Genomic DNA, 72,089 nt, shown 5'->3' with positions numbered 1-72,089 from the left:
CCACCTTGGGGTGCAATCTGATTCGTTTTGATGCCTTCTGGAAGCTATACTAGTACTTGCCCCGCTCAGGGACTAAAGTTTAATTTTGATAGGTTAGGGACCAAATCTATAATTTTCAATTCGAGACGCTAAATGACCTTCTATGTGTCTTTTGAGGATTTGGATTGATTTTTTGACTAAAGCGTGATTTTGATAGATCGGGAACTTAAACACATTTTTGCCCTCTTTAGAACATGTATATATACTTATATCCATTCATTATTCACTTTTATTTATTCTTCTTCACTTTTCTCTCTCAAATTCTTTCACTCTTTCTGCGATTTCTCTCATATTTCTTAACCAAATTTCATAAAATTAGTCTTTAAATGGCGAGCTCTTCCTCAAGATTTGTTGGACATACCCCACTACACCAAATTGGAAGTTTTCTCCTCTAATTTCTTGGCAAAATGACCTTAGGCTTGTGAAGAGAGAGGAAATCCCCTTTTGGCATCTTCAGTTGTTAGAAAGGTATTTTTCTAACTTTAAACTTTCTTTTTTGTGACTCATGTACTAGGTATACATGTTATTTGTCCAAAATATGTGAAAAATTGCAAAAAGAGTTCGAAAAACCATGTGTTCTAGCCTGTGGAGTCGACCGACAGTGTGTAAGGAAATCGGCTGTGTGCACAACCAATCGGCTTTGTGTAGTGCCGATTTGGCTCTATGTTGAGCCGATCGGCTCCGCACAATCCAAATCGACCGTCCACAAGCCAAAAAAGGGTTTTAGGGCCTTTTTGCAAAAAAAAAAAACCAATTAATAGACATATAATTACCTATTTAGGGTCTTCTCATGCGTAAATTATGTTTAATACCTATGCATTTGCCTTTTCAGGTTGACATTGATATCGATCCGGTTCACCGAAAACTTTTACGGAGCTCGTGAGTGGTTTGATGAGCTCCCTAGCTCTATCTAGGCTAGGATTAGAGATACTAGCTTCAAGTGGTGGATTTTAATGAGAAATTCAAATTAGACTCCTTTTAAAATAAAAGAAGGTGGGTAAAACTTGGAAAATACTACCTAAAGATCTTGATGTGTGTATAAGACTAGGGCTTATTAGTATTTTTAGTGTTTTAGAGAAAAATTGGTGCAAAGAGAAAGTGGGGCTAGGATTTTTTTGTGTATGGGTATGTAGGGGTGTGAAGATTAGAGAGGGCTAGGATGGCACCACGTCGTTTAATAAATTTTTTCTTGACATGACATGACATAAAGCTAAAAAGGCCTTGCCCTACTTGAACGCACGCTGGATTAGCCTGTGCTTACGTAAGCTTAGCCTGAGTTAGCGTTGGCTTTACCTGATTGTCTGCAGAGTCAATCACACTAGCTTAGCCTGACAGCTTAACTAAAGTGTGGTTTTCTGGGTTACAGGGCTTTAGGGTTGATCCTCGAGGCTATTTCCATAGTTTAACATGCATTATTCATTCAAGAGCATTTCACCAACTAAAATGTCCCACCATCGGGCTTATAAAAATTTTAATTTGAAAATATTTGGTGTCTAATAGTTTGCCCCCACTTTAGAGGGGGGATTTTGAAAGAAATTTGTTTTTGCAGAAAACACATTTTGAAAATTAGATTGAACAAAGCAAAAAGAATCTTAAGGTTTGGGTGTTATACCTTGATTATCTATGCAATACCTAGTTTTTATTTTAAAAAATAAAATAAATAATAATAATAATAATAATAATAATAATAAAAAGAAAAAATTTTCCCCTCCTCTTTTCTTTCCTTCTCCCCCTCTCCCTCTCCCTCTCCCTCTCCCCTTTTCTTTCTTTCCCTTCTCCCTTTCCTCCTTCTATCTTCTCTCTTCCTTCCTCCTTCTTTCTCCCTCCCCCTCTCTGCGTGCCGGCCGCCCCTCACCCCCCTCCCTCCTTCCCGCCGGCGCTGTCAAGAGTGAAGTAGGATTCCATCGTCGGCTCGGCCTCTTGTCAGCATCCTTTTAGCAATCTGATGCCGGATTTGAACTCCCCACTCCCAAAAACCCCGGGAAAGACCTCCCTTGCCGTAAAAATCTCCACCGGCAGCCTCGGGAAGTGTCACCGGAGCAGCATATTTTTAGCCCTAATCTGGCACCTTCCGGTCACTTTCCAACCGAGATTCTTATACTTTCGGACTCCCTGCAACTCGAGCTTCGCGTAGGCTCTTCTGGATTCGAATTCTGATACCGTTGGCAGGACTGGTTTCCAGACCTTGTTGCTTTCCAAACGGGCGAAATATTACAATTTCGACTCGGTATAATTTTATTTAAACTCTATAAATTATATTATAATTTTAGAAGAATATTGTGGCTATTAATTGCATGTGATGGATAATTTAAAAATTAATTAAATTTAATTAATTCTGTTGTGGTGTGTTGCGGAGTCGGGAAAAATAATGCAGTTTTGGTGGCCCGAATCCTGTTATTTAATCGCAGTATATTTGATATGTCTTTGGCAGGTTCTGAACCCGTTTTACGAGGGGTAAATGTCCGTACGAATCAGATTTCTCGAGTCTAAATTAATTTTAGGTAGTCTAATCTAAGGGTCTAGGCTTAGAAAAAATTTAAGAATGTCTATTAATTGAGTGTTTTCATGATTATGTTAGACTATGATTAATATATATGTATTGATTTTGATATTAGAATGAGGCTATAGTAGAAGATGCTACCTGATGGGTTACATCAGGACCGCGTGCGCACCGGTAATGATCAAAGACAAGTAACAAGGTTATTTTGGATTTTTGCCCTGGTCGAGTATAACTCTCTAGGCTGTGAAAGGTAACCGTGTTTCTTTTAAAATTTGAGGTCAAATTTTTTCTTTAAGGGGGTAGAATGTAATACCCAGTGTTTTTTTTTTAAATAATAATAACAATAAAAGAAAAAGAAAATCTTTCCCCTCCCATTTTCTTTCCTTCTCCCCCTCTCCCTCTCCCATTTTCTTTCTTTCCCTTCTTTCTTTCCTCCCTCTCCCTCCTCTCTTCCTTCCTCTTTCTTTCTCCCTCCCCCTCTCTACGCGCCCCGTTCAAGCCATCGTCGCGCCACCAACGTGCCGCCCCCCTCACCGCCGTCTTCCAGCAGCTCCCTCTCCCCCTCCCTCCTTCCCGCCGGTGCTATCAAGAGTGAAGGAGGCTACCATTTTCGGTTCAGCCTCCTGTCAGCGTCCTTTCGGCGATCCGATGCCAGATTCAGACTCCCCACACCTGAAAACCTCGGGAAGCGTCACTGGAGCAGCATCTTTCCGGCCCTGATCTGGTGCTTTCCGGTCACTTTCCAGTCAGAATTCATGTACTTTCAGACTCCTCACAACTCGAGCTTCACATAGGCGCTTCCGGATTAGAATTCCGACATCGTTGGTAGGACTGGCTTCCAGACCCCGGTATTTTCTAGACGCACGAAATATTAAAATTTTAACTCGGTATAATTTTATTTAGACTCTAAAAATATGTTGTAATTTTAGAAAAATATTGTGGCTATTAATTGCTTGTGATGGATAATTTAAAAATTAACTGAATAGAATTAATTGTGTTGTGGTGTGTTGCGGAGTCGAAAAAAATAATGCCGTTCTGGTGGCCCGACTCCTTTTATTTAATCGCAGTATATTTGATGTGTCTTTGGCAGGTTCTGGACCCGTTTTACGATGGGTAAATGTCCATAATTTAGGAAAAGTTCTGTCGAATTTTTGACAGACTTCTCGAGTCTAAATTAATTTTAGGTAGTCTAATCTAAGGGTCTAGGCCTAGCAAATATTTAAGAATGTCTATTAATTGAGTGTTTTTGTAAATAGATAATCCATCCTTCCCACCAGCTCCACCGGAGGCATAGGAGCGAACTGTGGAGTGCGTCAGAACTGTGAGTTAAAGTCACATAATCTCTACTCTATTGTCATGTCTAAATTTAATACGATGCTTTAGTAATTTATGTCTAATATGATTATCAGTATCACATTATTATAATTTCATTTAACTATCAACTATTAAGAATAATTTTAATATTATTATTAGTGATATTATATCGTTATTTTGATATCATACTTAATGTTATATTAATACTATTATTATTATTTCTACACACAAATTGCATGTTTGCTTTCCCCAAATTTCTAAATATTTATTTTGATATGTGTTGAATGATTATATTAGACTATGATTAATATATATGTGTTGATTGTGATATTGGGATGAGGCTATAGTAGAACATGCCACCGGATGGGTTACATCAGGACTGCATGCACACCAGTAATGATCAGAGACAGGTAACAAGGTTATTTTGGATTTTTGCCCTAGTCGAGTATAACTCTATGGGCTGTGAAAGTTGACTGCCAGAGAAGGGTCCCTGGTCGAGCAATACTCTCTAGGCACCGGCTTAGTTGGAAATCAAGTGTTCAGGTTGGATGTAAGGACCCCTAGTCGAGATTCATTCTCTGGGCACCAGACTTATTGGAATTAAGAGACTTGAAAGGCTGCTAGTAATTGGGGTTAGGGTTCTATTGAGCCACTCGTCCCATAAGTGTGAAAATGTATTTTATTTTTAAGTTTATGGTATGACTCGTATTCGATGTACAATGGCATGTTACACTGAGGTAATAAATATATTTTACTGAGAAGACTGCAATAGTCACATGATTATTTAATTTTAACTTACTCCCGGGACTGACAGTCTCAGTTTTATTTTTCAGGTAATAGTTAGAGTTCTTCGTCGTTCTGCATTGTGACAATCCGACTTTTTCTTCATTGGGCTTATTGTAAATAATCTGTACTTTCATATTTTTAGTTATTTTTTACTTTAGACCTTCCGTAGTAGAGTACTTTTAATTTGTTGTTATTATTCCGGTCCATGATGGATGTGGAATGTTATAAAGACTAGTTAGAATTATTTATGGCATGTTAGTCATGATTAATGATATTTTATTAGCGTTTTATTTGAATTATTGGTCAGTAAAGCTTACTACGGGATTTGGTGGCTTTAAGCCTACCCATTCCCTAGTGCTGGTCACGGACCCACAGATCAGGTCGTGACAAAGTTGGTATTAGGGCTTAGGTTTAGTTTTCCTTCGACCTAGGTTATCTTCCTTAACTACTGCGGAAATTAGGTAATCGAGTATGTCCTTGCGTGTTTTGTTGATTCTAGTATCTGTGCTATACGTTAGAGAGTCTATTGGGTTTAATAGCTTATTGTTTATTTTCAGCTCTTGCCATGCCGAGAACTCGAGCGATTGCAGCTGCAGCATCGGCCCAGGAAGGCCAAGATGAGTTTTCTGCTCAGACGGCCCCTCCGGCCCCAGCTCGTGGTACTAGGAGGCGAGATAGGCCTCGAGCAGCGGCCCAACTAGATTAGGGCGAGACTCAGGAGGTACACGGTGCTGGTGGAGTCCCAATGGAGGCATTTGTAACTGGTATGACTGGGATGCAGAGGGCCTTAGAGCAGTTATTAGTCTTCCAGCAGCAGTAGGCTGCCCAAGGTTCAAGAAGTCATGCTAGTGGGTCCAGTATCAGGAATCTGGACGATGTTCCCATGTCCAAGTACACTAAATTAAGATCCGTGGAGTTTGATGGGACAGCTGGGGATCCTTTAGACTTCCTGGACGAGGTCGAGAAAAGAGCATTTGATTTGCACTGTTCTAACAAAAGGACCATCAAGATGGCCAGATTTTCTTTGAAGGGGATAGCCTCTCAGTGGTTCAGAGACTATATCCGCCCCTTTCTAGATGGATTGTCATGGAGGCAGTTCAGAGACAAGTTTGAGGAGTACTTCATCCCTTTTAGCGTAAGGCAGAAGTATAGAGAGAGATTTGAAAGACTAATTAAGGGAGACATGTCAGTGGCAGAATACACCAGATAATTTGTACAGTTGAGTAGGTATGCGCCCTATGCTGTGGGGACCGAGGAGCAGAAGAACAGTAAGTACATTTCAGGACTCGGTCCAGAGTTTGTCTCCTTAGTTCAGTTTAGGAGGAGCAGCTTCCTAGAAGTGACTGACATGGTGAGACAGATGGAGATGACCCTACGAGGGTTTGGTCAGGGGACTGATGATGGTAGGAGAAAGAAGACCAAGATTGAGGGTTAGTCTAGTGCATAGCCAGTTGTGTCATACTATGGCAATGGAGGCTACTCTAGGAGTGCCGAGCAGCAGACCGGACAGAGAAGCCACTGTATCCATAGAAGGGGTAGGCACAATCGGAAGGGTAGCCGAGGATTCAGACCTGGTCAGGGCTTCAGTGGTAGTGGGTAGAATTCAGGCTATAACAGCTCTAGTTCTGGGGTCAGCACTTGTCAGATGTGCGGCAGGTCACATCAGGGACCACGCCCAGCATCCAACGGAGCCTATTTTAGGTATGGCGAGATGGGTCATATGGCTCGAGAGTGTCCTCGCTACTTCAGTCGACCAGCTTTTCCTTAGGGCTCGTCTACTAGTGCGACCCGACCAGTTTTTCCTACAGCTCTGGAATATTTTCAAGGTGGATCTCAGTATGTTAGCCAGTAGGGCCGTGGTTTTGGAGGTAGATCTGTAGGAGACCGATTTGGGAGCACAGTTCAAATTCAAGCTTCAGGCTCTCAGCAGTCAGGCCAGGGCCAAGCGAGAGTGTTCACCCTCACTCCTCAGGATGCATGAGCCTCAAATGTTATGGTGTCAAGTACTATTCCTGTTTGCTATTCTGAAGCTAGAGTTTTGTTAGAACCTAGGGCTACCTATTCTTTTGTGTCGCCTAGTTTTGCTTTAAGATTATATGTCCAACTTGTTAGACTTCAAGTTCCAATGTCAATTACTACGCCGTTAAGTGATGCCTTAGAGACTGATATCGTGTTTCTGTCTTGTCCAGTGTCTGTTGAGGGTCGAGATTTGGTTGCTAACCTAATTCTGTTGGATGTATTGGATTTTGATGTAATTTTGGGAATGGACTGGTTGGTTATGCATTTCGCCATGTTGGACTGCCGGGATAAACAAGTGACTTTTTCGAATCCCTAGAGACTCAGGCGAGCAGATACCTACTCCATTGATTCTTTTGTTAGCTATTACAGCTAAGCGGATGCTTCGCCATGGATCTCAGTGATATCTGGCTTTAGTTAGGGATACCTCAGCAGGAAAAGGTTGCATCGAGGACGTTTAGGTGGTTTGTGAGTTTCCTGGTGTATTTCCAGAAGAACTATCAAGATTGCCACCCAATAGAGAGATAGAATTCTACATCAACGTGGTACCGGGTAGAGCACCTATTTCTTTGCCACCCTATCCAATGGCACTAGCCGAGTTAAAGGAGTTAAAGGAGCAGTTGCATGACCTCTTGGATAATGGTTTTATTAGACCCAGTACGTCTCCATGGGGTGCTCCTGTTCTGTTCGTGAAGAAGAAAGATGGTACTTTGCGCCTCTGTGTCGATTACCGGTAACTAAATAAAGCGATGATTCGTAACCGGTATCCGCTTTCTCGCATCGATGACCTATTCGATCAGCTTCAAGGAGCCGTATGTTTCTCCAAGATTGATTTACGATCAGGGTATCATCAGTTGAGGATCCGTGGTGAAGACGTGCCAAAAACAGCGTTCAAGACGCGTTATGGGCATTATGAGTTTTTGGTGATGTAGTTTGGACTCACTAATGCTCATGCGGCTTTCATAGATCTGATGAATCGAGTGTTCAAGTAGTTTCTGGATCATTTTGTCATCGTATTCATTGATGATATCTTGGTGTACTCCAGAAGCAAAAAGGAGCACGCGTGGCATCTCAGGATGGTACTTTAAACATTAAAGGAGCATCAGTTGTACGCTAAGTTCTCCAAGTGCGAGTTCTGGTTAGAAAGTGTTGCTTTTCTAAGGCACATTGTGTCTAGAGAGGGTATTCAGGTGGACCCTAAGAAAGTGGAGGCAGTGACTGACTGGTAAAGACCAACCACGGTGACTGAGGTGCATAGCTTTCTAGGATTGGCAGGCTACTAATGTCGTTTCGTGCAAAACTGTTTGAGGATAGTAGCACCTTTGACTAAGTTGACTAAGAAGAATGTCAGGTTTTAGTGGATTGACGCATGTGAAAGAGCTTTCAGAAGCTGAAAGACTGTTTAGCTTCAGCTCCGGTGTTGACCTTACCTTCTGGGACTGGTGGATTCATGGTGTATTGCGATGCTTCTAGAGTGGGTTTGGATTGTGTCCTGATGTAAAATGGAAAGGTAGTAGCTTATGCGTCCAGGCAGTTGAAGAAGCATGAACAAAATTACCCGACCCACAATTTGGAGATGGCGGTAGTAATTTTTGCTTTGAAGATCTGGAGGCACTATCTCTATGAGGAGACGTGCGAGATATATACGGATCATAAAAGCTTAAAGTATATTTTCCAATAGAAGAAATTGAATATGAGGCAGAGAAGATGGTTAAAGCTTCTAAACGACTATGATTGTAATATTCTCTACCATCTAGGTAAGGCGAATGTTATGGCAGATGCCTTGAGCAGGAAGTCGGTAGGTAGTCTTGCTCATATCAGTGCATATAAGAGACACATGACTAGAGAGTTGCACGAACTGTACGACCAAGGGCTACAGATGGAGATATTAGAATCGGGTGCATTGTTAGCACATTTCAGGGTTAGGTCTGTGCTTGTCGACAGAATCAGGATAGCTCAGAATCGGGACCCGCAGTTACAAAAAATCTTGGAAGAAGTGCAGCAAGGTCGAGCTAATGATTTTATTATAAATGATGATTGTACCCTCAGGATGGTCTCTAGGTTGTGTGTTCCCAATGTGGATAATCTTAGAAAGGAGATTTTAGAAGAAGCTCACTATACAGCTTACAACATGCATCCGGGCTCCACCAAGATGTATCATGATTTGAAAGGAAATTATTGGTGGAGTGGGATGAAAAGGGATGTGGCAGATTAAGTTGGAGCATCAGAAGCCGTTAGGGTTATTGCAACCGCTTCCCATACCATAGTGGAAATAGGAAAGGATTACTATGGATTTTGTATCAGGTTTACCCAAGACTTCTGCTGGTTATGATTCTATCTGGGTAATTATGGACCGATTGATTAAGTCAGCGTACTCCCTTCCAGTGAAGACTACCTATTCTGTGGCTAAGTATGCACGAGTGTATCTGGAGAGGATTGTTAGTCTTTACGGTGTCTAAATTTCCTTAGTGTCCGACAGAGGACCGCAGTTCACTTCGAGATTTTGGAAAAAGCTATAAGAAGAGCTTGGTACCAGGTTGGACTTCAGTACAGCATTTCACCCCCAGACGAATAGATAGTCAAAGAGGACTATTCAGACTTTAGAGGATTTAATTCGGATGTGCGTGATAGATTTTAGTGGTTAATGGATTGGTATCTACCATTGATTGAATTCGCGTATAATAACAACTATCATGCAAGCATCGAGATGGCACCTTATGAGGCCTTGTATGACCGGAAGTGCAGATCTCCCGTGTGTTGGGAAGAGGTTGGCAAACGGAAGTTAGCAGGACCAAAGTTGGTTCATATCACTTCAGAAAAGGTTCATATTATTCGCGAGAGGCTGAAGACAGCTTTCAGTAGGCAGAAAAGTTATGCGGATCCAAAGTGGAAGCACGTGGAGTTCAGTGTTAGGGAATATGTGTTCTTGAAGGTGTCTCCTATGTATGGTGTGATGCGGTTTGGCAAGAAAGGCAAATTGGCCCCTCGATATGTGGGACCCTTTGAGATTATTAATAGAATTGGAGAGGTGGCATACAAGCTGGACTTGCCGTCAAAATTCTCGCACGTGCATCCAGTATTCCACATATCAATGTTAAGGAAGTACATTTCAAACGCTTTGCACGTGTTGCAGCCTCAATGTGTGGAAGTAAGCGAAGATCTGACTTATAAGGAGCAGCTAGTCAGGATCGTCGATACTCAAGTTCGCTAACTGCGCTCTAAGGTTATTCCGATGGTTAAGGTGTTGTGGCCGAATCATTCATCTGAATAGTGTACTTGGAAGACCGAGCAAGAGATGAGGAGTCTCTACCCTCATTTGTTTTAATCCTAAGGTAACCGTGTTTCTTTTAAAATTCGAGGTCGAATTTTTTTTCTAAAGGGGTTAGAATGTAATACCCAATGTTTTTTTTCTAAAAAAATAAAATAAATAATAATAATAATAATAATAATAATAATAACAATAAAAGAAAAAGAAAATCTTTCCCCTCCCATTTTCCTTCTTTCCCTTCTCTTTGTCCTCCCTCTCCCTCCTCTCTTCCTTCCTCCTTCTTTCTCCCTCCCCCTCTTTGCACGCGCCATTTAGGCCACCGCCAGTGTGACACCCCCTCACCACCGTCGTCCAGCAGCTCCCTCTCCACTTCCCTTCTTCCCGCCGGTGCTGTCAAGAGTGAAGGAGGCTTCCATCGTCGGTTCAGCCTCCTGCCGGCGTCCTTTCGGCGATCCGACGCCAGATTCGGACTCCCTACCCCTGAAAACCCAAGGAAGCGTCATCAGAGCAGCATCTTTCCAGCCCCGATTCGACGCTTTCCGATCAGAACTTTGTACTTCGAACTCCTCGCAACTCGAGCTTCGCGTAGGCGTTCCGACATCGTTGGCAGGACCAGCTTCCGGACCCTGGTGTTTTTCAGACGCGCGAAATATTACAATTTCGACTCGGTATAATTTTATTTAGGCTCTAAAAATTATGTAAATTTTAGAAAAATATTGTGGCTATTAATTGCATGTGATGGATAATTTAAAAATTAATTGAATTTAATTAATTATATTATGGTGTGTTGCGGAGTGGGAAAAGATAATGCAGTTCTGGTAGCCCGGCTCCCGTTATTTAATCGCAGTATATTTGATATATCTTTGGCAGGTTCTGGACCCATTTTACTGGGGGTAAATGTCTGTAATCTAGGGAAAGTTCTAACGATTTTTCGATAGATTTTTCGAGTCTAAATTAATTTTAGGCAGTCTAATCTAAGGGTCTAGGCTTAGGAAAAATTTAAGAATGTCTATTAATTGAGTGTTTTTGTAAATAGATAATTCATCCTTCCCGCTAGCTCCACCGGAGGCATAGGAGCGAATTATGGAGCGCGTCAGAACTGTGAGTTAATGTCACATAATCTCTGCTCTATTGTCATGTCTAAATTTAATATAATGCTTTAGTAATTTATGTTTAATATGATTATCAGTATCACATTATAATAATTTCATTTAACTATTAATTATTAAGAATAATTTTAATATTATTATTAGTGATATTATATCGTTATTTTGATATCATACTTAATGTTATATTAATACTATTATTATTATTTCTACACACAAATTGCATGTTTGCTTTCTCCAAATTTCTAAATCTTTATTTCGGTATGTGTTGAATGATTATGTTAGAATATGATTAATATATATGTGTTGATTGTGATATTGGGATGACGCTATAGTAGAACATGGCACCTGATGGGTTACATCAGGATTGCGTGCGCACCGGTAATAATCGGAGACAGGTAACAAGGTTATTTTGGATTTTTACCCTGGTCGAGTATAACTCTTTGGGCTGTGAAAGTTGACTGCCGGAAAAGGGTTCTTGGTCGAGTAATGCTCTCTAGGCACCGGTTTAGTTGGAATCAAGTGTTTAGGCTGGATGTAAGGACCCCTGGTTGAGATTCGCTCTCTGGGCGCCAGACTTGTTGGAATTAAGAGAGCCGAAAGGCTGCAAGTAATTAGGGTTAGGGTTCTACCGAGCCACTCGTCCCATAAGTGTTAAAATGTATTTTATTTTTAAGTTTATGGTGTGATTATGGTATGACTTGTATTTGATGTACAATGGCATATTATACTGAGGTAATAAATATTATTTTACTGAAAAGACTGCAATAGTCACAGGATTATTTGATTCTAACTCATTTATGGGACTGACAGTTTCAGTTTTATTTTTCAGGTAACAGTTAGAGTTCTTCATCGTCCTGCATTGTGACAGTCCGACTTCTTCTTCATCGGGCTTATTATAATCTGTACTTTCATATTTTTAGTTATTTTATACTCTAGACCTTTCGCAGTAGAGTACTTTTAAATTTTTTGTGATTATTCTGGTCCATTATGGACATGGGTTGTTATAAAGACCAGTTAGAATTATTTATGACATGTTAGTCATGATTAATGATATTTTATTAGCATTTTATTTGAATTATTGGTCAGTAAGGCTTACTATAGGATTCGGTGGCCTTAAGCCTACCCATTCCCTAGTGCCGGTCACGGACTCACAAATCGAATCGTGACAATCTATGACATGTCGGTGTGATACTGTTGTTTCAAGGTGCATCAGTGCAATATCATCATCTTTTTGGATTATGTCAGTGCGATACCATCATGTTCTTAAGTTTCATCGATTTGATATTGTTATCTTCGTGAGGGTGCACCGATACGATATCAGCAACTTCTTAAGAATACGTCAGTGCAAAACTGTCGTCTTATTAAAGGTGCATTGGAGCGATGGCGACATCTTCATGAGCGTGTGTCGATGTGATACCGGTGTCTATTTGAGGGTACGTCGATGCACTACCATCGTCTTTTTAAGGGTGCATTGATGCGATGCTGACATCTTCTTAAGGGTGCATCGGTATGATACTATCATCTTTTTTAAGGTGCATCGGTATGATACCGATGTCTTCTTAAGGGTACGTTGGTGCGATACCGACGTCTTCTTGAGGGTGCATCAGCGTGATATTGATGTCTTCTTGAGGGTGTGTTGGTACGATACCATTGTCTTCTTGATGGTGTGTCAGTGCAATATCAACATCTTCTTGAGGGTGCATCGGTGCGATACCGACATCTTCTTGAGGGTGCATCGATGCGATACCATCATCTTCTTAAAGGTGCATCGATGCGATACCAGCGTCTACTTAAGGGTGGTTATTAATGTTCTAGAGGCTAATGATTCATGGTCGAGTTGTGTGTTATATTTGGAAAAGACAATAGTTCCTCAAGGGGGACTCCTTAGGCTTAAGGTTAGCATCCCATGTTGAATGGAGATAAGAGAATCGTACTTAGATTGCTCGGTTGGGTGGTATCGTGATCCGCACAAGTTGAAACCTTTGGCCAAGCCTCAAGAGTGTTAAGCATTCAAGCTCTTAGGTATTTTTAGCATCTTGTGTTGACAAGTTTATTCATACATGCATGAGTCTATTCTAATTTATGCATGATATGCTTGCATTAGGTTAGATATGAGGGTGCCATCATGTAGAGGCTACAAGAATTTCTGAGAGTTAGCATGATCTAGTGCTCCTGAGTGCTTGATATAGACTTGACCTTCTACAATCTCTCCTTGTTGCAACTTCTTGAAACTTTGGTCGAGATTTTCACTACTTTTAGTGGTATCGGCACTAGTACTTTAGCAGTAAGCCTTAAGACTTTACTGATGTATGTCTGAAGGGATGCAGTCAGATCCTACTTTTTACTTTGGCTACTTAGCTTTTGGGCACCATGCTATTGCTTGGCAAGTATTTCTGTCTTTGGAGCGTAAGGCAGATGCCTTTTACAGGGACTTACCTGCGAGTTATACCCATGTTTTTCTCTTTTTTTTTTCTTTTCTTTTCCTTCTTACCTAGACTACCCTCTTCAGGTTTTCGATCCAGCGAGCCATTTTGCCTTGATTATTGCCTAGATCGCCCTTTTTGAGTTTTTGACCTAGCAGGCTAACTTTTACTTAAGCCGTCCCTTTAGGGGTTTTCAACTTAGCAGGCATCTCTTTTTGTGATTTCCTATTTTTATTTCCTTTTTTAGGTTATGGTTGTATAAGGAGTAAGAGTTGCTTACTCCCTGATTGCTTCTGACAATGATGACTTCTTGGTTGTTGACACCCGTTGTTACTTCTTACTATGTCTATTTGTGAGACATTTCACACTTTTGTTAATTGAACATTTTGAGGATTATCTTGTAAGCATATTGCTATTTGATGTGATGTCATCATACAATTTGATTCAAGCATAACTGTTGTCAAGTCCATATGCTTGGCCAAACTCTCGTCTTTAGCTAGCCTTTTAAGGTTTTTTAGTTGACTATTTTCTCTAAAATGCCTTAAATTTGCCTAAGTCTCTTCTTGCTGGATCTTTTAGCCTAGTGGGCATTTCTCTTTATTTTGATTTCTGTTTTTATTGATTCTTTTTTACTGGGTATTACCCTTGCTTGGCTTAGTGAACTCATACCCTTGTATGGCTTCTTAGCCTTATGGTCCTAGGGAGAGGTACTTTAGTTGATGAATAAAGTTTTCTATTGTGTTTGCATCGAGCTCTCCTTTTAGGGATCATAGCCGTATTGGTTGGCTCGGGCCTTTTGTCTTTTATATTTTCTCATTTTTTTTGGGCTCATGCCCTTTTTTGGCTCGGCTAGCTTGGTGAAGGCATGGGTTATGGCTTAGACTAAGTATGTCTCTTAAGGATTCAGGCAAAATAATTTTGTCCATTTATTCCTTTTTTTTTCTTTATTCTCACTCTTTTCTCAAGAGTTTAAGCAAGCTGCGAATGCAGCCTTAGTCACACTTGAATCAAATGAATAATATGGCAAGAATCAAAATATACAAATAAGATAATCATGAAAATGCTTAGTTAACATCAAGCAAAACTCTATACAAATAAACAAGACTGATTCGCCAGTGCATGATGTTAAAAGTATTGTACATCACAATCAAAAGTCAAAGTAAAAATAAAGTGATCTTCACTCAGGATTGGCAATCTTCCTTATCGATGAGGATATGAACCTTGTTCCTTAAAGCATAGCAATAGTTAGTGTCGTGGCCAGGCAACTGATGATATTTGCAAAAAGGCATTTAGGTTACTGCTCATTTGAGTCACCCCTGGTCTTATAAAAGGTGACTTCAATAGTTGAAGCTCTTGTAGCTTAGTCATGATTTGAGATAAGGGCACCTAGGACTTAGCAAACTTTCATGGCTAACTGGTTATATTGAAGGTCATGCCCAGGGCATTCACTTCTTTCAGGCTAGGACTGTTTGTACTACTTTTTCTATAGGATTTCTTTTTGAGCTCTACCTCTTCAACATTAGCAGCACAATCCCTCAAATCCCTAAAATTCTTGATAGGATAAGGAGACAACTTATCTGTAACACCCGGAATTTTTTTTAATATATATTTAATAGTGAGTTTTTATTTAAGTTAATTTTAGTTTTATTTTTATTCAAGTAAACTATTTGAGAAATGATTATATTTTGGTTATTCAAATTTTCCCAAATGCATATTTATATAAATAAAATTATATATTGGAAAATTATGATAGAAATTATAAAGGATGTTTTTATAAAAGAATTTTGGGAAAATTGGTATTATAATTGATTAGTAGTATTAAATTTTAAGTTGGAAATTGATTATTTAATTTAATTGTGTGTAGGATTTAATTGGAGGATTATTTTGGAATAAGGATTAAAACTATAATTTTATTTTTGTGAGGGTTTAATGGAAATTTGTGAGTTTGGTATTTTCGTAAATAAATATGTCGGTCAGGGGTATTTTTGTAATTGTGTATTTTCAATAATTCGGATTTGGCCCAAATTAAATAGTTAGGGGCTTAATTGAAAGGCTAAAAAGAAGTTTGGGGGTCAAATTGGAATTCTGCGGGATGAAATTGTAAGTAATTAAGAAAGTTGAGGGACCAAGTTGTAATAAGGAAAAGTTCAAGGGTCAAATGTCGATATTGAAGGGAAAGAAATCGGGGAAGAAGAAAGGAGGAGAGAGAGAGAGAGAGTGCGGCGCCGGGGAAGAAAGTGAGGGGAGCCCTGCGGTGTCGGTGGCGGCCGTCGGGCGTGGGCGGCCAGGGCGGGCGTCTTGTTGGCAGCCTGCAATGGCAGAGAGCGGCGGCTTCGGCGTGTTCGGCCGTTCGGCGTTGTTGGCGGCCGAGTTGGGTGGCGATCGGCTCCTCCGGCGAGGCTCTCTTCAGCGATGAAGTGGCGACGCCTGGGGTGGCCGGAGTTGCAAGATCCAGCAAAGTGAAACTTAGAGTGGCAGACGGCGTTTTTGGGTTTTTCCGGCGATATCCGGTGGAGGATGGACGATCGGAGGACGTATCCCGACTCTCCTCAGCTCAAGCTTCGCGATGGCACTGATTTCGTGGCGATCGGGCTTCGTTTGCAAATCGACAGTCGAGATCGTCCGCAAATCTCTCCGGATGATCGGGTGTCAGATCGGAAAATCGGAAGCGGGGATCGTCATCAGCGCGTCGTTGTGAGTCCGATGGTGTGTTCGGATCGTCGATCGGACTCCGGCGGCTGGAGGCGAGTCGACCGAGCAACCGAGCGTCTCGGTAATTATCTTTGGCCCGTTAATTTTGGAATTCTTGGTTTAATTGTGTCTATTGGATTATATTGAGTACTTGATGATATTTGTGAGTCATAAATATTTGTCTTTCAGTTGGCCTGCCATAGTCGTATTTTGTGCTGTATGGCGGAGTCGGGAAATAGTGAAGTTTGGGGACCCGACTCCCGTTGTTTAAATTGTTGGTTATTTGGAGTGTTTTTCTGGCAGGTCCTGGACCCGTTTTTATGGGGAGTAATGTTCGTGTTGTAGGGGAGGTTCTGCCGAATTTTCGGTAGTTCCCGAGTCGAGATTCTTAGACAGTCAGTCTTAGGAGTCTAGACCTAGGATTAATGATGGATTGCCTCAGCGTATTGATAAATTATTTTCCGTGATTAGATTGTCGATTGGCTCGCTCCTACCGAGGCACCGGAGCGAGCTAGGAGGTCGCCCAATCACAGCGAGTTAAAGTCATTTAATCATTGCACTATTGCTAAGTCCGATTTAATATGCTATTTTGAAAGTTTATGCATAATATGGTTATTAGTATCATAGCGTAAATGATTTCAACTGGACTATTAATTATTGAAAATAATATAAATATTATTATTAGTAACGTTATAATAATACAGATATTATTATTCACGACACGAATTGCACGTTGCCTTATCCTAAATTTTTAATCTTTATTTCCGATAAGTGTTGAATGATTTCATTAGACAATGATATTTATTAAATGTGGTGATTGCGATTTGGGAAATGTGGCTTGTAGAACATGCCGCTCGATGGGTTACATCGGGACGCGTCTTACCGGTAATGATCATGGATATAAGATTATTATGGATTTATGCCTTTGATCGAGCATTGCTCTCTGGGCTGAGTTCAGTTGATTGCCGGAGTTAAGGTCCCTGATCGAGCGATGCTCTCTGGGCGCCGGCTTATTTGGAATTCAAGTGTTCAGGCTTGAGGTAAGGACCCTGACCGAGCTTGCTTTCTGGGCGCCAGTCTTATTAGATTAAGAGAGCCGAATGGCTACTAGAATTTGGGGTTTAGGGTTCTACTGAGCCACTCGTCCCGTAAAAATAAAAATATATTTTTATTTATTCATTTATTTATTTATTGTGGTATGATTATAATATGGATTGTATTTACGTGCATGGTTGATATATCGATTCGAATGATTAATATTTTCTGTGAAGAAAGTAATAGGGTATGATTATAGTATGATTTGTATTTACGAGCATGGTTTGATATACTAATTTGAATAATCTATGTTTTCTGAGAAGAATGCAATAGTCCCCGGATTATTTGATTTTAACTCACTCTAAAGACCGATAGCTCATTTTCTTATTTTGATTCGTGACTGTTAGTCCTCTCGCGACTCTTATTCAGTAACCCGACTCCTTCATCATCGGGTGATGTATTTGATTTGGTATGTAAATTGGTAAATCTTAGATTCTCCGCAGTAGTAATAGTAGATGTATCAGTTGTAAATTTTCTGAGCTTCAGGTCTCGCCTAGTTTTTCTGGCAGACCGAAGTATTTATGTAGAATGTAGCTGTTAAGATAAAGTGTGGCTTTAATAATACTAATTTGAGATGAGATTTGTTTAAATCAGTGAGTGTCAGGCTTACTACGGGTTTCGGTGGCCTTAAGCCTACCCATTCCCTAGTGCCGGTCACGGGCCCACAGGTGGGGTCGTGACATTATCATAGAGGTGAGATAGTAGACCCTTGATGGTAAAGAGCACTTGATCCCTTTCTGTTGGCCGGGTGGTTATTTTTGCCACCTTAGTGCGAAATCGCAAAATGGAACCAGATGTAGTTTCACTGGAGAGCTATCATGGTAGCTTCCAAGTCTTGTGTGCTCGCTTCGACCTCGCTGTTGTACCTATATTGGCCCACGAATCTTTCAGCCATATTTTTTCAATCTTTCATAACCTTTTCATCCAATTGCCAGTACCGACGAGCTATAGCTCCAATTAAATAGAGACTGAAGTACTAGGCTATTTGTTGCCTAGTCAGGCTAGAACAAGTATACATGCTGACCCAGTATGCTTTCAAGAAAGGTTGGAGATCACCAGACCCATAAAATTTTAGCAAGTCGGGGATATTCACCTTTCCATTTGAGGTGCTTAGCACGAACTCATCAATGTCTTCAATGGCTTCTTATCCTTTCAACTTGAGTAGTTTTTGCATTTTATCCATCCGCCTTCTTATCTCCTAAAGGTTAAGGTTTTCTACTGAAAATGTAGGAAATGCGTTGGTAAGCCTTAACAATAACACCTAAAGGACTTGTACCTCGTCATCACCATCTACGCATTCATTAGAATTATTGCCATTTCCTCTATCCTTTTCCACAACGGGAGCAGTGAAATCTAAAGTAATGAGCGGTTGTCCGTCGTCATTGGTGTTGTTGGTAGTCGGCAGGAGCAGCGCTACTGATGGTTACATTTCTGGTAACCATGACTAATTTTAGGAGATTCAACTGTTGTTTGACCATTTCTATTAGGTTTATTATATGCTATATAATGGTAACCATCTTAAGTTGTAGTATGTGCACATCAACAAAACTACTTCCCGCCATTTCTATTTGTTCTTGTGTGGGTCGCCTTTCTCTTCTAACCCAAGCAATGATGATGTGACTGCAACCACGAGAGATTAAAAAGGTGTGCATGGAATGTAAATGCAAATTCATGTATGCATGGTATGCAAAAAAGAACGTTTAACAAAGAAGGAAGTTAGTCAGGATATACAAAAATTAGAAGCATCTGATAGGATTTAATAAGAGAAAAAAAATGTTGTCAAAATGCAAAACTCCCTCACTTCGAAGTTTATGGCATGATCTCATTCGTCCCTAGGTTTTTAGGTTCCAATGTGATCGTTAATGTGGGGCTTTCACATCCACTCTCTTTCTTCCGACGCATGACCATGACTTTCTCAGAAAATAATTGATTTACTTCCCTAATATTTGAAAAGGAGTTAGGCAAACCTCAGGCCGATTACCAGGAAGAAGGTCAATTATTTTGGAAGAGTTTCATGTTCATACATCGGGAGACTCAAAATGTTGATGGAAAATCTAGAGATTAGTTATATGCTTACCCGTTTTCCGATAAGTCTTCTCAAGTTTACCCATCAAAGGTATCGATCTTGGGTCATACTAAAAATAGAGATTCTCGATTGAATGAGTGAGCATTTGGGCTAATCTCGAGGTCTTTCATAAATATTCTGACTATCATGCAAGCTCTGATATAGTAAATCCTATGGGAAGGAACTATATTTCAATACATGAGCTTTTGCTGGAATAATAAGGCTGAGTTTCCTTTGGCGAGGAGTATCCTTTGTATACTTCGAAGAAACTTATCCCGTTTTCAGTTTTAGCAGGGAATTGTGTTGGCGTTGCTCAACACGATAACTTTATAGTCTCCTTAGTATCGTCCAAGGGTGGTGATCAATATCAATGTAAGTTGTCTCCTGTTTGAGTGGAACATGGATATCCCTTACACTGAAGCCACCAGGAATATAGGGCTTTCCTTAATTCTAACGCAAATGCAATGCAAGGCTAAGTAAATAATGCTAGGAAAGGCAAGAACATCCACTCCTCAGAATCAACTTCTCAATTCCTTAGTAGAGTCGCCATTGTGAGCGACTGGGATCACTGTTGGTCCGAGGTCCACATACTCCATACTAGGCCCATTTCGAAATGAGCTCTTCGATTAAGGACCCTAAGAGATTGCGAAAGGCCTAAAGACTAATCGAAGAAAGAGTCGCCACTTGATAAGAATGGGACAGGTTCAAGAGTGAAGATGACGGCTTTGTACCCCTCGAGGAGAACCTAAGTTTTTCCCTCCCTAAGATCAGAGATTCTAAGTTTGAAAAGTTAGGTACGAATGGGGAAGGTTTACGAAAGCACCCCTATCTGCCTAGGCGGTGAAGCCTAGCCTCCACTAGAGCAGATGAGCCTTTGCTTATCCTAATAATATTGTCTTAGCCTATTTTACCCTATATTCATTGTACACATCAACCTTTTTTATCTTATTAGCGTGTGAGGCAAGGAACCAAGAGACTAGCCTAAGGGAATGGTACTTTGGTATCTTAACTAGTCATATATGGGAGGCATATTGGTGCCTTTGCTAGTCCTGATTCGTCTACACTTTGGTGTCTTAGGTTTTATCTTTGCATGCTATAAGTGACCAAATTAAGATCCAGCTTTAATACCTAAGTCTAGATGTCGGATTTATTTTATCTTAGAATTTGAGGTGAAAACATAATATAGCACGGGGAGCTTATATTAGTAAGCTCGATTTATTTTAAGGTTGACATATAAGGTGATCATATAAATGCTAGATTGATTTTAGTTCTTTAATCATGTGACGCGAGGAACCTAGAAAACAATAAGATAAGCATAAAGAAGGGATTAGAGAGATCAAGGCACTTAGGGGAAAATTATTACAAACCATGGCCTTAGAGCCACATAACAGATGAATATAAATAAAAGGCAAAATAATAAATAGAGTAAGCAATTATAGGAAAATTAAATGGCATTATATAAAACAGAATGATTAAACAAGTAATTAATTACAATTTGAAGGGGCTAGGTTAAATCCGAGTGAGTATAGGGTTGAACTCGCACGTGTTCAACTTACAGAGGAGAAAGTAAATGGGTTTTGCACCGCAAATCATAGAAATAAAAGAAATGGAATAAAATAAAATATGATGAAAATTAAAACATACAAAATATGCACCAAATATCAAATATAACTAGATTTGACCCTCAAAAGTTATGGATTTTGATGAGAAATTCAAAATGCTTTTAAAATGAAAGAAGTTATGTAAAACTTAGAAAATACTACCTAAAAATCTTGAAGTGTGTATAGGAGTAGGGTTTATTAGTATTTTTGGGGTTTTGGAGAAGAATGGGTATAGAGAGAAAGTGGAGCTAGGATTTTTTTTTTGTATGTGGAGGTTTGGAGATTAAAGAGTGTGTAGTGAAAAGGAAGATAAAGATATGTTTACCTAGGATTTTGGGGTTTAAAATAAAGGGTTAAGATGTATTTTAGGGTTAGAGATTGGAGGGCCAGGATAGTGCCACATCATTTGATAAATTTTTATCTTGAAATGACATGACATAAAGCTGAAAAGGGCCTGCCCTGGCCTGAATGCATGTTGGCTTAGCCTAAGCTTGCACTAGCTTAGCCTGACAACTTTGCTAAAGTGTGATTTTTTGGGTTCCAGGGCTTTAGGATCAATCCTCGTGGCTATCTCCATAAGTTTAACACGCGTTATTCATTCAAGAGCATTCCACCAACTAAAATATCTCATCATCGAGCTTATAAAAATCTTGATTTGACAAAATTTAGTGCTAACAACTATACAAGAATTCAAATGAATTTCCTCTAACTTAATTGAATGCAAACTACCTAATTTCTTTTCACAAATCACAATCTTTTGTATTTCTCGTCTTTCTTATTTTTCTTTTTTAATACTAATTCACAGCCAAGATAGAACTCACTCACTTTGGTATGAATTGCAAGACTTACTATACATAAACAAAAATATTTAACATGAATAATAAAGAAACAAATTGACAACTTTAACAATAGCACTACTTTTTTTAAAAGAAAAGAATGAAAGTGACTCTTAGATAAATATTAAAAAAAAAAAGAAATTGACCACAAAAGAAGCTTAAGTAACTGAATTGATAAGAAGACATAAAAACATTAGGAACAAAACTCAAAGAATAAGATTAAAATGAATTTAGAAAACATAATTAATAAGAAAATAAAGATATGCAATTAATTGATTAGCCAAAGCTTTGATACCAAATGATATGAACGTGGCTAACTTATGCCAAATCTATATTCAATGTTAATGCCTTTATTAAGGATCATTCATAAACTAAGTAAGGAAACTCTAATCCCTAACAAGACCCTCAATAACTTGTACTTAAGAACCTTAATTATAAATAATTAAAAGATATTTAATATAAATATAAGTTTAGATTAAACAAAATTTACAATTGTTAATATCCCTTTGTACTTACAATAGAATTCGTCTCTAATAGTTTCAATAATATTGTGATAAATCAAACCATTAAGAGTTTAATGATGCATTTAATATAATTGTATAACATGTATAAATTAATATAGTTATCCAAACAACAATTGTTTCTAACACATACTCTAACAGCTTTTGCACCTTAATAAGGTCTTCATGTATATGTTTAAGAAGGCTACAAAGTTTATCCATTTTCTTGGCTTGCTTTATAATACTCTACTAATAATAAATAAATAAATATATTATAATAAAAAAAGAAAATTTTTCTCGTTTTCTTTCCCTCCCCCCCCCCCCCTCTCTTCTTCTTCTTTTCTTCTTCCTTTGTCATTTTCCTCCATCCCCCCCCCCCCCTCCCGGCCGCCTCCCACTTCCACCGCTTGCACCCTCCCTACTGCTACCATTATTCTTCCCTTCCCTCGTTGTGTCGCTCTCTTTCTTCCCTTCACCCTGTCGCTGACACCGGCTGACGCAGGAAGGAGGAGCTTCCGCTGCCAAACCAACTGGTTACCGTCGTCCTTTCACCAAGCCAATGCCAGAGAGGAGCTCTCCGCCGTCAGAAACCCCCAAGCCGAGCTTCCCCTATTATTTTTGTCGCCGACAGCCTCGATGAAGCCTCACTAGAGCAGCGCTTTTCCAGCCTCGATCTGGTGGCTTCCGGCAAGTTTTCGGCCAAAGCTTTTGCATTTTCAGACTCCCCGCAACTCAAGCTTCACGTAAGCGCTTCCAGACTCGAAACCGTTTGTAGTACCGGCTTTCGGACCCTGGTGTTTTTCGGAAGCGCAAAATTTTAGATTTTTGGAAATTCGCCATGATATATCTAATCCATGCATAATATCATAAAAAATAAATTTCTATGACTTGGTATAATTCTATTTGGAACTTAAAAATTATTTTATAATTTTAGAAAATATAGTTGCTATTAATTATCAATTATAGATAATTTAATTTAATTAGATTTAATTAATTATGACTTAGATATAAATATTACAAATTAATTGGTATGATTAATTATTATTATGTTATGGGGGTAGATGTGATTATGTTGGATTAGTTTAAATACCAGAAAATTTTGTGTGGGTTGGTTGTCAAAATAAATATTTTGTCGGACCGTCTGTAAATAAATTGTGATATGTGGTGTGTTACGGAGTCGGGAAAAATAATACAGTTTTAGTGGCTCGACTCCCATTAATTAATTGAGAAATATTTGAAGTATTTCTAGCAGTTTCTGAACCGGTTATACGAGGGGTAAATGCCCATATTTTAGAGGAGGTTCTGCCAAATTTTCGGTAGAATTTTCGAGTCTAAATCTCTTAGTCAGTCTAATCTAGGAGTCTAGGCCTAGGAAAAATTAAGAATATCTTATTAACTGAGTATTTTCATGAATAGATAATCCATCCGTCTAGCCAGCTCCACCCGAAGCATAGGAGCAGACTGCAGAGTGCGGCAGAACTGTGAGTTAAAGTCATATAATCAACTACTTTTGTATCATGTCTAAATCAAATGCATTATTAATTTATTAATAATTATTATTATTATTACTTTTAGCACTATTATTATAAATTTTATTTTCATTATTATTGATACCGTTATTAATATTATTACCATTATTGTTGCTATCATATTTACTATTATTTTAATATTATTATTATAATTACATTTGATTTTCTTGTTTGCTATACTTGAGGCTGTTACATTTTAATTCTCAATATGTTATTGAAGAAATTATGTTTACTTATGATTATACTATTTATAATTATTATTAATGCTATGATTGTGACATAGGGATGGGGCGATAATAGAACATGCCACCTGATTGGTTGCATCAGGACCGCGTGCGCATCGATATTAATCAGATACAAGTAGTAAAGGTTATTTTCAGGTTTTGCCCAGGTCAAGTATAACTCTCTAGGCTGTGAAAGTTTGACTGCCGAAGGAAGGTCCCTAGTCGAACATTGCTCTCTAGGCGCCGGCTTATTTTAGAATCAAGTGTCCAGTCTGGATATAAGGACCCTGGTTGAGTTTTGCTCTCTGGAGACCTATTTGAATAAGAGAGCCGAAAGGCTACTAGTAATGAGGTTAGGGTTCTGCTGAGACACTCGTCCCATAAGTATTTGAATTGTATCTTTCTAAATTATGGCATGAAACATGTTCTAATATAATATGAAATGTTATTCTGACTTAATAAATATTTTATCGAGGAGACTATAATTGTTATAGGAGCTGCAGTAGTGAGTCCGGTATTAGGAATCCATACGAGGTTCCCATGTCTGAGTATACTAAGTTGAGACCCATGGAGTTTGATGGGGCATAAGGGGCATCTAGGGACCCTTTGGACTTTCTAGATGAGGTTGAGAAAAGGGCATCAGATTTGCACTATTCAGATTAGAGGACCATCGAGATGGTTGATTCTCCTCTAAAGGGGATAGCATCTCAGTGCTTCAAAGATTATATTTGCCCCTTTTTGTATGGGTTGTCTTGCAGACAGTTTAGAGATAGGTTTGAGGAGTACTTCATCCCTTTAAGTGTGAGGCAGGAGTACAAAGAGAGGTTTGAGAGGTTGGTTAATTGAGACCTATCAGTGCTAAAGTACATTGGGCAATTTGTGTGCTGAGTAGGTATGCGCCCTATGCTGTAGAGACCGAGGAGCAGAAACATCAAGTATATTTCAGGACTTGGTCCAGAGTTTGTCTCATTAGTTCAGTCTAGGATGAGCAGCTTCCTAGAAGTGACTGATATGGTATGGAGATGACCCGCGGAGATTTGGCTAGGGGACTAATGATGACACGAAAAAGAAGATCAGGATTTAGGGTCAGTCCAGTGCACAACCAGCTGTGTCGTATTACGATAGTGGAGGCTACTTCGGAGGTTCCGACGAGCAGCTGGGCAAAGAGGCTACTATACTCACAAGAAAGGTAGACACAACCGGAAAGGTAGCAGAGGATTCAGTCGGGGCTTCAAAGGCGAGGCGAGTTTTGGCTACAACTCTAGTTCTAGAGCCGACTTATCGGACAAAGGACAGTCACATCAAGGACCGTGCCTAGCTTCCAGCGGAGTCTATTTCAGGTGTGGCGAAATGGGTCATATGGCTCGAGCATGTCCTCACTACTTCAGTCAGCCAGCTTTCCCTCAAGGCTCGTCTGTTAGTGTGACCCCACCAGCTTTTCCTTCAGCTCCTGGATATTCTCAAAGCGGATATCAGTTTGTCAGCCAACAGGGTCATGGATTTGGAGGTAGGCCTATGGGAGGCCAATCTGGGAGCAGAGTTCAAAGTCAGGCTTTAGGCTCTCAGTAGTCAGGCCGTGGGCAGGCGAGAGTGTTCATTCTCACTCATCAAGATGCGCAAGCCTCTAATGCTATGGTGTCAGGTATTATTCCTGTTTGCTATTCTAAAGCTAGAGTGTTATTAGATCCTAGGGCTACCCATTCCTTTGTATCGCCTAGTTTTGCTTTAAGATTGGATGTCAAATCGATTAGACTTCAAGTTCCAATGTCAGTCACTACGCCGTTAAGTGGCACCTTATGTTGCATTTCCATCGTGTCCGGTGGTAGTTGAGGGTCAGGATTTGGTTGCCAATTTAATTCTGTTGGACATAATGGATTTCGATGTAATTTTGGGAATGGATTGGTTGGCTATGCATTATGCCATATTTGACTACCAGGAAAAGCAAGTAACTTTTCAAATCCCGGGGGACTCAGAGTTTTATTTTAAAGGCGAGCAGGTACCTACTCCATCGAATCTCGTGTCAGCCATTACGGCTAGACGGATGCTTCACGTGGGTGTCAGGGATATCTGGCATTAGTTAGGGATATCTTGGTAGAAAAAGGTAGTGTTGAGGACATTCAGGTGGTCTGCGTGTTTATCGATGTATTTCTAAAAGAGCTACCAGGATTACCGCCTAATAGAGAGATAGAGTTCTACATCGACGTGGTACCGAGTATGGCACTTATTTCTTTGCCACCCTACCGAATGACATCAGTCGAGTTAAAGGAGCAGTTGAAGGACCTCCTGGATAAGGGTTTTATCAGACCTAGTACATCTCTGTGAGGTGCTCCTATTCTGTTCGTGAAGAAAAAGGATGGTACATTGCGCCTCTGTATTGACTATTGGTAGTTGAATAAAGCGATGATTCGTAACAAGTATCCACTTCCTCGCATCGATGATCTATTTGATCAACTCCAAGAAGTCACATGCTTCTCCAAGATTGATTTGTGTAGTGGAAGCTCCATTATTAATCTATCTTATTTACACTTTGTTCTTGTTTTAAATTACTTTCACTTTCAATCTAAACTATTCAATCTAGTTAGTACAAAACTGTAATACATTTTAATGTTGAGTATTATTAATCCTTGTGGGATGATATCGAAATTTATTCCTATATTACTATTGTACTAACTGCATACTTGCAAGAAATATCACAACAATTAACTCTTGTTTGAAAGTGATTTAATTTCAATGAATATATATACAAAGTCCATGAACAATAAGTACTCTCACTAATACATGCAATTTAAAAACAAATTTACTCTTGGAAACTCCTATAAAAACATCTTTAGTTCTCTTTTAATGAAATTAAGATGTTTGTTATTGAGAGGTTTAGTAAAGATATTAGCCAATTGGTTATTTGTATCAATAAGTTCTCATACAAAATCACCATTCTATACGTGTTCTCTTAAAAAATGATGTTTAAAGTTCATAAACAAATATTGATTGCACTTGTATTATCATATTTGATAGGAATATGACTAAGCACTTGTTCTTAGTCCTTGAGTTATTGTTTATCCATAAATTTGAATCAATAATAACTTATTGCCACATCTTCTACTTTAGCAGTGGATAAGACAACAGAAACTTATTTTTTACTAAACCATGGAACTAGAAATTCACATAAAAGATGACAAGTTCTAGAAGTATTCTTCCTATCCAAAAGACTACTGGCATTAATCAACATTTGAATAACCGATTATGTCAAAGGGCGTGTTTCTAAAGTACCATAATCCTAAATGCAATTTACCATGGAAATACTTTAAAATCCTTTTGACAACATATAATAAGACTCTTTAAGACATGATTGAAAATGTTGCACACAAACATACACTATACATAATATTGGGTCTAGAAGGTGTAAGATAAATAGAGATCCAATTGTACCTCTATACTTCTTCATCAATTCGCTTGCCCTTTTATCTTTGTCCAATTCGGTTGAAGTGCTTATTGGAGTCTTTGCCACATTGCACCCTTACATTTCACACTTCTTAAAGCTCCTTAGTGTATTTGGATTGGTTGATGAAAATGTCGTCCTTGTATTGCTTGATTTACATTCTTAGAAAGAACTTGAATTCTCTCATCATGCTCATCTTGGATTTTCTAGTCATACACATAGCAAATTCCTTGCACAAGGATTAATTAAAAGCTCCAAATACTAATATGGAGAATAAAAGTGTCATATTCATGGATTTCAACAAAGTGTTGTGTCAACCTTTTCTTTTCTAAAACCATTTTGCAGAAAAAATGAATTAAGCACCTCATAACAAGCTCTAAGATCTTTTTTTAAACCATACGAGGCCTTGGTTTGAAAAGATTGTTTGAAAACTCAAAGTATTCAAAACTAGAAGGTTGCTCAATATACACATCTTTTTCAATAAAGCCATTAAAAAATGCACTTTTAACATTCATTTGAAACATTTAAAATTTATGTAGCATGCATAAGTAATTAGAATCCTAATAGCTTCAAATTTTGCAACGGAAGCAAAGATTTCATCCAATGAAGGAATCAATAAGGGCTAGGGTTGGCTATAGCCTTTCCATGATTTTTAAAACTCCTTTTACTCTCTTATATTTTCTTTGTATTTTTTATTTTAGCCCCTACAAAAGTGTCATATTTTTCTTTAAATATTTTTTATATTCTTTGGAATAAGTATGATGTTTTATTTGCCACGCTTTAAATAAATTTTTGGATCTACTATTGGTTTATCATAGTCAATGTCTTCCTCTTAGTTATACTCTTTAACAACCAATTGGACATTAATTATAGTGATCAAATCTTGCCCCTACATTCAATAAGTTTTCAAACTTTGCTTCTATCAAAGTTGTTGAGCTTCTCTTGCATTGCAATCACCCAACACTCATCATTAAAAGCCCCACTGCTAAAAGATATAATTGAAGGAGAAAAGTCAAAAGGTCTTACCATCCCCAATTGGACCAATCAGGAAAAATAATATCTAATGTGTCATCATTCCTATAATACCAAAACAAGAGAGGTAGGGATACAACATAAGGTCCATTATAATCAACATACCTAATTACTGGCCAATCAATGTAATCAAATATCATCTCCAAATCATGCACTCTACTCACGTACTTACATAACAACCCTATAGCATAAAATATTATATTTTTTCTTTAAAATATTTTTTATATTCCTTGAAATAAGTACGGTGTTACATTTGCTCCCCCTCAAATAAATTTTTGGATCTACTATTGGTTTCATCATAGTCAATGCTTTTCTCTTAGTTATACTCTTAGGTAACTAATCCGGCCTTATTTATAGTGATCAAACCTTGCTCATCTAACTTATTCCTATACACCCATTTTACATCCAATATTGAATGATTTTTAGGTCTTGGAACAAGTTTTTAAACTTTGTTTCTCTCAAACTGATTGAGTTCCTCTTGCATTACAATCACCCAACATCATCATTAAGAGCCTCACTAATGTTCATTGGCTCAATTTGTGAAACAAAAGCAAAATTATTATGTGAGTGTCCAAGATAAGACCTATTACTTACATCCTTTAAAGAATCACCATAATAAGCTTCTTAGAATGATCTTTATGATTTCTCTTTTTCTTTGGAACCTCTTGAAGGGCTTTTTTTTGTAGTGATGGAGGGGGTTCCACTATCTTGATGATTCTCATGTGTAGCTCTTTCCGCTTGACATCCTTCCTTATTATGAAAGATGTCTAGCTTCTCAGTATTACCTATAAGATAATCAAGGCTACTTTTTCCATGATTAAGTTTTACTAGACCATCAAATACAATATTCATAGACTCCTTTACTACTAAAGATTTTTTATTAAAAAACCATATATGCTTTGCTAAAGATGGAATAGCCTAGAAAATGGCTTCATTTGTTTTTGGTGAAAATTTTCCAAGAGGTTTTGATGGCTTTCGTCCAAAAGTAAGTCGGAAGATTATACCCATTGAGTATTATTGTAACCATCTCTATAAGAGTTATGTTTTTTCTCTCTATAATACCATTTTGTTATAGTGTACTAAAAGATGAAATAGATGAATAAGGACTACATAAAACAAAATCTATAAGTACATATAAAATATGAGTTTTTCTAATTTATTTAAAGAACTTTCCTACTTCAAATAGTTAATGTTACATTGAATTTACATTGATAAATTATGGTGCATTTTATTTTAAAGATAAGTACAACAAGATATAATGTGGTTTCATTCTTTGATCATTTTTAGTATTTATTTGTCTCCAAATAAAAAGAGGTATGTGGTTTTGTATCATGTCAAAAAAAGTATTTTACTGTTAAAAGTTATAATTTGCAAGTATTCAACTATCTTTACTCTGATCAACCATCATTATCATGTTGCCCATATCTGATAATATGGGTTTAGAACTTAATAATTTATAATGTTATTGTTTGACCGTTAAGTTGATCTTATTGGATCGATAACTTCTTAAACTGTAATTTGGCGGTTAAATAATGAAGTCATGAATTATTAAGTTTTAAGCCATATTATTAGAATAGCTGATAGGAGTGAAGATGGTAAAGTTCTTGTGAACCATAACTTTTTTGATAGTGAGATTTTTTTTATCACCATTTTTAATCTTATATCTCTCTTTGTCTAGAAAACATATACTAAAAATATTAAAAAGTGAAATCATATTGTATTTATCTCTTTATTTTGTATTAACATGTTATACTTTTTTTGAGAATGATATATTACACTTTATATTTTGTTGTATTAGACAAGTTTTTAACATTGTAATAGTTTTTATAATTCAATATTGACATTATAATTTATACAAATTATAAGAATTATAAAATATCAATTAGTTGGTTTAATTGACATCTCGCTTGTCATAATTGAGCAAATTTTGAGTTTAAGCTTCCCAATCTTGCTTCTGAAAATTGAAAATGTTTCGAGTCTAAGTTTCACAGTCCATATTTTCTAGTTGTATAATTATTAACCTATCAGAGAAAAATAGAAAAAAATGATAAGAACTATTTTGATTTTAATTGAAAAGTGAATACTATTTTGGAGAAAGTACAAAATTTGACTATGTGGTTTAACTTTTTAATGCAAGAGGTGTTGTGGTTCCTTTAGTGATATTTTAGTACTTTGAAATTACATTATTAGCAATTTGTGTCAAAATTCATTAATCGTTACTAGTTTTATCAATTGAATTTCAAACAAAGTCCAATCACTAAAAAATCTGTCTTATTGGATAGATGGTGTGGACGGCGATTTCAGAACGCACCCAAGTGTCCTAGTGACTATAACATTGCTAGGCTTTTCAATCTAATTAGGAACACGCTAACTAGCCATATAGACTAGTGTAGAGAAAGGGAATTGCTACCTAGGTAAGATCAACAAGACACTTTTACTTCTTATATGGCATAACTATTCGCTACATCTAGAGATGGATTCAGAAATCAACTTTTTTATTTGTGCATTCCTATCTTTATATTTTATTTGTCACGACCCCATCTATGGGCCCGTGACTGGCACTAGGGAATGGGTAGGCGTAAGGCCGCCGAATCCCGTAGTAAGCCTGACACTCACTGACTTAAACAAATCTCATCTCAATTAATACTATTGATTCCACAATTTCGTAACCATTAAATTTACAATTAATTCGGTCTGCCAGAAAAAGATTAGGCGAGACCCAAAACTCATAAAATTTACAACTGATACATCTACTATTACTACTGCGGAGAATCTAAGATTTTACATATTAACGTACCAAATCAAATACACCACCTGATAATGAAGAAGTCGGGTTACTGAGTAAGAGTCGCGGGAAGACTAACAGTCACGAATCTGAAAAACAGTAAAAATGAGACTGTCAGTCTCAAGAGTGAGTTAAAATCAAATAATCTAGAGACTATTGCAGTCTTCACATAAAATATTAATTATTTGAATCAGTATATCAAACCCTGAATATAAATACAAATCATAATATCATCATACCATAATAGAAAAATAAATAAATAAATAAAAATATATTTTTACTTTTACGGGACGAGTGGCTTAGTAGAACCCTAACCCCAAATTCTAGTAGCCTTTTTGGCTCTCTTAATCCAACAGGTCTGGCTGCCCAGAGAGCAAGCTCGATCAGGGTCCTTACCTATAGCCTGAACACTTGAATTCCAAATAAGCCGGCGCCCAGAGAGCGTTGCTTGATCAGGGACCTTAACTCCAACAATCAACTAAACTCAGCCCAGAGAGCAATGCTCGATCAGGGCAAACAAATCCATGAATAATCTTATGTCCATGATCATTACCGGTGCGCACGCGGTCCTGATGTAACCCACCAGGTGGTATGTTCTACGAAAGCCACATTTCCCAAAACGCAATCATCACATTTAATAAATATCATTGTCTAATGAAATCATTCAACACATATTGAAATAAAGATTATAAATTTAGGGTAAGGCAACATGCAATTTGTGTCGAAAAATAACAATATTTGTTTATTATAACGTTACTAATAATAATATTTAAATTATTTTCAATAATTAATAATCAAGTAAAATTCTTTATATTGCGATACTAATAATCATATTAAGCATAAATTTCTAAAATAACATATTAAATTCAGACTTAGCAATAGTGCAACGATTAAGTGACTTTAACTCACAGATTTGGCGACCTCCTAGCTCTGCTCCGGTGCCTCGGTTGGAGCGAACCGAACAGACAGATCATCTAATCACGGAAAATAATTTATCAAAACGCTGAAACCATCGATCATTAATCCTAGGTCTAGACTCCTAGGACTGACTGTCTAAGAATCCCGATCGGGAGAATTATACCGAAAATCCGGCAGAACCTCCACTACAACACGGACATTTATCCCCCGTAAAAATGGGTCCAGGACCTGCCAGAAAAACACTAGAAATATCCAATAATTTAACATAACGGGAGTCGAGTCCTCGAGACTTCACTAATTTTCCAACTCCACCACACAGCACAAAAATCACAACTACGGCAGGCAGTCCGACAAACTATTATTTTTAACTCACAAATATCATCTAATACATAACACAATTCAATAGACACACAATTAAACCAAGACTTCCAAAATTAACGGGCTAGAAAAAATTACCGAGACGCTTGATTGCTCGGTCGACTCGCCTCCAGCCGCCGGAGTCCGATCGATGATCCGAACACACCATCGGACTTAAAACGACGTGCTGATGATGATCCCTGCTTCCAATTTTTCGATCCGATCCTCGATCATCCAGAGAGATTTGCGGACGATCTTGGCCGTTGATTCGCAAACAAAGCCTGATTGCCACGAAACCGGTGCCATTGCGAAGCTTGAACTGAGGAGAGTTGGGATACGCCCTTCGATCGTCCATCCTCCGCCGGAGCTCATGAAAAAGTCGAAAAATGCTACCACCATTTCACGGAACTCTCTCCTCCAGCCGGCCGCCAAAAGAAAGCTCTCTTCGAGGGGAGCCGATCGCCGCCGAGATTAGCCGGAAACGGCCGGAGCGGCTTCAGTTCTTGCCTCTCTTGGCGATTCCGTCGCTGACATGCGCGCCAGCGTCGTCCGCGGAAGGACACCGCCGCCGCAACACCGATCTCCTCTTTCCCCCGCCACTTTCTCTCTCCCCGACATCTCCTTCCTTCCTTTCTCTTCTTCCCCGATTCCTTTCCTTTCAATATCGACATTTGACCCTTGAACTTTTTCTTATTACAATTTGGTCCCTCAACTATTTTAATTACTTACAACTTCATCCTGCATAAATTTCAATTAACCCCTAAACTTTTCTTTAGCTTTTCAATTAAGTCCTTAACTAATTAATTTGAGCCAAATTAGAATTATTGAAAATATATAATTACATATATACCCCTGACCAACATATTTATTTACAAAAATACCAAACATACAAATTTATATTTAAACCCCATATAATAATAAAATTTTACTTTTAATCCTCGTCCCAAAATAAATTTAGTCCTAACACACCATTAATTTAATTAATCAATTTACTAAATATTTTCCAACTTAAAATTAAATACCACTAGCTAATTAAAATACCAGTTTTCCTAAGAAATTATTTTTATAAAAACATCATTTACAAATTCTTCCATGATTTTCCAATATATAATTTTATTTATATATATGCTATATATATATTTGGAAAAAATTTGAATAACCAAAATATAATTATTTCTCAATAATTTACTTAATTAATTTCTTAAAGATCCAACAAATCAGGTATAGAAAAATAACTCATTTAATTGTCTAATATTAAAATTTCCATTAAATCATTTCAAATTAAACCAAATAAAAATAAAGTAAAATTAATTTAAATAAAAACTCATTTATTAATTATTATTAATATAATCATTATTAAGGGAAAAATTCCAGGTATTACATTATTAGTTAATAATTTATGCCATATAAAAGCAACGTAATAATTTTCTATACATAGTCAATACAATATGTTATGTCCATATAATTTAGCCCAGTTTATTAAGTCTAGCTCAATCGCCATCTTATTGGTTAACCTACTTAACTACTCAATTATGCAAAGGCCTACTTGGTCTAGCCCAATTTTATATGTTAAGTCCAAATTACCAATATTTAATCCTAAATGAGAACTTTTTATATACCAAGCCTATTTTAATTTCCTAAGTTTAAATGAATCGGTTTATTTATTTAGCATGGCAAAGCCAACCTAAGTTTAACTAATTTTTATAATTAAGCCAAATTACCATCTTATTAATCTAATGGGCTCCAATTGCATGTCAAGATTCAATTAAAAGCCCTAAGTCTAGATGGGTCAGTTTTAGATATCAATCAAACATGCAAACATTTGTCATCAAGATTACAAGGGAAATAAGCAAAATAAGGGAAAGTAAGAAATAACTAAGCTATTACAACCCTTCTATAACTAAATAACTCAAAATTAATGAAAATATGCAATAAAGGAGGGAATTCATCAAAAAATCCTCAAAATTAGCAAAATAAGCGACAAATGAACAAACAATCGATTGGCTATGTCACAAAGCCGATCGGCTCTACATACAGCCAATTGACTTTTCATAGAGCCAATTGGCTCTAAGGCGGTTCTTAGGCCAAATTCGACAATCAGATGCTCCAAAACTCTGAGATACATGCACAAAAGCATAAAAATATGATTAATATACGTATAAAATATAACAAAACACATAATTAAACTAGTTTTTAAGATAAAATAACATAATTGAACTTTAAATAAACTTACATTCAATAAACTCGACCAAACATAGCAACTCTATCAAAAAAAATGAAAAATCTACGTTTAACACCTAAACCATGCAATTTTAATAAAAATATAGCAAAATCTAAATCCATCATGCAAACTTATATAAGTTATTAGATTTAAAACCCTAGCATACTGTTCTAATGAAAATAATATTAGTTATCAGATTTAAGACCCTAATATATTGTTCTAATGAAAATAATATAAGTTATTAGAAAGATCATGGCAAATTGAAATCTAATCATGTAAAACATATAAAACAAATTTTAAATGGCATTTATCACCTAGATCCTAGGCATATTATTAGATTCACAAAGAAAATCATAAAGAGAGAAAGGGAAGATGATGATATGATGAGTTTAAAAATACTCAGATTGTTACCGTATTATGCAAATCCTCGAATCTCAAAAGTAGAGAGAAAGTTGATTCAAATCCGGAAGGAATCCAAAGTGTTTAGAGCCTAGGTTAGTTTTTTTAGAAATCTCAATGTGTTAGCTTATTAATCATTATGTGCTCCAGGTTGCCAACCCTTTGGCCTATGGTTTCCTTTCCTATTTATAGAGAAGAAATGAGGATACCCTAAATGTCAAGATAAACATCATCTTTAATTACTAATAATTTCTAAAAATTATTTAATAATAAAGGACGTATCAAAACTCTTGAATAATAATTATTGATAAAAATTGATTTGACCATAAAAATATTTAAAATTCAAATAATTATCAATAAAAACCTTCTAGAATGTGTATTTCAACAATTACACATAGCAGATTAGCTTTGTATACTGTTGATCGGCTGTACACAGAGCCAATTGGCTCTAGTTGATAATTTTTAAAAACTTTTAAAATTTAGTCCCTAAACCTTTTAATTGGTTAAATCTTAGGGAAGTTGCAGTAGATCCAAGTGCAGAAGTTGCTTTTCATGGCTTGCCACGCTTGACTGGCAGTTTAGGAGGCCTCTTGAAAGATGGATAATTTTTCATCTTACAACTCCTCTTGTTGTGCCCAACTCCTCCACAAACTGCACAAGTTATTTGAATTCCTTGTTTGGACAGCTTATTAGGATTATTTGGATCTTTAGTGATATCTCTTTTCATGTTCTTCTTAGGTCTGCCAGGCATTTTCTTAAATTTGGGTGCCTTGATTGGAAGCCCATAAGCTTGTAGCCACATTTTTCTGCCATTCAGTGGCTCAAGAGCATTTTTGTAGGTCTCAATATAAGTTTCTACAGTATAGTACTTGTCCATAAAGGTTGCACTATCCTGGTTCATCCAATGAATGCTAGAACATGCATGGATACAAGAAATGCTTGTTATCTGTCATGCTCTACAAGTACAAGTGCATATTTATATCAACCACAAACTGATCCTCTCCTATGTTCACTTGGAACTTACCACCAACAGCAGGGTTGCAAGTACATAATCTACTATTATACTTGATTTCTTCAAGCTTAGTTCTAATTCTAGGTGTAATGGAGTCAGTTAAACCACTAGCATGCATCAAGTTACTGTGCATTTTCTCCATTAATGCATATCTAATCTCTTTTAGCATGTCTATAATGGCCATACTCCTAAATTTCACAATGTAACCATTGAAGGTTTCACTGACATTGTTATCAATCATATCACACTTAGAAAGCTCACAAATAAATGACTTACAAAATTTGGATGGATCCTTTTGTAAAATGTTGTTATAGGCAGCTTCATTCTCTACTTTAATTTGATCAATGTCTTCCTTATAAGCAGCTTCATAAGTACTTCTAGCTGCACTCCAAAACATGTTTTTTAATACTTGCCCCTTAAACTCCTTCTTCCAAATACAATAAACATGCCTAGCACAATTCCTATGTTCAGCAAAAGGTGTTAGGTTCTTTATAGCATTAGTAAGACCCTGTGCAATAAAGCAAATATAACTATTCAACAAATATAAATATAAAATAAACAACAATTAAAACAGTCAAGAAAAATCACCTTTTGTTGGTTTGATATAAAGATCCAACCTAAACCATCTGTAATTTGCAGCTCTTCTAAAATAATGGTTAAGAACCAAGTCCAAAAGTACTCATTTTCACATTCAACTACAGCCAAAAGATGGGGAACATTTGATTGTTCCCATCTTTAGCAACTGCACATAATAATACCCCTCCTAAAAAAATTTTCAAAAAACACCCATCAAATCCAATAATAGGTCTGCAACCCTTCAAAACCCTTTCCTCAACGAACTAAAGCCTTTAAAAGTGCAGTCTTCATTAAGGAGGAAATCAAATCTGCCTTCCTTATCCATCATTAGCAATTCAGCTTTATAGCCTCTTAACTTAGCATAATGTTCTTGTACAGACCCTCTTAGCATATTAAATGCTTTCCATTTTGCCCTATAGCACTTTGTTTTTGACACTTGAACATAGAACTTATCAAGTAAGTCATCATCCAAGTCCTTCACACTCCAATTGGCATTTTCTTCTGAATCTATGTATATATTCCTTAGCTATCCATTCAGAGGTAGCTTGCCTATTTTCATCTCCCTAAGGCACCTATGCTCACCAACATATGTCTTAATAGCAAAGGTATGCTTTCTTTTAATCATGCTTCCATACAGTCTCCATGGGAATTCCTTGTCACATCTCATTTGAAGTTGGTACTTGCTGCTTCTCATCACCTGCACATTATGACCAGTAATAATTGCCCATTTACAAACTGTAGCTTTGCACTGATGTGCATCTTCAAATCGCATTCCAAGAACTACCTGTAAATACTTATGATCACATTTGGGATCATATACAATCCTCTTTCTCCTCTTTCTTGAACCATCTTCAATGCCATCCTCATCAGTACTGTCTGAATTCACATCCCTATTAGAGTCTTTGTATTCACTTAAAAAGCCAGATGCTTCATGTCCAATATTTTCTACCTCAGTAGTGCCATTAGTAGATGATCTTTTGAACTATAAACTAGTGTTGCCATGTAATCTGTCAGCAAGCTCATCAACAGGCACATAATTCTTATACTTTGCTATCCTTTTCCTTGCTTCCACATACTCATCATCATCTGACAGTTCATTATCATTTAGTCCATTATCTGTGTCACTCTCATCAACTGGTAAGTACACAGGATCCTCTTCTAATTCCACTCGCTGCTGCAATTGCTCACTATGTTCAATATTGACATTAAACATGGTTTCATATAAATCATCTAATTTGTCACTCTCATCCTCAGTTTCATCTAAATCATCTGTCTCACTCTCATCAATTGATAAGTACTCAGGATGCTCTTCTGATTCTACTTGCTACTGCAATTGCTCACTATATTCACCACTGACATCAAACATGGTTTCATCTAAATCATATAATTTGTCACTCTCATCCTCAGTTTCATCTAAATCATCTGTCTCACTCTCATCAACTGATAAGTACTCAGGATGCTCTTCTGATTCTACTTACTGTTGCAATTGCTCACTATGTTCACCTCTGACATCAAACACAGTTTCATCTAAATCATTTAAATTGTTACTCTCATCCTCAGTTTTATCTAAATCATCTATACCTTCTGGATTTTCACTAATACAACTAATACCACCATCTTTTCTATGAATAGATTGACTTGTGCCACCAAGCAATGCTGCTTGTCCTTTCTCTCCTTCGACATAGACTTGTAATACTCCATTGGCATCATCTATATATTTAATCATACCTTTATCATCCACCATTTCCTTTAACCCATCATTCAGACTCAATCCTGAAATCTTATAAGAAATCTTTGCCCCATAATACCCTAGTTTTTCTACTTCATCAAATATGTCCAAAAATCCTATCCTATCTGGGTCTAATCCATGTTAAAGCATAATATCTCCACCTATATAAACCATATTCCCACAAACAGATGCAAAACGCCCATAATAGTTTATATATACAGAAAACCTGTCAGATATTCTATTGAAAGAGTGCATGAATGTTAATATTTCAACAAGACAAACAAAATAATTACATGAATAAGACCCTACAGACCATGACAAACTCAAATAAATAAATACCAAAATCACAGTACTCTAGAATGACAAACTCAAATAAATTTTGACAAACCCGAAAGTGCAGTAATAAAAAAATGATTGATGCCCTACCCCACACATATCGCACTCATCTCGTTAATGTAAAAGTTTCTTAGAAAAGTCATTAATAATGTAATAACTTACTTGTCCTTTTCCAGTGGTCGGTACTTCAAGGGACCACAATATTGGATGGTTTCAGTGTCTTTGCTGCTTCAAGGGACCACAATGTGTTTAATTCTTCAAAGCACTACAATGTCTTCGCTTCACTTTCACTCTTTCACTTTCGCTTTCTTTTACTTTCACTCTCTTCAAAGAAATGGTTTCAGTAACAATTTCAGTAACAAATAACGGCTATTTCAATTTTGGAGATTTAGAGTTTTCTTATACCATATACGCCATTGTTTTGTTATTTTTTTTATTTCTGATTACGATTTCAAAAACGCACCGTTTCTCCTTTCTAGAATGCACCGTTTCTGATTTGACTTTAAAACGCACCGTTTCTACGTATTTAATTTACCCAAGCCCCGATAGCCACGTGGAATAAACTTCACCAAACATTTTATTTACGTATCGATTTGACAAAATTGATAAATTCACGCATGATATTATTACGTGATTAAATTGAAAAAAACGCCAAAGCTCCGCTATTCTTTTGCAATTAAGGCATTTGTTTTTTTAAAGGGCTGTGGAAAATAAAGTAAAATAGGAAAAGAAAAATTTCTTCCGTCCACCAGGATCTCCTCCCTCCCGCTTTCCTCCTCCTCCTCTTCCTCCTCCTTCATCTAGCAGTTCAGAAGGGTTTCGAAAGGAGAAAAAAGAAAGAAGGAATTGTTCTTTGTCCAGGTATGCCCCTTTCTTTTGCCCTCATAATAATCTTTGATTTGTCCGTCATGTATCGAATCAGCCCATATTTATTTGGAAGAATTGGTATTAGGGTTTAAAGAAGGAAAAATATGCAGTAATGTACTTCTTTTTGTGCAGTAATATAATTCTTTTTCTTTTCTCTGGATCAATGATAATATTAAGTTTTAAATTGTCAAAAACGCTTTTGCTATATTCTTTGATGGAATAAATTCGATCCCTCGTGTCACTTATTTAGGAATATGATTGCATGATTATTTGTTTGTTTGTTTCTGAATCCATTATGCACATAACCATGGGGTTTTTTAATCACAAAGAATTACCATTTGTTTTCTTTTGTTATGTTAAAATAAAGGGATCTCTTCTTATGTTCATAGGAGTTGAATCATTAAAGGGGTTCAGCGGCTTGGCTACATCTTGCGTGTAATTTTGGACAACTTATTGTCGAAAACATTTGCAGGTGAATGTAATATTAGTAGAGTTTCTCTATCTAATCTATATTACAATTGAAGTTCTTCTATTTTATGTCTCAAGATCTTATTTGTGATTGGATTCCTGGCGTTGATATTTGGCAGATGTGTCCAAAATATCATGAATACTCTCATATTGGCTCTAGAGAAGGTGCATCAATCACGGAAGATAAGAACGAGGTTTATTCATGCCCATCAAGTATTGTTACGAGCCTTCAGCTATCAAGAACTGTCTGTACAACGCCTCAAAGTTCTGTACCAATGTTTGTATATAGTCGAAGGAAGCTACAAGGAAATGCCAGTACCAGTGCTGTTTTCTCAGCACAGGACCCTGCGAGCACAAAGCGAAGTGGAGAGGACTGTGTCTCTGTTGTCAGTTATTGTGCTCCTTCACTTAAGGAGCAACATGTGGTTTCTCAAGCTGAGCTTGCTATTGAAGATCCTAACATGCCTTATATAGCAGGCAAAGGTGAGTCTTGTGTTATGAAATTGGAATCTCTTAATGGATGCTCACTGGTAGAAGAACGGGTTTCTGATCAAGCTTCCAAAAGTACGGAGCAGAAAATCATTGAGGTTGACAGTATAAATGACAGTTGCTCATCATCAAAATCAGATATGGAACTTGTTTCAGCTTCTATGCATACTCAAGCGGAAGATACTAGTGAGTGCTCCTCATCTAGTGCAATGTTCGTAGAGGCCTTGGGGGAAGAGTTATCGGAAAAGGATTTATGTACTTCTGTAGTTAGAAGCAAGGGAGTGTTTGGAAGAGTTTGGCCTAGCAGGACTCATGGTTCTGCTGAAGGTGTTGGTGATAGCAGTGCTAGCAGCAGTTCTCGGTTTTGCAAACTATGTGCTCATCTTGAATCACCACTTAAAATGCTAATTTGTGATAACTGTGAGGAGTCATTTCATTTATCTTGCTGCAATCCTCGTATAAAAAGAATACCTCAGGATGAGTGGTTTTGTCATTCATGTGCGAAGAAGAGGCGTAAAATTCTTACTGAGACAGTTTCCACTAGATTTTCAAATATGATTGGTGAGAAAGGCAGATCTGGAAATTCTTATACAGATGAATCAAATCCCATAGCATTGATGCTAAGAGATACTCCGCCGTATACAACTGGTGTTCGAATTGGGAAAGGTTTTCAAGCAGAAGTTTCAGACTGGTCAATTCCAATCACTGAGTATGTGCTTTTCATAATTCCTGTATTTTTATTTTTGAACTAGTAGTAATAAGGAATATAATTTACTTTGCAAGCTATCAAGAATTAGACTTGCAAGTTTTTCATGAGGGTCATAGTGATTGTACTAGTTATTGGTTCGGTACTACTTCCTATCTTGTGCTTGAAAGCCTATTAGCCTTCTTAGCAATCTCTATATTTAAGTCTCATCCTTCATATTATGTGGTTCCTATGAATCATGTTGTTTGGGGAGAGGTACTGCAAACTGATCGTCACTTTATATTGCATGGAAACCCTGAGTCGACATTTCTACATCTCAGAAATAGAAACCCCAAAAACCATCACCACAAATTTCTCGGGTTCATTTCCATTTTTTATCAAAATTGGAAATCCATTATTCAAACAGAAACTCTCAACCTTAAAGAAAAAACAGAAGAAAGAAGAAGGAAAGAAATGTCGAAGTAGTACTTATTTTTGTGTAATGCAGTACAAAAAGTGCCCTGAGTTGCACTATTATTTTCATTTTCAGTATGAATTATTTTTGTGGAACTTATAGACTTATTTTTCTTTTTTTTAAGACTTGATTTATCGTTCTTTTTAATCGTGTTCTTTCTAATATTTATTGATGGTAAGTTATATTATATTAAATATTTTATATATAAAGTTAATACTCTTATATATATGCTTGTATGTTTTTGTTATATATACATATATATATATATATATATATATATATATATAGATGCTCCTTACACATTTCCACCACGGTTCCATTTCCTATATTTATGAAAAATTCCACTTTGTCGAATCCATTTTGATATGGACAAAAAGAAGCATCAAGAAAAGCAAAATTTAAAGAATCAAGAGATGGGGAGAGATAAGGAAGTTTGGTATATATTTGTAATTTAATACCCAAAGGGTATTTCTGCAGTTTCATGCTTTGCTGGAATAGTAGTTGAAGTTTATTTTAGGAGTCTTTATTTATTTTAAGTCTGATTTAGGAGTTTTAGTTGGTTTAGCATTCCTAGTTAGTGTTAGTTTATAATCTTCCTAGTTTAGGATTCTTGATTCAAGTAATGACAGGATTGGTTTAATTTTCAGTTAAGAGTTGAGATTTCAGTCTAATAAAATTATGACAGATTTGCTATTTAAAATTGCGTGATTTAATTCTCTCCTTATGTGCAACCCCTTAGGATCCTCGGATGTGTTGTCATCCAAGAATTCTTAGGTGTGATTCTTAGAAGACTTTTCCGTCTTTTCTTGGTTCTTTCCCTACATTCAGATTTTAAAGCAATTTATCTATATGTTTCAGATTCAAAACTGGTAGCTTCCGCAAAATAATTGTAGGATAGGTTAACCCAAACCTTTTTCCTACATCCATTTCCATGTTTCATTGTTTCCATGCTATATAATTGACAATGGATGACAAGCTCCAGGTACTGGTGTGTGGATGGATCCTTTTGTGCTGTTGTTCACTTTAGTGGCAAAATTCAATGATAGCTTGCTAATGGGAACTACATATCCATTTCTATATGCATATTAGAATCTCTTTGGCGACATTCCAGCTGTTCTAAAAAAGAAACGTCCTTTTAAATGTCTTAATTAAAAAGCAACCAAAATATTTTTTTAAGGTGCCTTGCATAATAAATATATGATGAATGTTCAATTTTTAGGGGCTAATATAAGAACAATAAAGTTTCTAATGTTATTCTCTCTTCCCAATCCTATCTACAGAGCTTTGATGTTTAGGTTTTAAGTGCTTATATAAGAACAATAAAGTATGTAATAAAATTTTAAGATAGAATAGAACATATTAGAATGTTTGAGGACCTGAGACTAGTATATGCTAAGGGAGTTTAGGGTTGGATGATTCAACTGATGCAACAACAGTAAAGTTAAAAGTGGATTCTTGTTACAGTTGCAATCATAAGTGATATATTGATACTGTAAAGGTGGTTCAAGCTGTAAGTTTACATGATCCTCAATAATTATGCATTAACTACATATCCTGTATAAATCTTCTAGCTCTTAATGAATTTTCTTTCTGAAAGATGAGAAAAAGGGGAAGAGAGAGTATTGGAGTGGGGCTGATTATTTTATTAGGTTAAAGGCATAAGCTCATTGGAACCCCTTTATTCAGATGCTATAAGTGGTCTAATTAAATATATATCCTGTTAGTAATTTTGCTAAAGAATGTGGTCCATTGATATTATGGAACTTCTCCAGGAAAATATAAAGCATGTAGATATTTGGATTGTCTGTGAAAAATAAGCATTTTGTCATATTTTGGACCTTAAATTTTGCTAAAAGTTCATGCTACTTGCTAGTAGAAGGAGCAATCAAGGAGGCAGTTAATTGCAATCTGGAGAATTGATCTCTTGAAGTGATTTTGTAATATTGTTGGATGATCAGAAGCAAAAAGAAGAAAAAAAAGCCATGTTTTCACTGAATGCACATAGCTGAGAACAAATATCATAACTAGAGAGCTTTTGTGGTTATTGGCTCTATAACCTTGTCCGTACTGACGTGGCCTACTATACTGAGAGTCAAACTGAAGGGTTTTATTGTTTAATTTTATCTCTTCTTAAATGTTGTTAACTTTCTTTCGTGTTGCTTAGCATGAAGCTAATTATCCCCTATATATATATATATATATATATATATAAAATAATAATAATATAATGAGACAGAACACAGGCTTTAATTATCACTCTTTCATCTAATTCTTTTACCACATCATGACCATTCTTTTTGGTGATTTTCTTGTAGTGATGCAGATACAATAACTGAGGACTTGGAAATAGATCCATCAGATTTTGTTAATTCAACTGTAAGACTGGAATTTTGTATTACTATCCTGTACTTCCATATCTTGGTAGAGTCATAGGTTCTGGAGAGTGCTGATATATTTTTATGCAGGAGTTTGGTTCACGCAAGCCTCATAATTTTGGCTGTATTGGTAACTGGCTTCAATGTAGAGAGATTATTGATGGTGCAGGAGAAAGTGCTAATGGAACTATATGTGGAAAGTGGCGCAGGTAATGAAGTAATTATGCTGTTTTGTTTTATTGTGCTTCTGGTTTTAAGTCTTATATGCATCTAATAAGAAATTTTATAGTCGAATATATATATATATATATATTTTAGAAATACCATCATCTCCTAAACTTCCATATCTACTGCATAACCATATGCCTATTATCTCTGTTGGGAATATATTTGGTTTTTTCTCGGGTATAGAGGTGAAACATTGGATTTTTCATTTTTTCTGTCGTGTTATTCAAGACTGTAGATAAGGTGTCAAAAAGGGAAAGAAGAGGTGACAATAAGATATAATCTTATATAAAAATTTGTAAGACAAAAGAGGAATTTGATATCAACAATGACATGATTTATTTATTTCATGTTTTAAAGAGAATCTCATCCTGGAAGTTGATTGACTTTTTGAGTTGTGTAAAGGTGTTTGTCATGCTTACATGTTATGTTGTCAACCCTGTTTTCAAAATTTCCCTCTAATTTGAAGTGTTGAAGTATCTCACAAATCTGGGTGACTTCTTTACATGCGTAACTTGGGGTAAAATAAAGAGTCTGGTCACCCTAAATTTGCTGGCATTGATTTGACTTTAAGGTTTAGACTAACAAGTTCCTAAAATTAAAACATTGAAGGAGGTCGACCTTGAACTGCATATTCCACAATTAAACAAGAAAGGTTGTTTCTTATTCTAATTGATTGCTATGCTGCTTTCTTTAAGACTGAAGTAGAAAATTACATAATAGATGCATGTATGTGACTGGAAGGTTAGTCAGAGGCTGAAATCACTAACTTTTATTCTTTCATATTAGTAAATCTACGAAATTGCATACCTAATTAATTTAAATCCTTACCACAACCCGAGAGGTTACATTTTGTGGTTTATGGATCTGCTGGATTAGAGGATCTGAAAATGTTAATGATTTTTCTAGGGACATTTTGGTATTGATGTAAGCATAGTTATTAAGGCGCGCCTGAGGCGCAAGGCTCACCAAGCACATGCGCTTGCGCCTTAGTCAGCCAAAGGTGCGCTCCTTGACTTGCAGGCAAGGCACGCCTTTGTAACGTTTTCAATATATATCTTATTTTTATAATTTCTTTTTTAAATATAAAGTGGGCCTTGTATTTAAGTTTTTAAAAGAGCTTATAGTAGGCTTTACCATGTCAAATTCTTTCAATTAAAAGAAAAAGATTAGAAGAAAAGGAGATAAAAAATAGAGTTATGGCAGCCACCCAAAACAAAGAGCTCTATTTCTACCAACTGCTTAAGACAACTCGATTTCTTCCAATTTCCAATTCCTCAAGAGTGAAGATGAAGAAGTCTATCTCTAATTGCTGAAGACGAATAACCAATCTCTAATTACTAGGATTAGGAAGCTTATGTGTTCTTGATCTAGAAATTTTCATTGTTAAAAACTATGTCTTTTTTATCACCACCATGTGTTTTGGGTACTAATTACTCTTTCTTTAATATATGTTTATTTTATTTTTGCGCGTTGTCTGTCAGGCACGCGCCTATGCCTAGGCTCCAGGATTCCTTAGCGCCTTGTGCCCTTAATAACTATTGCTGCAAGTGAAGATGGTTGCATCATTCCAGTGCTTTGGGAACTAATTTACCTGTACATCTTTTTGTGATTGTCTGCTGCGAGTAGCAATGAAACTGTGGATTTTCCAATAATTGCTTTCTATGGACCATGTGTACTGCTGTGACATGAGGAATGTCTATTTCATAATTTTTTTTCCCTTTTCGGTGTTTTTGTGCATCTGGTTGTCTTTACTTTTGGGATCGGGTGTTGTTGTCACCTCAGTATCGACATCTTGAGCTGTTCGTCATCCTCTTGCTCTAACTTTTGGGGTTCTCCCAATTCCTATGCTGTATTTAGTGAATTAAGGTCTTGGACAAAGTGCAATCTTCTCTGGTCGAAAAAATGAAAAGAAAGTCTATCATCACCATGAAGTGAGACGATAGCAATGTATGCTTATACCTTTTATAATTCTACCATGATTAAAACAATGCTGTGCTTATGTGCCCTTTGTTTCATGGTGGTCCTTGGCCTTAGCCTTTTTAAAAAGGGAAATCCTTCTTTGGAAATTCAGATCTGCCAGTCTCTTACTGGTCTAGTTAGTGGCAAAACTCAGTAGAGTTGCTAAGGAGGGAGTAAAAGGTTTTTCATGAGAAGTGTATGAATTCTGTAGAAGAAGACGAGCATCCAACTTGATTCCTTGATCCTCTAGGATTACTTGCCTACTCATTTGGTCAATTTAATTCACATAATCTTGTCATGATAATCGAAAAAGAAAACAAACTTATTAGTGGCTAGTGTGATTCTCTAAAATTTAGGATGTCACTATAGAATTCTATTGGTGAAAGAAACATGGTTAGGAAATGGCAGTATGGTACATGTATTTTGCATTCTGGTATGTATTTAATGTTTTCATCTTTCAATAACTAAGCACATAAATACATGTGATGAATACTACGTATCGAGGAATTTTTTTGATTTATTTTATGAAAAAATCGCAATATAAACATTACATATTAAGAAAATCCTAAATGAGTTGATTATATTGGTCTTAGAAGCCTAGTTACAGGCCTTTCGTCTTTTTCATTCTATATTTTAAGTGTGATTAGTTATATTCAAAGCATGCCTGGGTGTTTTGCTAACCTTTCTCTTGCTTTTACCCTTATTTATACATTTGGAATGTATTGCTACTGCATGCATATGCCTCCTCTAAGTCTGCCTTGGTGATGCAGATGACAAGAAACTCAAGAAAAACAAAGTTTAAAGAACCAAAAAACTTGAATCTATGTCCTAGAAATTAAATATTGTTTTTGGGTAATATAATATACCTTCTAGTCTTTCTAGAGTCCTTCCCATGAATCTTTAAATAAGTAAATAGTTGGTCAAGTATTTCACGGTTTTAAAACTTAGAACTTCCATACTTTCCAGCATTTCTGGAGTCCAAATGTCTCAAGCAGTCTTTACTTTTATATTAAGGTCTTATCTGAGTCCTTGTTAGTTTAGGATAGCTTAATTCCTTTTCCTTTTCTTCAGGAGTCCAAATTCAAAGAGCATTAGGGTTTCAATGTATTACGGGTCTATTGGGTATGATGTAATGGAATGTGACACTATCATTTACACAATGCAATTAAAAAATATATTGCAAATTTACATTCCACTGCTGTTTTTGGCTCAAGATTAATGCACACAAGGAGATATAATGGTAATTTTTCTTTTACTTTTTTCTTTTGATATCTAGTTTATTTGTAGTGGTAATTGTGACAGTAAAATGACAATGGTGGAAGTGATGGATTGGTATTAGCTTATGAGGGGATGGTAGTGATTATGGTGGCAAGTGGGTGATGGTTGCTGGAAGGCGGTGGTGGCTGGGAAGAAGATGGTAAAAATAGGAGTTCAATTCTTGCATTTTTAGACTATCTTCAATTGCATCCAACCAAACATAACAGAAGATTTTAGGTATAGTTTTTTTCTATAAGTACCCGTGCTTGTAATGCTTTTCATTTAGTTTTCAGTCAATAATAAAAATTACAGCATGGTGCTTTGGATTTTGTGATGCAATTCAATGTTAAGGGTGATGGCAAAATTATGATGCTTGTAACCCTTTATTATATCTCTACCTTCTTTTCTCTGTGTTCCCAGTCTGATTGTCAGCCTCCCCAAATTTTCTCTTTTAGCCGTTAGTATAACCTTTAACTTATATTTTATTTTTGTAACTTATAAACATTCCAATCTTAATACCAATCCCTCTGGCTGTCTATGTGACTTGGTGTTTGCTTTTGCGAGTGTGTATACATCTAAGAATTGATAGTGCATTCTATTGACTATGGATTTGTCATTTCAATGGCAGGGCTCCTTTGTTTGAAGTCCAAACTGATGATTGGGAGTGCTTTTGCTCTGTCCTTTGGGATCCAATTCATGCTGATTGTGCTGTGCCTCAGGTGAGTTGAGCTTAATATGATTAAATCTGGCTGATATTTTTGAGAAGTCTACAACATGAATGGGAAAGCCCAATTTCAGTTATTGTTATGACTTTCCATGCATAGGTTTTTCATTTAAACCATTTCGTTCAAGATAGAATTGTAACTAGTCTATGATCATTACCTTGGCAAGGTCACTAACAAATAATTTTGGTCATGCTTATTTTTTGGCACTGGGGAATGTTGAAGTCATGATATATTGGCAATTATATTCTTGTTTTGTTAATTTGATATGTGGTGAAAAGTTTTCCGCTTCTTGAATCTTAAATCATTAAACTAGCATAAGAAAAAATTTGTATTGATATTTTTTTCAATCCAAAATTTGGTAATGTTTACATCAATAGCTTTAATCAATGTTTTCAAACTTTACTAAGGTTTTGGTTTCTACATGTTACCTTCTTTTTTCCCCATTTATGATACAGGAGGCCTCTTACATACTAATCATATAACTCAAAAGTTTTGAATATCAGACTTTGAGGAAAAAGTGGTTTAATAAATCCCTCTGGTCTTATGTAGAATTTATAGTATTGTTTTATTGCTGTCTTTATCCAAAAGCTTTGTAGTTCGCCCTGAACATTACTTTCTTTTATTATAGTAATAATGGGCTTATTTCTTTTAGAGCATCTTCAATGCATTATTTATTCTTTCAATATAAAGTAAAGAGTTGGTTTTGGTTCTTTACATTTAAAGAGCCAAATCTTACTCATTATTTTGAGTTTAATAAATGCACTATTTAAAAAATTATATTTTTAAATATTTTAGTACGCTTATTAGTTATTTACATGTTTTAATTATTTCTATAAGTATAAATAATTAAATTAAAGTTTAAAATTTAATGAATATGATATTAATCAATTTTAGTATTTATTGGAAGATGTTCATTATAGTTGTTAATTTGAAGAATATGCGTTTTAAATTGAAAATTAAAATAATAAAATATTAAATTATACGTGTAGTTTCATTTTGATATATGGGTCAAGTTGGAAGTTGCTTACTAAATCCGTGGATCGTAGTTATTGAACCATTCATCCATTGCTTTTATGTTCATCCATGGATTTGACTAAATCCATGGATTTTAGAATACCTCGATCTAGAAGAGGCCTTAATGGCCTGCTCTTTTGATGAAAAATAATGATATAATTCAAAGTTGCGGGAAATTCTCAAAATTCTATTGTTTTTTAGATAATTGAAGGTTGGAATTTAAATTCATAAGAATTTAAATTTGAGATAGATAAGTTCAGGTATATAAGAAAGATAATTCCTAAAAACTTTTTAACCTTAGACTTTTTAAATATTATTCTAAATTCAAAAGATAAGATTTTAAAATTATATATTTAAATTAAAATTTTAGTTGATTAATCTTTTGTAATAATAAAATATTTTTATTTAAAAAAGTTAAATTTGTAATGTCATTTCAATTATGGTTTTTAAATGAATATTTAATATTTTTTTAAAAATAAAATTTAATAATTAAAAGCTAAAATCATATTAGCATGTTTCATAATATTAAAATATATAAACCATTCTAATTTATTATGAAACTGCTATATAATTTCTAATATAAAAAGAAAAGTGGAATTTCAAATATGAAAAAGAGAATTTTACAATCCAACTATTAAGAACAATAAACTTTAAATTCTTAGGAAGTATAAAAGTTGAGAATTATGAGTCTCAAGATTTTAAATTTCTAACAAAAGAACAGACCCTAAGGGATTTGGGCTCTTCCTTTTTCTTTTTTTCATTTCTATCATTCACTGAACTTTACTAGAATGATTGTTGTTCTGGCTTATTATTCATATTTCATACAATTAGGGATAGGATTGGCAGTTGGATATGGCATTCCTGAATTTTGTATGATGATCAACCTGGGTTCTGGCTTATTCTTCATATTTCATACAACTAGGCATAGGATTGGCAGTTGGGTATGGCATTCCTGAATTTTGTATGATGATCAACCTGGGCATAATGGCTTTTTTAAATGCCAAATGATGATCAAGCTGGTTATCACAAAATTTAAATTTGTTAATTTATTTTATTAAAATTTGCTCACTGATCTTTAACTTATTTTTCAATTTGGTCACCTCCTTTTTAGAATACTAAATGTCATTGGTGGATGTATTTTATTCTCTTATAGTATATCTTGTGGTTGGAGTTGTGGGTGGAATTAGACAAACTGACTGAATTGATTCAAAATGAAGATCAATCACTTAAATTAAGTTTTGTGATAGGTCTTATGCTCATTGACCGCTAACACATTCATTACTGAACTTCATTTATGAGTTAAAGTGAATACATTTATCGGCAAGGCATTATGCTGTTTTAGTAAAATCTTGTTTTAATTGCCTTGGTTAGCAAATTTACTTGATTAGATGTTTCATTTACAAGTATACTGTTGGACAATATGAACTAGTTCAATGACCATTTTTTGTATACAATTTATTGTTGCTATCTTCAATATCATTAGTTGATTACATGTTTCTGGTGATATTTGAATGTTGTTATCTTTTTTCTTTTCACATATGATTTATATTTTCTTATGACCAAATGTTGTTCTTTTCGTTTTCCCTAGGAGCTGGACACTGAACAAGTTCTCAAGCAACTAAAGTATATTCAGATGGTATGAACAGAGTCGTGCTTTATGAATGATTATTTTTTTAGCAACCTTGTTTCAGTCTTTTGCTATTTCAAAAACTGTATGCCTGAGTGCGCTTGCATACTCGGCGAGGCTGATACCTGGACAATTGGATTGTCTGCTGAATTCGACAACTCACAGAACTTGTAGATAGTAGATGCCCTCCACATTGACATGAACATGAACTAAATTTGCATAAGCATGAAACCTGCTGTAATTTAATTTATTTTCATGTTTTCTGGACCAATATATGGTTGATATTATAGCAAAGGTTGTTGGAAATTTCTATTAGGATTTGATCTATGTCAATTGATAGAAAACTTAACTTGTGGTTTTGGATCCCAGTCTTTGTTTTGGGCCAAAGATGCACTTCTTTGATTTGTTTCATTTCTATGGTTAATATGAATTATGCTATGCAGCTGAGACCACGGTTAGATGCTAAACGGCGAAAATTGGACTACGTGAAGAATGATGATAATTCAGTGGACAATGTAGAGAATATGAGAAATATAAGAACTCGGAAATGAGTAGTGCAAAGTGATTCTGTTGAAATTGTGCATACCACTTGCAGTTTGTACATTGTCATAGAAATCAATAGCCATGAATTTTCAAGTTGTATGTTTAATCACAGGATGTAACGGGTGTATACAGCAGATTAATAGAGTGCAATCATATAGCCACTGGCTTGAGCTGCCTTCTTTCGTATTTTCTTTTTCCCTCTTTTTTCCTTCAGTTGCTAGCGACTTTGGTGTGCAGATACAAAGCGTAATGCTAGCAAAGTCCTTTTGCGCTGTATAGTCTTGCAGTTTGCTTACAGTAGAAAATACCTTTCATGATAGACTTGGTATTGGAGTATGTTATGTTATCTTTCCAGTTTTATTTTCCCAGAAAAGCATAACGGTTCTGCAATAATATAATGAAATGCTAGAAATCCTATTTGCTCTCCCGCACTGTTATGGTTCCTCTATTTCTTTCTTTTGTTAAATTATCTTTCTTTTTTTTTTCTTTTCAATAAATGCATATTTATCTCTTTGATATGTTGGTGTTAACTGTAATACATTTTGTTGGTTTTTTCCCTATGGGAAACTGCCGATTCCGTCTTGGGATTTCTGTAGTTGTTCCTCCTTGGAAGTAATCTTTTCATTGTGGTACGAATTTTTTTTTTTTTTTTTCCTCTTTGGAGTTCATTTGTGGAGACAAACTACGAAACTAAAATTTTATAGGGAACTTTTAAGAAATATTTTAAAATTAATAAAAATACAGTTGTTCTTTGTTTTTTTTTTTTTGGATTTTATTTTGTTCAATTAAAGAAAATTTGAAAATAACTAAAACTGTATTTTTTAAAATAATTAAAAACAATTGTATTTTTGATATTTTCACAATAAAAAAAAAATATAATATTGTATTTTTGATAAAAATTTAAAGAAACAGATATTTTTGTTATTTTTCTAATTTTTTTCTAGCAACATCCTGCTGTATTTGGATGCTTGAGATGTGACCCATGAATTTAAAATTGAGCCTAATATCTTCGGATGCATGAGATGTGGCCCATGAATTTAAATTTGAGCCTAATATCTTGTTTGAATATAAATACAAGTTCAGATTTTTAAACCCATTACTTTTAATACCTGGTTATTTCAAATCTAAAACATACTTATTAGAGATGATTTCATTAAACTTCTTTGTCACTTAGCGTATTTTTATTTTAAAATTTATATATATATATATATATATTTTTTTTTAGTACCATATGATTATAGCAGTTAGCAAATAACACTCAAATTACACAATACCATTAAAAGCTTCTGATGTAGCACGCAATAGCCACTTTTTTTCCAATTGCTACGTCAGCACTTATTGATGGTATTGTATAATTTGATTATTATTTGCTAATGGTCATATTCATAAAGTATCAAAATAACAAGAAACAAACTACCAATCCTAAAATAAAAATACATTAAATCACATAATAGTTTATTGAAATTTTTTCTAAATTTGAATAATACTTATATTATATACTAGAGTTGATAAGACATGGAGCATGTTTTCATTAAATGAAAAAGTATTTTCTTGATTTACATTATTTTAAAATATATATAGGTATTATTTTGTTTGTTTATTTTTGCATGTTTATTAATTTTTTTTACATGTTATTCAATGTTCATTTTTTGATATTTATCATACTAATTCTTTATTTTTATTAATTCCATATATATTATAGTATAATTGAAGATAGGTTTTGCTTGTTGAACATTATGCCCTGTTTGATACTTCGTTATAGTCGAAATTCTTTCTTTATTAATATGGAACTTTATGAAAACTAAAAAATCAGTTTGAATATCAAGTTTTAAATAATATTTATTTTTTTCCTATATTTTCTTTCAATCCAGCCTTTGAACATCATAATCTTTTTATTTTCATGATATTTCATAGACTCTTTTTTTTTATTATTTTATTCTTTCTTTATCAAAACCTATTCTCAATAAATGATCATTATATAAATCATAAGCTTCATTAAGAAATTTTACAAATAGTTCTAATAAATCGTCATCAAGAGAACAAATGTGAGAATCAACTCTTAAAAAAGATAAAAGTAATGAACATTAAAATTAAAAGTAATAAACATTATAGTGAAATTATAGAAACATTAAACGTGTACGTAATAGACGTTACAACTACAATAATATATGTATAAATTTTTAAGAATATAATAATTAATTACTGCACTACGTTATATGTATATTAAATGGGACAAGAAGAGTCAATTTCATCTATGAATATGTGTCTAAGGATCAAATAAATCAAATTTCAACTTTCTTAATAAATAGACTCATAACTTACCATTTTTTGTTCAATTAACTTTGAATTTTAAATTTTATCTGACACGTTCTTGTACATTACGTGAATAGATATTATATCAGTAAATTAATAAAATAAATATTATCTTTAATTTCTATAATTCAGTTAAAATCTAAAAATATAATATTTTTTTACTTTTAAAAAAAGTTTAAATTGAATGTATTTAATTTTTGGACACAAGTTTAGAAGCTATTTACTAAAAAAATTTAAATTACGTGTATATGACCCCTGGACATAAATTTCTTCTATTAATTTATTGATGAATAAGTTACATTTCTAATTAAATATTGATTCTAATCATAAGCAATAGCATATTAATTGTATTTTAATATTATAATAATTAATAAATCAATTTCCTATTAGACAATTATTCTAATTCTATCCTAGAAAATAGTATATTAATTATATTTTAATATTATATTAATTAATAAATTATTTTTAATTAGATAATAATTATAATTTTAGAAAATATTTTATATTCACAAAAAAATTAATTTTAAATTGTATAATAATTCCTAATCCTAAAAAATAACAATATCAATTATATTAAAAACATTAACTTATTTAATACTAAAATCCATTAATAAATATTTTAAAATAAATTGTATAATTTATTAATAAAATTTTAAAATACTAAAATCAATTAATGGAGAGAGATGGTGAAAATGAGAATAGGGTGAGACTGAATTGTATGGAAAACAACTTGTTAAAAGCTTCCATTGTGAGCCTCTAAATTAACTTTTTTTTTTTTTTCAGAAAAAGATAAATGGACCGTTGCATGGCCATGTACAATCTGATCGTTGCACTGCATCATGTTGGGCCATGCAACATGATAGTTACATTGCATTATTGCTATATATCGAGTAACTAGGTTCATATAGCTTTATGAACCGGGTCTATTAATATAAGTGAGCCGTATTTAAAAGAAAATAACGTGGCCTTAGTCTATGATTTTAATCTTCTTTTTCTTTTTTCAGAAAAAATTAGTAGTCCACTTTTAAAAATAGAAACTCCTCATATAATGTCTATTTGACTAAAATACAATTTCCTTCTTTTTAAAAATCTCATTATTTTAATAAATATATTCATATTTATTTGAAAAAACATTAAATACAACAAAATAACTATATTGCATGCAAAATTAAACTAAGATTTAAAACTTATGAAACTATAGACCATAACTAAAAAAACAGTGTTTATTTATGTTATTCATGAATGTATTGCTTGTTTCTTTTATATATAGAATATGCTTTTAAAAGATGTGATGTATGTATAATTTACATAAAATAAATATATGAATTTATATTAACTTTAAAGTGTCATTTTTAATTTTTTTTTTATTAAATTAGCATGTTAATTTTTTGTAATGAATCTATTTTATAAGCATGAACCTACCTTATATATTTGATCAACCTCAAATGATACTTTGATGAATATGTTGCTTAGTAGATGATGAACCAGTTAATTACAACCTATGATGCGAAACATTTGATAAATCTCAACTAATTCTGTGATGAACCTATTGTTTGCAGATAATGAATATGTTGATTATAACATATGAATATATATTTATTTTTAGGATAAAGTTTAAAAAACTACCATGTGGTTTGGTATTTTTTTACTTGATAGACGAAAATATTTTTCATATTAAATAAGTACATATACTTTATTTTCTTAGCATTTTTTAGATACACATTTATATTTTTATTATTTTTTTATATAGTTTTGTATGTATTAACATGAATCATTACTACATTATAATTTTATAAGCAATGTGACATGTAATAATATATCACATATTTCATTAATATATTAAAATTTTATTTAAAAAATTATTTTTTTAGATTTGATTAAAATTAAAAAAATATATGTCTTAACAATTTGTTATGATTCTAAAATATCTAATCGGATGCTAAATCATTTAAAAATACTTATTTTATTAAGAATCTATATTTTTATTAATATTTATAATCTATAAAATGAGAAAAACACTAAATGCACCTAAAAATTCTTAAAAAGTAAATACCGCTACTCATTTGATACAAAATACCTCTGCCCAAGTGTAAAAGCTCCAAACCATATAGTTTTTTAAATTTTACCTTATTTTTATGCACATATGATATGTTCGTTAATTAAAACTTGTATATTCATATGTTAATGATGTAAGGTTCATTATTAATAAAATCCATTTAATGAATTATATTCCTACATTGTTAGTTCTTATTTCTTATGATTGTTGTATTGTAGGAGAAAAATAGGTAGAAAATATATTGCTAAGAAAATCGTTTAACAAGAAAAATCTACAAAGGCAAAAAAAAAGGCCTAGACCTGATGAATTTAATAATGACAGTATAGATTGGGATGTTCCTTTGAGTAATATAAGGAGGAAGATATAAATCATTCTATGATTCAGAAATCTAATTAATGATGATAAATCTTTTTTAATTGATTGTCTTTTACCATATACTCCACTCTAAGTACATACTTATTGTATAAACCATAAGCTTTACCAAGACATTTGACAGACGATCCAAGTAAATCCTCAACACTGTTTTATTTTAGTTATCAATTATAAAAATAGAAAACATGATGAATATAATGATGAACTTGTAATTTATACATAATGAATCTCTATTTTATATATAATAAACCTATTCTATTTCAATAATATAATTGCTATCAAAATTATGAATAAAATAATAAATATCCAGTTCATATATAATGAGCCTCAATGTACTATAAAATGAAACTATTCTATTTTAAAAATAAAACTGTTATCAAAATTATGGATAATGATGAACTTGTAGTTCATATACAATGAATTTCAATATGAAATATAACAAACATATTCAATTTCAAAAATAAAGCTGTTATCAAAATTATAAAAATGATGATCATGTAGTTCATACATAATGAATATCAATGTTAATTACTTGTAATTAGAATTTCAAATTTATGTTGAACATTCAATCAATTTATTTCTCCATAAAATAATGAACTTAAGAAGAAAATAAGAATAAAAAAAAAAGAATAAATAATTTCAGCTTGTCAAATATATTTTTAAATTTGCATCTCATCCATAGATTTTTCTATAAATCATAAATAATAAAGAGAAAAAAAATTATATAGTAAAAAAAAAAGATAACAAATAAGAAGAAAAAATAGAAAAATAAAAATTTATAGAATTTAATTTGAAAGTCTAAAAAAATTAAAACATTAAAATACCGAACAATTGCTTTCACTTTTCGATTCTCTTTCAAATTGTCAAATATGAAATAAGATGTTATATTAGAACTGAAGCCCACGAAGGTATTCGGATTTGGATGGCGGCTCAAGATCAGCCTCATGAAAACCTTATATTGTCTGAGGAGGTTTTACCATGTGAAAACGCTCTTTAATGGAACTTTATCTTTAGTCGGTCATGACCAAGAAACCACCGGTTTCGCTTGGTGGGCTGGGAATGACCGACTTATCAATTTATCCAGCAAACTACTGGGAGCCCATGCTGGATTAATTGTATTTTAGGCCATAGCAATGAACCTATTCGAAGTGGCTCATTTCGTACCAGAGAAGCCAATGTATGAAGAAGGATTAATTTTAACTTCCCCATCTAGCTACTCTAGGTTAAGGGTAGGCTCTGGTGGAAAAGTTATAGACACCTTTTTCATACTTTGTATATGGTGTACTTTTCTTAATTTTCTTCGCAGTATTAGACTTTGGCGGTATTTATTATGCTCGCATGTATCGTTTAAATTAAACGTCGATGTTTTGAACACCATTATAATGCTCAGTGTATCCAAATTCATAATATAATTTGCCCTGCATTATTTTATTTTCTTTCTAATTTCAGTTTAAAATTATCCGAAATCGGCTCTAAATTAGTCCCCTTACGATTCTAGAAGAGATTTCGAAATTAATCGGTTCTGAACTGATTTCCACAAGTCCCGAATAGACCATGGTATAAGATGTCACAGTTTCTCTTTAATTTCTGTTGTACAAATGATCTAGAATTTGATTTTACATATGGAATTGTGTGTGATTAATTACAGTATTGGCTGCATATTCTGTAATAGCTTAAGTAGTAAGTTGGGCCTAGTTTAAGATTTGCTTTGGACCATGTCAATACTCCTGTAATTCAGGAGTTAAAAAGCTGTTCTTGTTTTTCTTTCTTCTTTTCTAAAGGAAAAAAAAAATGATGTTATGTAATTGAAGCTTATTGCATTGATTTTTATCAGAAAACAGAAAATGTCTTAAAATTGAACATGTTTGTGTTATGTGATTTACTCTTGAATCCCTTTTACTATTTTTATTGTTGCTGTAAATTTTCATTTACAAATATGTGTTTCTTTGAAATATCTTAGTGCAGTTATATTAACTTGAAAAGGAATATAAAATATGATGCTATAATCTAGGCCTAATATGGTGTGCTATCCTAAGTCCTTGTTTATGATTGATTGCAATTGGTGCCCTTTTATTTTGCACCAGAATATTGTAGTTTGCACTTTATATGCTACAAAATTACCTTCAGTTATTGTTAAGACTCCTCTAACCTTTGTTTAAGAAAGAAGTATTATTTAACAGATAAAGCTTTTAAAAATTTCTAAAACTATTTAATATCAACCCACTAAATTAGTCGGTTGAAAATACTATAAATTTAATATATTACAATAAATTAAAACTTTTATTTACTATTTATTTTTCTCAACTAATCTCATTAAAAATATCATCATAATTTGATAAAGAGAACTAAAAATTCCATAATGGGATATTCAAAAGATTTTAATAATTAATAAGAGAACAAAAAAAATTAAAAGATTTATTTTTATTTAAAATATATTATTTTAAACTACCAATGAATAATAATAAAAAACAAAATACAAATAGCTTTTTTTTTCTCCTTACACCAAAAATGGAATTTAGAATATTAAATATATAAAAGAAGAAAAAGGAAAAAAGTAAAGCTTACTTATAGAAAATATCAAACTTATAATTGCATTTGGTTTCGATCCCCTTTTATGCTATTTTTCTATTAGAAATAGAATTATGACTGAATTTTTAAAAACTAATCAGCATTAATGTCTCGTCATTCTCAACCATTGGATCCAAAAATGCTATTATGTCAGATTGAACTTCTAGGCATCCATCATCATTATATTAACTTTTCTTACAACTAATTACCTAAGATCCTAAAGATAGAAAAAAAAAAAAAAGGAAAAAGGAAAAAGGGAAAAGAAAAAGAAAAAGAAAAAGGTTCTTTCTTTTTATTTTCTTTTCAAGTGTCAACGTGAAACCTAGTTTTTATTATTTTAGCCATGACTGCATAGGACATTAATAATGAGGTTTAGGATATTAAGTAAACGGGGCTACTCTATTACGATGATGCCAATAGTAAAAAGTGAAAATATTTATTTCTTTGATTAAGTCAAGAAGTAATCATTTCCAATTCAAAAGATTAAAAGGAAAATCATTCAAATCATACACTATTCTCCCTTAAATTAGGGATTTGTAAGCCAGTCAGGGAGCAGTTTAATTAGTATTTTTATTTTTATAAAATAGAATTAAGTAATATTTATTTCTTTTCAATTTTAGTTTAATAGACAAATCGATCTCTATATTTTTTTATTATATTAAACTCTTATTGAATTTAATAAAACTTATTATTACACTTTTCTGTATTAGTCGAAGAAATAAACTGTTAATTTAATATTATAGTTTAATTTTTAAATTTATTAATATGTATTAAACTCGTCTAAAATTAATTTTATAATCAATTTAGAGTAAAATTATATTTTTAGTACAAATTGGTTTTTGCGTATGTTTAAAATAATAGATCTAATATTTTTTAGTTGTTTGTCTCTTTTATTTTTAGTATATTTTAATTCTAAAAAATTAAACATATTAAAATTATTTATTTTTTATTTAATATTATCAAATTAATATATAACTTAATTTAAATTTTAAATAAAATAAATAGTTAAAAGTTAATATTTTTATTAGACACTAAAATTAAATTGTATTAAGAATATAAATTTTACTCGTATTAATTTCATTCGAATGGTTGATATAAAGCTTCATTTTTATTTTACAAGATTATCATGATCTTGTTCATTGATAGTGGACTTATTAATTTTAATATTTATTCCATGAAATTAATTAGTGTCTAAATTATTTTACTAGATTAAGACATCATTATTTAATTTAATTTTACTTTAATATATTTTAACTCTACTATTTAATAAAATAATAATAGAATAATTTCTTTAACTAGAAATTTTTATTTTAAACTAATAACTAAAATTAAATTATATAGTATTTAATTGTATTCTTATAAATATAGATATTTTTAAATTGTTTATTAAAAATAAAAATTAGAGTGATGAAAAGAATATATATTAATTATTTTAATTAAACACTAAAATTAATTTATATTAAAATAAAATTTTACTTTAATTTGATAATAAAATTAATATTGGACGAATCTAATACTTGATAATAAGTTTAAGGATAAAATATAATCTTAAATTACCAGTTTAGTCTTTCGATTAATAACAGAAAGATAATATTTAGTTTTATTAAGATTTAAAAGAGTTTTAATGTTATAAAAAATACTAGACTAAATCTCAAGAACAAGAAGTAAATAGTATTTAATGCTAAAAAATATGATAATTTAGAGGACAAGTTTTCATGTCCATTATTTACCTATATTAATAAGAGTTTATTATTTTTAATTTTAAAAACTAAAAGCATGATTAGTGTAAATATATAATGGAAATGTTGTAATTTTAAAAAAGAATTAGTGATATATAGAAAAAATAGATAAAAGAAAACCACCTTATTTGCTTGGGAAATATTGAATTCGAAAAGGTTTTATAATATGTGTTAGTGGTCATGTTTGGTTTAACTGATTAATACAGCTAGTAGTTAGTGGCTGATACTTTATTTGTTTGGAAAATATTGAATATGAAAAGTATGAAGTGTCATAGGACTTGTTTGATTCGATTGATTAGTACAGTTGGTAGCTGGTGACCGATAACTATTTCTGATAGCTGATAACTAGTAGTTGATAGTTAATAAATCAAATCATTTGCTAAAATCTTATTAGCGATTGCCATTATTATGTTAAATGAGCATGAAAGGTATAATTTATTTTTAAATATTTTTTATTATATATATTATTTTAATAATATAAATTAATAAAAATTATTTATAATAATTAAAAATATTATAGTTAAATTTTTAACTCAATTTCATTTATTATCAAAAATATTTATAAATAATTATTTTAATAATAAAAATTTAAATTTAAATTTTACTAATAAAAGAATTTTAAATTTTAAATTTTAAATTACCATAATTATAAATATCATAATCATTCTACTATTAAATATAATTTTAAATAATAATTATTTATTACAAATTATAAAAGATAATTATGCGAAATCAACTTAAATTATTTATTATTAATAAGTTTTGATAAGGATAATATTATTTAAATAAAAAAAACTAAATTAGCTATCATCGGATAAAAAAGTATTTTAAAATAGAGCTAATACAATTAATAGCAGATTAAAATAAAATTAACTATATGTTGTTGATTCTTAGGTATTTAATAAATACTTTAATATAGTCATTCAGTGACAAATAACTATGAGCTGCCTAAAATTTCTGAATCAAATTTTGATATAAAAATAGTAATTATATGAAATTTTTATATTTATTGTACCTTTAATACTAATTTATATAAATATAGTTACTATACTATTTTTCTAATTAAACAATAATTTAAATTTTTAAAAATATATTAATTATATATTATATGCAATTAATATATTAACTAATGGAATAGAATAAAAAGAAAAGTCTTAAAATGTTAAAAATTTGATTAAGAATGAGTCCTAAAGTATTGAATTTAATCCAAATATCATCCATTATGTTATCTATTAAATTTGATTTTATTTATTATTTTTTGAGATCAAACTAATTGCTTCATTATTCAGAAGGAAAAAGCCTCATGTCGTCAACAACTAAGTAACTGATTTTGGAAAAATCTTGTTTCTTTGCAAAAATGGGCATAAAATATTAGCTCATTCAGAGAAAGAAAATAGAAAAAGAACTGAATTTCTTTTTTCAAAAAAGAAAAAGACCTGAATTTTTAAAAGGCACTTTTAGTAATTGCAATCTAAAACCAAACTGTGGTGGTAGCTGAAAGATGTGATGTGGCAAGACAATCATTTTATTCAACTGATTTATTGGACTAAATATATATTAAAACATTTGGACACCTTTTGGGTCACTGAAATGGTCTCACTCAAGTCACATGTGACTGCCTAAGCAAAAGGACAAAATTGGTGGGGGCAACCCTCACATGTGCTTATATTATATATGCACATAGTAATCCAATAATGTAACAAAGTTCCAAAGTCTCTCCTCCAAAAATTTAGAATTAAAACCCAAAGAGCTTTTCTGTGGGGATCACATGTATCATTGTCTATTCTATTCCCCAGTTTTTCTTTTTTATTGAAAAGAACCAACTTTTATATTAAATATATATTTAACATATCACAGGTGAATGTAATAAAATTTGGTGAAACCATCTTTTGTTTTCCTTATTCAGAGGAAAGAAAAATAAATTTAGATTTTTATAAATTAGTTCATTATTTTTATGTTATGAAATTTATATTATAGTGTCACAAATTTATTCTTTTTAATTATAAACTCTAAGTCATAAAAAATATTTTTATAAGATTAAATAAATATGTTTTCAATATTGAGAAACTTTTATATGTTCTTCTCACTCAAATTTAAGACAAACATCCTTGCATATGACCTACTGTGAGAAGCTTAGAATAATATGTTCGAGATTGAAGTTTTAATTACATGTTTGGAAAAACAAATTGCTCTTGTTTTATTGCTTGCTATAATTTAACTTAAAAAAATGATTTTTATAGAAACAGCGTGTCTAGTTTATTGCTTGGAGATCTTAGAGATTTCAACTTTAAAAATAATAAAAATAAAAAATTACAGAAATTCTGTATGCATCAGAAACAATTTAATATAAAAAACCTGTTTTAAGAAGTAATAAATATAAACTATACAAGAATGAAAATAGCAGTGGAAGACTTTTCGATTCTTGAGAGTTTTGAGTTTAAATATTATTATTTTCTTATCAATTTAGTGAAGTAAGATTTGTATTTATAGACAACAAAAATTAGCTGTTATGATATAGCAATTAAAAATTTTATTTTCATAAAACTTAATAGATTTTACGATGTTAATCTTGCCAACTTGTGACAAGATCTAACATGCAGAAATTGGAATAAGATTTTCAAAAAAATTAAAACTGAACTGTAAAAGGGCATTGATCTAAAGATAATTTTATATCTTGAACCTTGGTATAAAAAGGATTATAGATGCCATACTCAAAAAAGATAGAAGATTAGTGATAAGTCAAGATGAACGCCATAAGAACATGTTCTTGATAAGTTCTAAAAATTCTCAAAAGAACTAAGTAAGAATAAATCATAATAATTTTATTTTAATAATAATTAATTAACTTGTGCTATTCGGCTACATGAATTTAAATAGACAAAGACATTACTTTAATTTTCTATTTTTATAAAAGAAATAAACTAAATTAGATGTTAAATAAAAGTTTTTTATATGGCAAAATAAACAACTTGATTAATTAAGCAATCTTAATTAATCAATCAATCAATTATTTCCTAAACTATGATATATGCGGCTTTCTCTTTAGAAAAGTGGTGGCTATTAGGATTAGTACACGCATAAGAGGCGCCTAGTTTAGTTTCCTCTTTAAGCTTTTTTTTCCTTGTTTCCTCTTGAAGGAAATTCATTCCCTATTTTTCTTATCAATATTTTGGCCCAAACTAGCTTTTCTCAAGACCCAGCATGTTGAATTAGGTTATTGAAACTTGAATTTTAAAGCCTCCTTCATTCTCTTAACTCTAGCTCTTGAATTAGACATCCTTTGATGAATAATGGATCTTTTGAACTTGTAATTAGACTTAGAGTAGAATTTAGCCCTTGACTTGAAGTTGGATAATGACTTGGCTTTGAATTTTGATTCGCATCATGATAAGATAGGCTTTTGAAAAGCTATAATTTTCTATCCGACAATTATGTAGAAAGCTGTCACAATAAACTATGACTTGACAAGCAATCGATTTTATAGTATAATGTTGCCTTTACTTTATTTAAAGAAATTAAACTATTGGAGCACATGTGTTTAGTGTATAAGTCTGTAAGAAAAAGATATGTTATAGTATAATACAGTTAGATACCTTAAAAGTATCAAATAAATATTTGATTAGAGATAGTTTTCTTAAAATACAAGGAATTAAGAAATTAAATTGTGTTTATAAATCTACTCTTGAGAAAAATAAAATATGAATTTTGTAGTGTGCACTTAAATAAAAAATTGAAATAATGTAGTATGCATGAAAATCATTTCTAATGCAAGACTAATCCATTTACCAAGGAATTTGAGAGACAACTTAACCTATTAGGACATTGCTGACTCTAAGATAAGTATCCTTTGGATTTGCCAACTACTTCAAACAAGGTAAATGTCTCATGATGGTGATCTATACTTGATTGCCTGATCAAAGTACTTTTTTACCTGCACTACTAGATACCTGCATATATAAAATCATTCCACAAATTATTTTGTTACAATGAAAACTTAAATTGTTATCTTTTTAAAGTTAACAAGATAGATTGGGCAAGCTATAATTGTTACCTCGTGATGAATCCTTCAATTAATTTATTACTATTATTATTGTAAAGCCCTAAGGGCTAGTACTCTAGAATTGCAGTGCAATATTTGTAACTTATGGTTGAACCATCATTATTTACTTACAACTTGTGTTTGATATATGTACAACCTTGTTAGCCTAAGTTTTTCATGAACTTAGAAATCTTTACTTTTGATCTTGACAAATCAAATTGAGCAACGTTAATTGTGTTTTTCAAGTGTCTCTTATGTAAGATCTCAATCTAGTACCTAAAAGTCTTAGAAAACATTTGCCTCTTAAATTGTGACCACCATCAGTATGTCATGAGTATGAAATTTAAAATTCTTATAGCTATTGTATGCGGCACCAAAAGATAATTTTGTGGCAGCCTAAGGCTACTGAAAATTGGTTATTTGATGCCACACACAGCCCTTGCGATAATGTAAGGCTAATTTACAGCAAATACTTGAAAAATCATTGTTCTCCACATCTAAAAATTGTGAACCTTGGTACACATCCCAAGGTCTATAAAAGGGAGATTGTGGGAGGTTCAAAGACACTAAAAATTGATGGAAAACTAATGTGTAAAAGGCAAACTAACGATTTTCAACATCAAACTGAGCTTTAGCTGTATTTTTTATTTAACAATTTTATTTTCTAGTTTAAGTCTAATAGACTTATATTTTGAGAATGCATGGAGAGTATGCTTTGCAACTGCCAATAAATTTAGGTCTCGTGTACTAAAAGACCTAGTTTCTTTAAATATAATTTTAAAAGACATAATCACATTTCTTTCTTTCATTTTATTTTCTTAAGTTAGCAATAGTGGAGACTAGATTAGGCTGATTTATCCTTTATATTTTGCCTAAAAAGTTATGCGCAATGTAATTTTCTTCTTCATAATTTTCCTTATTAATGAATAAAGTATGCATTTCTTTTAATTTTTTTTATTTTATGTTTATTTGCTTTTATTTTTTTAGAGTTTGTATCTTTAAGTTTTCTCTAATTTTCTTCTTCTAATTTCATATTTTTTGCTTTTATTTTATAAGTTTATTTGAACATGTTTATTTCTTCTCAATTTGTCCTTTTTTTAGCCCTACTTTTATAATTATGTTAATTTTATTACATGATGAGTTTAAATTAGTTTATTCATTATACATAATTAAAATATCATTCTTATCTTGTAATTATTAAATGTTATTAGGCTTATATTTTGATTATTCTATACTTGTTAATTGCTTGATTTAGTTCAATTATCTTATACGCTTGAAAATGATATATTTATTTCTAATTTATTTTTTATCATGTAACAATGCCATATAGAAGCACCATGTACTTTAGGTTTGCATTTTGCTTAGTTTTTTAATATAAAAAATGCATCTTGTTTTTTTCTTTTAAGTTAAATTTATATCATATTTTCTTGTTTTAATTCTCATGCCATAATATGTAAATCTTTTTCTTATGAGCTATACTAATGTTGCCTTATTATCACAATAAATCCTCATTGAAACTTCAATCAACCTCTTTAGCTCATCTAGTAGTCACTTTAGCCATAACATCTCACACACACTATGAGCAACAGCTCGGTACTCCGCCTTTGTATTGCTAGGGGGCTATAACACTTTGCTTCTTGCTCTTGTAAGCAACTAAGTTACTCCATACAAAAGTACAATAATCCAAAGTTGATCTTCTATTGGTGACTGATCTTGCCCAATCAGCATTTGTGTAGGCTTTAATGATTACTTAATCTCCTTTTTTAAAGTATCATTCTTTTCTTAGAGCACTCTTTAAGTACTTAAAAATTCTATATACTACCTCAAGGTGCTCTTCATATGAAGAATGCTAAATAGGCTTACAACACCCATTGGGAAAGTTATATCAGGACGAGTATAAGCCAAGTAAATAAGCTCGCCCACTAACTTTTGATATCGAGCAGTATCAACTAGAGTTTCATCTTTAACTTTTGCTAGTTTGTGATTTAGATCCATAAGGGTATCCGCAGGTCGATATCCACCCATCCTTGTTTCTTTTAAAAGAACTAAGACATACTTTAATTGGAACATGACTAAACCTTTCCTAGACCGAGCTACCTCCATCCCTAGAAAATATCGAAGTGTTCCTAAGTCTTTTATTTTATAACTAGAAGCAAGACTGTTCTTTAAATGCTCCATCTCTATCAAGTCATCTTCTGTGAGGATGATATCATCCACATACACAATAAGTACTACTATCTTCCCATCTTTGGAGCGTTTAAGAAACATATTAGAGTATGCCCCTAAAGACAAGAAATTGTCGGAAGATCTATATTAGTTTATACATTATATTGATGGTATACAATTATACCAAATGCATTGTTCGACTATTAATGATACGAGTAGTGTGGTATTATCAAGGAATAATCCAGATCGTTAGAGATAAACACTATGGAATGTATACACAAATGTAAAGAAATTATAAAGCGAATTTATAATGATGAGGTTCTCATTACATATGTTTCTAAACTTTGTTTATAGCCGATTTTGATTAAGAATTAGATATTGAACATTGGATATTGATCAAATACTCGAGACTACCATAATGTGTTATCACTTACTAGTGAAGTAAGCAATCTGTCTCATAAGGGGATTCCGAGATAAGCATATAGGTTCTTGTTACAAGAATAAGTTCATTGAACATGACCTTACTGATTAATCCATATGGAATTTACCCTAAGTTTTATGGACAATACTCTTATGACAATCATGTAAGATGTGATCCTCAAACTTAAGATAACAATGTATTATCTTACATGAGGATTACTATACTTTAATACTATCTTATGTCCTTCTATCCATGAAGTGCTCAAGGGATAGTCATTAGATATAATAAGAGTTGTATGAAGATAATAAGTTATTAATAAAGAATTCATTGTCTAAGGTAATATGTTGTGAGACCTTATCTTGATAATTCTTGATATGCTTTAACATGAAAATTCTTGTCCAAGGTTGTACGAATGAAGATTATGAAAAGTATTTTATAGATCTTATTCAAAATGTTATATACAATTATTAAAAAATAAATATGATTAGTTCAATTATAGAGTTGGCACTTGCATCCATGCTCTATGAATCAATTGGGATAAAAGTACAATGAAAGAATTGAATTACATTGTAAGGTTGTTCACTGCAAAGGTTGATTAAAGCACTTGAATCATTCCTACATATTTGGATGGTCATGATGCATTGCTAGATGTCAATCTTGATCTATGAATATGGATTAAGTTAAATTAGAGAATTAACATTGAATTAAAGGAGCTTAAGTCATAATCCATATTTATTGCCAACATATTAAGAACCTTTTAGGTCACTCATAAATAGGCTTTAAGTGAGGATTACATGGAGGCTTTAAGCATTGGGCTTAAGCTCTATATATTGGGCATGGTTAAAGGTTAATTAATTAATAGCTAATGGGCCTTGTATAATGGGCCTATGATAGGTCTATTATCCATGGATTAATTCTTATATTAATTAAAATCCATTTAGGATAACAAAGTTTAACTGAAAATAAGTTAGAATTTTGTAGAAATTATCAACCTTTAAGGACTTTGATTAAATGCCATATATATAGAAAAAGATGCATATAGGATGGTTGCATATATAATAGAGAAAAATATTTTCTTGAGTAGAATACCCTAGGTGAATCAATCAATAAGATTAATTGACTCATTCCCCTTGCTTGGAACTAGCATTCAATCTCCCACATCTCTTAAAAGTTGTTTAAGAGATCTTTGCTTAGAAGCTTGTGTGGATCACCAAAAGAGGCTAGTCGCTTAAGTAGCTTTAAATTGTATCAATTACCTTTGAAGAATCAAGAATCACAAACTAAGAAGCACTTCTTAGATTGGCCGAAATCTCCCTTTGTAAGCCTTCTCCATCTTTTGCTTGTTTTGTGTGTTATGGCTATTTATATTAATGAGATTCTTGGTGGGAATTAAAAAAATTTTAAATTGCTTTCCTTGCACCTTTCCTTATATTTTAATATCAATTCCTAATAAAACATAGTATGATCATTTTAACCTTGAGTATAACCTTGATATTTGACTAACTTAGTAAAATTTTCAAACCAAGCCATAGGAGATGGCTTGAGGCCATATAATAATTTCTTCAGCTTGCAAACTTCAGACTGAAATCTTCCTTCAAATATGGGGGGAGAGTCCATGTGTACTTCTTCCTCTAGATCACAATTTAGAAATGTGTTCTTTACATCAAGATGTTGTAGTGGTCCAATCAAGATTTATCGCCATTAAGATAAGCACCTTGATAGTATTTAATTTTGCCACTAGAGCAAAGGTTTTAAAATAGTCAATACAATAGGTTTAAGTAAACCCTTTAGCTACCAACCGAGCTTTGTATTGTTCTAGTGTCCCATTAGAATTATGCTTGATGGTAAGACCCATTAACACCCTACTATCTTCTTCCCATTTGGCAAGTCTGTTACTTCCCTTTTCATTCTTCTCAAGAGCCTTAATCTCCTCTTTGATAGCCTTTGTCCACTATGGAACTTTTAACGCTTCCTGTACATTCTTTAAAATTTCCACAGTAGAAAGTTGAGAAGTAAATTTGAAAAAGTGGGAGATAATTTATAATATAAGACATAGTTACACATAAAATGTTTAGTATAAGAATGCACCCCCTTTCTTGATCTGATAGGAAGATTCAAATCATCAAACTTTAGGTTAGAAGAATTTTTACTTGAAGACTCGGACACATAAGGTTCTATCCTAGGTTCAGATTCTTGATTGGTAAGAGAAGGGAGAACTTTTTCTTTGCTCGATAATTTTTTCTAATATAGGTCTACAATGCCTTTTCAGTCACGCTCCTCTCTCTCTTACTATTATAATTTAACTCTGTTGTTGGCACCAAAGGCAAGGAATCTAGATTCTTGTTATTCTAATTTATTTATTTATTTTTCAAATTCTTGATTATTATTTCCAGCTTTTTCAAATTCGTTTTGACTTGCAGATTGGATAGATACATTTGATTTTCCTAAATTGTTATCTTGCAAATATTTGTTTTGAGAAAAAATCTGTTGTAGTTGGAATAAGAGATTCCTTTATAAAATTCACGCCTCTATCGACAATCTTTTGCTCAGTCCTATGATATGTAATATGAGAAACATCATCTTCTACAAGTTCTTCTTGTCTTATCCCCCTTGAAGATGATTTTTAAGAAAAAGTTTTTTTCTTTAAAAAATGTTACATCCATGGTTACATTATTTTTTTCTAAAAACAAGATCAAAATAATTATACCCCTTGTGTGTGGGTGCATGTTCAACAAAAATACACTTTCTTGCTCGAGCATCTAACTTTCCTTGGCTTGATATTAATCAACAATTAGGATAAAGTGTTTCTAAGAAATCCAAAGGAGTTTGAAAATTCAAAACTCTTGAGGGAATTTTACTTATAAGGTATGTAGCAATTAATATTGCTTCTCCCTGTAGATATTTAGGAATATTTTTTTAAAAACAGTATTGCTCTTGCCACTTCTAGAAGATATTTATTTTTCCTTTTAGCTATCCCTTTTTGTTGAGGGGCATCATTACAGGAACTTTGATGCACAATTCTTTTTTCAAAAAAATCTTTTTCCAAAATTTTATTTAAATTTTCTTTTCCATTGTCATTTTAAATATTTTTAATTTTTTCTTGAAATTGTGTTAGAACCATAGGGTAAAAAGTTTGAAAAACACTTTCAACCTTTAAAATCTTCTTTTTAAAAATAAATCCAACAAACTCTTGTGTGATCATCAATAAATGTAAAAACCATTTTTTACCTGACAAAGTAGGAATTCTGTTTGGTCCCATACATTAGTATGTAAAAGTGAAAATAGCTTTGAGGGTTGATAAGGTTGTATAGAAAATGTAGATTGATAATTTTTAGCTAATATGCAGATTTCACATTGAAAGAAAGATGGAACTTTATCTTAAATAGGTTTAAAAATAAAAATATTAAATAATAAAATTAGGATGGCCTGGTTTAAAGTGCCATAATATAATATGTTTATCATTAGTAATTGAGATAAAATCGTAACATAACTGGCCTTATCATACTTTATTCGTCTTCAAAGAAGTAAAGTCCTCCACTTTCTCTAGCACATCTAGTCATCCTCCCTGTGGTTAGTTCCTGAAACTCACAGAAAGAAAGGAAAAAATTAACTCGACATTAGAGATCACTTTTGATTTACTTATGGACGATAAATTGCACGATAAGTTTGGAACATGAAGAACTTTATGGAATGTTAGAGTTGGAGAAAAAAATAAAGGAACCCATGCCATTTATTATAGAAAAGGATCCATCAATGATCTTGATCTTTTTATTGCCTGCACATGGACTATAAGACAAGAATAATTATGATGAGCTAGTCATGTGGTCAATGAGCCCAGAATCAATAATCTATGAACAAGATGGATTTCATATTTTACATAAAAGAGCAATAGTAAGAAGATTACCATTTTGAACAAAGGAACAAGAGGGAGTTACTAAGAATTATGGAGATTTAAGAAGTTTATACATTTGGCTTTATTGTTCCTTCGCGAAGATAGGTGTCTCAAAGTCAACTTGTTGCTTTTGAGAATCCTCGCTCATAGTCTACAATGCCTTGTTGTTCACCCCCATTCTTCTTATTAATACTTGATGATTTTCCATGTAAGTTCTAGCACTTATCCTTGCTATGTCTAGGCTTCTTATAATGTTTGCACCAAGGCTTTTTTTCGTCTATCTCCATCCGACTTTGTCCCTTTAGAAACTAGTGCTGGACTTTATGCTTCAAGTTATCTCTTGAACTCGACTTTTTCTAGCATCACTTTACGCTTTGTTTCTTCCCTATGAACCTTAGAAAAAAATTCACGAATTAAGGGAAGAGGCCTCCTGCCAGAATACATCCTTGCACTTCATCTAGTTCTTGATTGAGTCTAACGATATATACATAGACCCTACGATTCTCCTCTTTACAAAAAAAAATTGATGAATTGAGTAGCTTTAAAGTATATCAATCGCCCTTGAGAAATCAAGAATCAACAAAGCTAGAAGCTCCCATTGAATTAGCCAAAACTCCCTTTGTAAGCCTTCTCTATCTTTTGCTTATTTTGAAAAGTTATTATTTTGCTTATGTTGTACCTTTCATTAAATTTCCAATACATGTTAGGATTGATTTCAAATGCTTGGTATCCCTTTATGTGATTAAATCTAGTGTGTTTTAACAGTTTAATATGTCTCCATGATGTTTATACATGTTGGATTTTGAATATGATAATATGAATGTATTGGATATTAGATATGATAATTGGAATAGTTAGAGTAGCATGTTAGATTTATAGCTTTTCTTTAATAATTATGTGATTGCATCAAGTTTTTAGGGCTGCATAATCTAGAATCTGCCATGTGTTCTGTCAGTTTTTACTTTCTAGGGTTTGTATTATTTTATATTTTCTAGCTTAATTTAATATTTTTTA

At 33.3% G+C, this 72,089-nt stretch overlaps 1 protein-coding gene across 2 annotated transcripts; it reads left to right on the top strand.

The window, feature by feature from the left end:
- Positions 1-39,490: 39,490 nt before the first annotated feature.
- Positions 39,491-51,873, top strand: LOC8262542. 2 transcript variants are annotated; one of them, XR_007215124.1, is made up of 8 exons: positions 39,491-39,658; positions 40,054-40,136; positions 40,252-41,330; positions 44,097-44,157; positions 44,247-44,365; positions 47,646-47,837; positions 48,229-48,319; positions 50,928-50,975. XR_007215124.1 is itself a non-coding variant. In XM_002527756.3 (8 exons), exons 3-8 carry the CDS (start codon positions 40,252-40,254, stop codon positions 51,515-51,517), a joined length of 1,506 nt encoding a protein of 501 aa, XP_002527802.2. In that variant the 5' UTR covers positions 39,491-39,658; positions 40,054-40,136; the 3' UTR covers positions 51,518-51,873. The 2 variants fall into 2 exon arrangements, 1 of the variants encoding a protein (XP_002527802.2); XM_002527756.3 differs by lacking the exon at positions 47,646-47,837 and adding an exon at positions 51,410-51,873.
- Positions 51,874-72,089: the final 20,216 nt, after the last annotated feature.

Source organism: Ricinus communis, chromosome 3, assembly GCF_019578655.1.
Source record: "Ricinus communis isolate WT05 ecotype wild-type chromosome 3, ASM1957865v1, whole genome shotgun sequence".
Classification (NCBI taxonomy): Eukaryota; Viridiplantae; Streptophyta; class Magnoliopsida; order Malpighiales; family Euphorbiaceae; genus Ricinus; species Ricinus communis.
Note: the sequence above shows the minus strand (reverse complement) of the source record. Positions and strands in the feature narration are given on the sequence as shown.

Coding starts and splice junctions, on each gene's coding strand:
- LOC8262542 (XM_002527756.3), top strand. CDS start 40,252: ATGTGTCCAAAATATCATGAATACTCTCATATTGGCTCTAGAGAAGGT. Junction 44,158..44,246: donor CAGATTTTGTTAATTCAACT/GTAAGACTGGAA, acceptor ATTTTTATGCAG/GAGTTTGGTTCACGCAAGCC. Junction 48,320..50,927: donor CTGATTGTGCTGTGCCTCAG/GTGAGTTGAGCT, acceptor CGTTTTCCCTAG/GAGCTGGACACTGAACAAGT.